This window comes from Octopus sinensis, linkage group LG14, assembly GCF_006345805.1.
Source record: "Octopus sinensis linkage group LG14, ASM634580v1, whole genome shotgun sequence".
Taxonomy (NCBI): Eukaryota; Metazoa; Mollusca; class Cephalopoda; order Octopoda; family Octopodidae; genus Octopus; species Octopus sinensis.
In genome coordinates, this window is record NC_043010.1 from 142010 (window position 1) to 214098 (window position 72089).

The window sequence follows — 72089 nt, forward strand, 5'->3', positions numbered from 1 at the left end:
TTCAGGGGCATTTATTTCAGGGGCAGGTAATTCAGGTGCATGTAATTCAGGGGCAGGTAATTCAGGGGCAGGTAATTCACTGGATTGAACAACTAAATCCGAACCCTAACACTAACCCTAACCCTAACCCTAACCCTAACCCCAACCCTAACCCTAACCCTAACCCTAAGTGTTACATGCCCTGGTTGGTTGGGTTATTATTTGCTCCATGTACGGAGTGTTGATGAGGTTCAGGGGGGACCTCGCCTGTCCTCGTTCGCATCGTGTCATTCCTGGGAGAGAAAGGCCCTCGGGCCATCTGACGTTGGGCAGATTGAAGTCTCTTATGTATATCTCTTATTATAAAAGGCAGATTTTATCTGCCTCCCTTTGTCTCTTATAGAAATCTACAATATAGGATTTCTTCAATTACAATTTACCTAGCATTTTTAAGAGTAGAATACATCGGGTCGTGCCAGGTACAGTTTTTTCAAATTTCACCCCCAATTAAGCAAAATTCGAGAAAACTCACATTGTGGTGTGTAAGTGAAGTGCTTTTCTTAGTGTGTGCTACAGCACACACACACACACACACACACCACACACACACACACACAAACGGAGCGAACTGCTTCACTCATTCTATCACCCTAATTTCTCCTACTTTCTCTTTGCAAGTGTACCTTACAACACTACTCAAAAAATAAAAAATCAGCAAACAGAAACAAATAAATACATAACGATTTACTCCTCACACAATTTCTTCAATTACAGTTTACCTATGATTTTTCAAAGTACTTCCATTCGGTCATGGTATACAAAATTTCTTTCAATTTCACCCCCATTTCAGAAAAAATTCGAGAAAACTAAATATTTTACCGTTTCACTCTTTCACTTTGAAGCCTTTACTCTGCCTATTACTCCCACTTCCTCTTTAGACAAATATATAAATAAAATTGTAAGCTAACGTGTGTGTGTGTGTGTGTGTGTGTGTGTGACAGAGATGAGCCAGTCAGACTGGTCATCCTTTTTGCTAGAAGATCACCTATGGTCTTAAATGCTACACCACTGGTTTTCAGTTCATATCAATCAAATTAATATTCACAACAAGGACTATTCATTATAATACATCAGTTCCACACATTTACCCTGGTTCCATTTCGGACAACTGCACAAACATTTGCCATTTGACACATGTATGTAAACAAATTCCTTTCTTAAAAATTTCAATTCATTTTTTTATTCTATTCATACAAAGTTCTTTAGGACGAATATAAGATCTAAAGTATATCCAAGTAGCAGAAAGATCGCCCAAAAGTGTATATAGATATTTAAATGCTTTTATATATTCATCTATACACACATGTATGTATAATGTGTGTGTATATATTTCCATAGAGGTTACCATTCACTCCATACAAAGTTATTTAGAACGAATATAAGATCTAAAGTATATCCAAGTAGCAGAAACATCGCCCAAAAGTGTATATAGATATTTAAATGTATTTATATATTCATCTATACACAGATCTATGTATAATGTGTGTGTATATATTTCCATAGACGTAACCATTCACTCCGCACAAAGTTTTTTAGGACAAAAATAAGATCTAAAGTTATCTCTAAGAAGCAGAAAGATCGCCCAAAAGTGTATATAGATATTTAAATGTATTTATATATTCATTTATACACACATGTATGTATAATGTGCGTGTATATATTTCCATAGAGGTAACCATTCAATCCATACAAAGTTTTTTAGGACGAAAATCTTTATATATAAAAGAAAGGTTGTGTGTCTGTCTACTCCGATTTAGATTCCTAACTACTCCCACATTTTGCGATGCAGTTTAACCAAAACCGGGTATCTTATAGTCGTGATTCATATCGAGCACTTCTGCGTATTAGCGCGCGTCTACGATGAGTCTACGATTTTACAAATAATTTACCATCATTTTTTCCATTTTAATGCATATTTTTTAAATAATGGGAAGTAACTCTCAAACTTCACACCAATATGCGTGCTCATATGCGACGTAAATCACATCAGCAGCATTTCCTCACACCCTCCTTGCACTTAGCGAAGGAAAATACCAGGGGATGAAAATGGTAATATTGCCATCGATTCCATTTGTACCATTGTTAAGACGCCTTCTGATCTCAGAGATGCAGTGTTCACAGATCTACAAGCTAATTATCAGAATATTGATTGGATTGGCCAAAAGGCTATACTGGCCCCGAGGAATAAAACTGTTCACCATATTAATGATGAAATGCTAAAACTCATTCCTGGGGAAGTCTATGTATATCAGTCTATCGATACAACTCCTGACCCAGAGGACGTCATCAACTATCCAATAGAGGTACTCAATTCCTTTCAGCACCCCGGACTACCACCACACATTCTCAAACTTAAAGTCGGTGCCCCTATAATGCTCATCAGAAATTTGGCTCCCCCAAAACAATGCAATGGCACACTTTTGATCGTTAAGTCCTTATCTCCCACCGTAAACTTATATCAATATTTGCCTGAATAATCATCATAATTCAGTGCAATCATTAACAGTACTTTCAAGCAATTCAGCCCCGAGCAACGCCGGGCAATTCTGCTACTAGCTATATATATATAAACTCAACTTGTGTGTCTGAGTGTGTATCTGTGTGTGAGTCGGTGTGTTTAACTTCCCGGCACATCTCCTTCTAGCCAACAAATCGTAGAACCACAAAAAATGGGTCACTTAAAGTTTAGGCGAATGAAAATTGAACTGCGCTATTTCTGTTCCGAAATTCAGTGCAATAATCGATAATGTGTTTGTTTAGGCCTTATCCCATGCATTGTATATATATTTGTATATATGTATGTTTGTATATATATTTGTATATATGTATGTTTGAATATATATATTTGTATATATATATGTTTGTATGCATATGTTTGTATATATATATGTTTGTATATGTATGGTTGTATATATATATATATATGTTTGTATATATGTTTGTATATATATTTGTGTATATATTTGTATATATATGTATATATATTTGTATATATATTTGTATATGTATGTTTGTACATATACATTTGTATATGTATATTTGTATATATTTGTATGTATATGTTTGTATATATATATATGTTTGTATATATATTTGTATATATATGTTTATATATATATTTGTATATATGTGTTGTGTATATATGTTTGTATATATATTTGTATATCTATGTTTGTATGTATGTCTGTATATATATGTTTGTATATATATGTTTGTATATATATTTGTATGTATATGTTTGTATATATATATGTTTGCATATATATTTGTATATGTATGTTTGTATATATGTTTGTATATATATGTTTGTATATATATGTTTGTATATATATGTTTGTATATACATGTTTGTATATACATGTCTGTATATACATGTTTGTATATACATGTTTGTATATACATGTTTGGATATATGTTTGTATATATGTTTGTATATATGTTTGTATATATATGTTTGTATATATATGTTTGTATATACATGTTTGTATATACATGTTTGTATATACATGTTTGGATATATGTTTGTATATATGTTTGTATATATGTTTGTATATATATGTTTGTATATATATGTTTGTATATACATGTTTGTATATACATGTCTGTATATACATGTTTGTATATACATGTTTGGATATATGTTGTATATATGTTTGTATATATGTTTGTATATATGTTTGTATATATATGTTTGTATATATATGTTTGTATATACATGTTTGTATATACATATTTGGATATATGTGTGTATATATGTTTTGTATAATGTTGTATGTATATGTTGTATATATATATATTTGTATATATTTGTATATGTATGTTTGTATATATATGTTTGTATATATATTTGTATATGTATATGTTTGTATATATGTTTGAATATATATTTATGCATATATATGTTTGTATATATATGTGTATATATAATTCTATATACGTTTGTATGTGTATATTTATATATATGTTTTTATATATGTTTGTATATATATTTGTATATATATGTGTGTATATATATTTGTACATGTATGTTTGTATATATATGTTTTTATATATATTTGTATATATATGCTTGTATGTATATGTTTGTATTTATATTTGTATATATATATATGTTTGTATATATGTTTGTATATATATGTTTGTAATATATGTTTGTATGTATATGTTTGTATGTATATATTTGTATATATATATGTTTGCATATATGTTTGTATATATGTTTGTATATATGTTTGTGTATATAATATTTGTATATATATTTTTATGTATATGTTTGTATATATATTTGTATATAATTTGTATGTGTGTGCTTGTATATATATTTACATATATGTTTGTATATATATTTGTAAATGTATGTCTGTATATATATGTTTGAATGTATATGTTTGTATGCATATATTTGTATATATCTTCATATTATGTTTGTATATGTATTTGTAAGTATATGTTTGTATATATGTTTGTATATGTTTATGTTTATGTTTATGTTTTCCAGTTTCTGCTTTTGAGCTGTGACCATGCTGGGGCACCGCCATTTGGTGTTGCTACATGATTTTACCTCACAAATGCTTTTTAGCAACTGCAGTTTGGTGCATGAGAGAGTTTGATGCAGCTGCCCTCATCTGCACCTCCTGCCGTGAAGTTGGTTCATCCTGGACACCTGACAGGAAAGAGATCCAGTCCTACTTTAAAGACATCCGCATCCACTCCATACAGGTCCTTCAGGTTCTTCGGGAGGATATTGAAGAGCTGTGGGCCTCGGATGCCCAGGCTATCACAGTATCTTGTCCTACATCTTGATGGCAAATTTGAAGTCCTAGGCACCACGCAGTGGCGCCCAGTTCTGGCATTTGTGTAACTCTCGATGCCAAAGTTTGGGACAATTCCTTCCAGGATCTTCCAGATGTATATTATGGCATATCTTTCTCGCCTACGCTCCAAGGAATAGAGTTTTAATCTCTTGAGTTTTTCCCAGTATCTTATATGCTGCACAGAGGCTATCTTCTTCGTGTAGCTTCGTTGGATCGCCTCAGTTCTGTGATCAACTTGACACTGATGGTGACCATAGCTGAGAGCAATAGTCAAAGTGGCTTAGGACAAGTGTCTTCCAGAGGACCATCATGGTTTCTTGTTCTCTTGTTCTAAAGTTCTAAGAATCCATCCGGCCAGCCGTCTACATTTCATTGCCAGTTTAGCAACATGTACATGAAAGGTTGCGTCATCGCTCATGTAAATACCCAGGTCACGCACTGATTGTGCCTCTGGGATTGCGATCCCTCCGGGTCCAGTGTATTCATTGGGTATTGCATTCAGTTTTGCATGTTGATAGCATAAGCTTGTATATTTTGTCCAGCTCACATTGCAGGTGCTTAGTGTCTTCAGGGTTCTGTATTGCCTGTGAAACTTTTGTATCATCTGCATAACTTGTGATCGTGGCTCTCTGCGTAGCTGAGGGCATGTCTGAGAGGGCCATTATGAACAGTAGTGGTCCCAAAACAGTGCCCTGCGAAACACCGCTCACTATTTGCGTGTTAATGGAAGTGGCCCCATTGGCTACTACCACCTGACTTCTATCCTTCAGAAAGTCATGAAGCCATTCTCCCAATTTTCCAACTATGCCAAGATCACGCAGTTTGTGACATATCATTCCATGATCGACTTTATCAAAAGCCTTTGCAAAGTCGAGATATATCACTTCCACATTTGAGTGGTTGAGCAGTCGTTTCAGCACCCAGTCATAGTGTTGTAGGAGCTGAGTTAAGCAGCTTCTTCCTGGTCGGAAACCATGTTGGGTGTCAGGCAGCAAGTCATTTTCTTCAAGGAAGGTGATTAGTTTCCTGCTGACTATTCGTTCCATGACCTTGCTGATGTGTGAGGTCAGAGAGATAGGTCTGTAGCTCTTGGCCTCCGCTCTGCTACCTCCTTTATGAATAGGGCATATTTTACCTTCCTTCAGTTTTCTTGGATGTTTGCCAGCTGCAAGGAAGCTCTGAAAGAGGAACTGCAGTGGTCTTGCTAGTACTCTCTTACATACCTTTAGAAGGATTGCCGGGAATCCATCGGGGCCAGTAGCTGAGTTGTTTTCATCTCATCTATAGCCTTTATTACATCGTCTTCCTTTATATTGATGTAATCAATCATCGCCGCCTCTGACCCCATATCTGCAGTGGTGAAGAAGTCAGTTGGATTGCTGATTTGGAAATGCCCAATGGTAGGGGTGAAAACACTCTTGAATTGCTCATTTAGTATTTCACTTACCCTCATTGGATTTCCTGTGAGTGTGCAATCCCTTTCAAGGAGTGGCCCCATCCTACAGTGCACCGTAGCTGTTTCTTTGGCATACCTGTAGAAAGCTCTGGGGTTAGATTTTATGTTGTCTATAGCCCAGGCTTCTTTGTATGCTTTTTCCTTTTCATGGGAGAGTTGCAGACATTTTTCAATTTCCAACAGTTTTATTTTCATGCGGGACATTTCACTATTTTCAATTTGTTTGTTTAGGCGATTGAGATTTTTGTACGCCGTCTCATTAGAATTTTCCTCTCTCTGGGGATTTTGTTCTTGTGTACAGTGGCCTTTCTCTCTGGGACACATTGTAGCATATGGCTTGCATTACAGACATGAATTGTTGAAGTTTCATGTCGATGTCTGGCGGAGGAGAGACATTCAGGCCAGTTTTGTTTGAGGATCTCTTTCTCAATTTGTTTCCAGTTTGCCTTATGGAAGCTCAAGCTGGAAAGATTCTCAGAGTTTCTTGTAGGCTGCATGTCCATGCTTTCTTTGGCCCGTACATGGTCAGCTCTACCATGTTGTGATCCGAGAGTAGTGTCGGTGTCACTTTCACATTATGGATGAGATCCATATTATTTGTGAAGCAGAGATCCAGTGTGTTACCTGCCCTGGTTGGCTGGAGTATTACTTGCTCCATGTACAGGGTGTTGATGAGGTTCAGGAGGGACCTCGCCTGTCCTTGTTCACATCGTATCATTCCTGGGAGAGAAAAGCCCTCGGGCCATCTGACATTGGGTAGATTGAAGTCTCCCATGAGAAGTACACTTATGTGTTGTTCTAGTGTGACTAGAACTTCTATTTTTATAAGGCAGTCTTCAAACTTGCCTATATGGCTTGGGGATCTGGAGGGCGATATGTAGCACACACAACTACACCAAGTTGCCTTACATGTACAATTAGTGTGTCACACACCGAGTTTGAGTATGACAAAAGGACCTGGGATGTGAGGTCCTCACGGATGTACATAGCAACTCCTCCATGACTCCTTTCTTTTCTGTCGGTCCGTAGTACAACATACTGTGGTATGTGTAATTCCGCATCTGCTATGTCCGGTTTCAGGTGTGTTTCTGTAAGTGCTATGCATAAGGCTTGATTGCATGCAACAAAGTCTCTCAAGAACGGGATCTTTGTCCTGTTACTGTGTGTTAGCAGTATATATATTTGTATTTATATTTGTATATATATATTTGTATGTATATGTGTACATATATGTTTGTATATATATGTTTGTATATATAATAGAAATATTAAAATTACTAAGTCTCTATAAAAGAGATTACGGCAGCGTTTACTGGAAATTAATTGTTATCGCCATATTATATGGCATTCTTATAGATATAAGAATAATCGCTGCCGCTGGTCAGCTCCATGAGGCCACCGCCTTAAGATAGCTATTGATACACGAACTGTATCCATTATAACCTTCGAACAAGGGAGGTCAGCCGCTTCACACTGCCAGTCCGACAGCTACAGACGCGTTTCGGGGTATTGCCCCATGTCAATGTAGCGCAGTCAGACCCCGCAGGTGTCGCCACTGACGTCTCTGTTCGAAGGTTTCTATTTATATCTTATATCTATAAGAATGCCATATTAATATGGCGATAACAATTAATTTCCAGTAAACGCTGCCGTAATCTCTTTTATAGAGACTTAGTAATTTTAATATTTCTATTATTGAAAACAAGTGGATGTATTCCACTGAAACTAGGTAAATAGAAATCTTCGAACAGAGACGTCAGTGGCGACACCTGCGGGGTCTGACTGCGCTAATTGACAAGGGGCAATACCCCGAAACGCGTCTGTAGCTGTCGGACTGGCAGTGTGAAGCGGCTGACCTCCCTTGTTCGAAGGTTATAATGGATACAGATCGTGTATCAATAGCTATCTTAAGGCGGTGGCCTCATGGAGCTGACCAGCGGCAGCGATTATTCTTATATCTATAAGAATGCCATATTAATATGGCGATAACAATTAATTTTTTGTATATATATATATATATATATTTGTTTGTATATATATGTGTTATATATATTTGTATATATGTGTTCGCATATATATGTTTGTATATATATTTGTATATATATGTTTATATGTTTATGTTTGTATATATATGCATATATATGTTTGTATATATATTTTTGTATGTATATGTTTCTATATATATTTGTATATATTTATTTGTATATATATGTTTGTATGTATATGTTTGTATATATATGTTTGTATGTATATGTTTGTAAATATATACGTTTGTATATATATATTTGTATATATATATTTGTATATATATATGTTTGTATATATATATGTTTGTATATATATTTGTATATATATATTTGTATATATATATATATATATGTTTGTATGTATATTTGTATATATATATTTGTTTATGTCAGGTCACTTTCGTGTGCTACTGGTAACATGTAACCCAGTACAACCTGTTGCATGGTGAGGAGGGTGTTTATTGTACACCCTGCGGGATGAAAAACAAAACCCGCCAAAGGGCAGAGGAACTCTTGAGAATCAACGGCTATCCAATAAATGTGTATTTTTTTAAAGGCTTAAGGCTGTACCATGCGCGGGGACAGAAATAATCGGACTGAATACCCGATCGCGTGGTTAAACCATTGGGAGTGAAGGACTCCTAGCCTTTGTTAGGGCATCCTTCTCGGAGAAGGTAACTCAAGTAACTGGGATAACTCAGACATAAAACCTGCGGCTCAGTGGTTACCGATGATGTTGACTTGTTCTTCTTTTCAGATTATGGCTGCTGTTGCTTAGTGAGTGGGATTGACTCAGTGCACAGCCTTTCCTCACTTTAAAAAAAATTTTCCTGCACAGGCTTTGCACAGTAACAACATTGTTCATGATTGTTGATGGTGCTGTGAGTCTCAACTGAATGGCTGCCTTATAAAGCAAATAAAAGTCACACTCGATCACAGCACCAAGAACAGTTAAGCTTCGTGCAATGGCCATACTCGATAACGAGGGGGCAGCCATCATATATATATATATATATGTATATATATATCCATGTGTGTGTATTAGTGTGTGTATGTATGTGTGTGTGTGCGTGTGTTTGTGGTAAGTATCCACTAGTTCCAACAAGATTTAACAAAAAATAAGAGAAATTACTTGAGTAGATCTGACTGTAAAGCCAGTAACTTCTGTGGACTTCCCCAAATCCATAAAAGTGAAGCCATAACCGAAGCCTGTAACAAGTCAACTGGTATAGTCATAAATATTCCACACCAGAGAAATAAGGTGGGTATTGGTTGTTTACCACCCCCAGTTAGAATGTCAGCACCTTTCACCCCAGTATGAGAATTTGTTTTATCAACTTTTGAAATTAATACATTGTCGCCATATGAGAAAAATATGAGCAATATCTGAAGTCGCTAAATGTGCAATAAATCGAACTTCTTTTGATTTAGTAGTTAGTGATATGGAAATGTGTGTTGTAGCAGCAATTGTCGCATACACACAAACAAATAAAAATACACAGTCGCTCACACACACGCTCCCATGGAAATAATAACAGTCACACACACACACACAAACACTGAAATGAAAATACTCTCAAACACACACACGCACAAAAACACACATGCTCTCACACACACACAGAAATGAAAACACAGTTACACATTCACACACACGCACACAAGTACAAGCAATGAACTGGAAACTCTCACACATGAGCGCGCGCAAACAGACACAGAAATGAAAGCACACACACACACACACACACACACACACACATATTTGCTGACCCACACACTCATACAATTTCTTCAGAATGTCACGGTATTAAGGTAAACATATTTAAAGCATAAATAGCTACGAGTTTGCGTGTTTGCATGTATCTATGTGTGTAAGTGTGGACGTGTGGGTGTTTGTGCGTGTGTGAGCACAGTCCACCCGCACCCAAGGTGGTCGGATCGTCTCATGTGACCCAACCGCGAAAGTTTTTTTTCTCCAGCGAGAGTTCCGGAGCCCATTAATGAACTCATTTGCATACAACCAATCAGAGCTCACCTTCAACTTGTTGTCAGAGTAACAAAGAGGAGTGTCTGTATGAGGAGTAGCTTGCTTACTGTCGTATATATGTATATGTAAATATATAGGCGTAGGAGTGGCTGTCTGGTAAGTATCTTGCTTACCAACCACATGATTTCTGGTTCAGTCCCACTCCGTGGCACCATGGGCAAGTCTTCTACTATAGCATCGGACAGACCAAAGCTTTGTGAGTGGATTATGTACATGGAAACAGAAAGAAGCTCGTCGTATATATGAATATATATGTACACACACACACACATATATATATATGTATTTATGTGTAAGTGTATGTTTCTGTCTGAGTTTGTGTCCCCAACATCGCTTGACAACCGATGCTGGTGTGTTTACGTCACCGTAACTTAGCGGTTCGGCAAAGGAGACCGATAGAATAAATAGTAGGCTTACAAAGAATATGCCCTGGGGTCGATTTGCTCGATAAAAGCTGGTGCTCAAGCATGGGCAGTCAAAAGAACGAAACAAGTAAAAGTTTAAAAGTGTATGTATTACGTCTTTATTATAATATTCAAGGGAAGTAACTCTATGAGATATTTTTTTAGTTATCTCCCTTAAATTTGTCAACAGAATATACACTGCTTTCGCTAATTACCCTTTCACTCGCTTTTGCTACTTTCAGTTATTCGACTGCGGCTATGCTGGAGCACCGCCTTCTATCGAGCAAATAGCGCCCAGGACCTATTCTTTATAGGCCTAGTACTTAATGTATCGGTCTGTTTTGCCGAACCGCTCAGTTACGGGGACGTGAAAACAGCAGCATCAGTTGTCAAGGATGAAGAGGCATACAAACGTATATATATATATATATATATAATATATATATATATATATATATATGTAATAAATAAAATATATGCATGCATACAAACATATATGTACGTACCTACATCTACATGTATATATACATGCATATATAGATATATATACGTGAGTACAGGACACTGCAACTAGACGTAGAACTCAACGAAAAACGAAAACGGACAAGCCATATTTTTACAACAAAAAAACAGAGACGAAACGGAAACGGGAAAAACATTATTTTTTACAACAGAAAAACAAGGTACAGGACAAACCACACAAGGAAAAATCCCCAGTTCATCAGCTGTCTCAAGCTAACTCAAGCGTGTTTCGAAGGATAAAACAGGACACGACTCGTCAACTAGTCCTTCATTGCGAGAGAATTAAAATAAAATTGCCTCGCATAGGGGCAAAAACAGACAAGAAAAACATGTGACAAAAACAGGACGTAAAAACGATACAAATGCAAAATAAAATACAAGATAAAGATACACGTACAAGAAAATACAAAACGAGAAATAAAAAGACAAGAAAACAAACGAGAAAAACAAAACGAAAAGGCCTTTGTTTCGCAAGTAAGATTGTTCTTTATATTAAGTTTTGTTCTTGATATTAACTTTGATGCGCACTCTTAACCTTTCTGTCCCATCCCTTTCTCATCCTTCATTCTTTGATTTCCTTTTCCTCTACTTAACTTGTCTCTTCCTCTCTCTCATTCTTCACTCTCTCTCTCTCTCCCTCTTTATTCTTCATGGTTTCCTCACAACCATTCCCCTTCTTCTCTCCCTTTCTCTTGCTCCTCCTTCCCCCTCCCGTCGCTGACCCGCAACGAGACTTCCGCTACTGTCTTTCTAGCCTTTATCCTCTCGAGGTGTGGACGGCAATTCTTTTTGCTCCGTTCGTCGTTCACAAAAGTCAGCGTTTGCAATACTTTTTCTCGTTCGGCGTTAACAGCCCTTCTTATCTTGTTTTTCCTTGTCCTGTCTTTTACTGTTTATAATTTGTACTGTCGTTACTGTCCTGTTTTTGTTACCATTTTTTACCCCTCTGCGAAAAGATCTCAGAATTTTAATTGATTTGCTTTTCGCAGGAAGGAAAGTTTGTTGTCGAAGATACGTCTCGCTTTCACCTTCGAAACGTAGAGTAGATGAAACCATAGCGACTGAAGAAGGGGTTTTTTCTTTGTGTTAATTGTCCTGTACTCTATTTTTTTGTTGTTTAAAAAATGTCCAGTTCCTTTGGTTTGTGTCTATGTTTTCGTTTCTCATTGTGTTCGACGTCTTTTTGGTGTCCTGTACTCATATATGCGTGTATATGTACATGTAGAGGTAGGTACGTACATATATGTTTATATATATGCATATGTTTTATTTTATTTATCAATATATATATATATATATATATATATATATATATATATATATATATATATATATATATATATGCATGTATATATATATATATAGATGTAGGTATGTACATATATGTATGTATGCATATGTTTTATTTTTTAAACTGTTATTATATGAGTGAACGCCTCGCGTCACTTTCTTATTTCTCCAAGTAAGTTTTTATTATATATATATATATATTTTACTTATTTGTTACTTTATTTATATATTGTACTATCCAAGTAGAATCTTTTGCATAACTTCTTCTCTTTCATTACTTCTCTCTCTCTCTGTCTCTCGCCTCTCTCTGTCACACCATCTTTCTCCTCTCAGCCTCTCAATCTTCCTAAATATATAGACGCGAACATTAGAAATATAGTCGTAATTAGTTGAGAAGAAAATTTTCGTAGTTAAAGATAGATAGATATTTATAATTAGTTTAGAAGAGAACTTTCATAGTTGCAGATATATATATATTTATTTGTTACTTTATTTATATATTCTACAATCTACTAAGTAGAATCTTTTGCATAACTTCATCTCTTTCTTTTCTTTCTCTCACTGTCTCCTCACTTCTCTATATCACACCATCTTCCTTCTCTCAGCCTCTCAATCTTCCTAAATATATAGACGTGAACATTCTCCTCTCACTTTCTTCTTATCTTCTCTCAGCCGCTCAATCTTTTGCATAACCTCCTCTCTTACATCTCTTTCTCTCTCTGTCTCTTCACTTCTCTCTGTCACACCATCTTTCCTCACTCGGTCTCTCAATCTTCCTAAATATATAGACGCGAACATTCTCTTCTCATTACTGCATACCTCTCCCGTCTTCTCTCCAGAGAGTAGAGTCTTAGCTATTTCAACCTTTCCCAGTAGCTGAGCTGTTGCAAAGAGACAATCTTCTTTGTGAATCTTCTCTGAATTGCTTCAAGGTCCGCTGTTAATTTCACACTGGTGGGTAACTCTAGCTGTGAGCAGTGTAATCCAGGCAGCTGAGGACGAATGTCCGCCAGAGGACCATCATAGTTTCCTTATCTCTGGTTCTGAATGTTCTTAGGATCCATCCAGCCAGTTGTCTGCACTTTGTCGCCATCCTGGTAATGTGCACTTGGAAAGAGGTATCATCACTCATGTCGATACCCAGGTCCCTCACAGATTTAGGCTCTGGGATTGAAATTCCCTGTGGACCGGTGTCCGCACTCCTTCTACCATTCACCCATTCTAGGTCTTCACTTGATCCATGCGCCTAGGGACGTTAATTACGGAAAAAAGAACGTTAATTAGGACGTTAATTAGTTTTGGATGCTGGTAGCGCAGGGCCTGGAATTTTTCAGCATTAAACTGCATATTATTATCCTCAGCCTATCTGTAGATTGAGTCCAACTCCTGCTGCAGGTGTGCAACATCGCTGGGGTTCTGTATTTTCTGCAAGACTTTCGTATCGTCTGCATAGCTGGCCAGAGTGGCTATCCGGGCATTTGAGGGCATATCTGAGAGGGCCACTATAAAAAGCAGTGGTCCCAAGACAGTGCTCTGTGGAACACCGCTCACTATTTGTGTGGTCATAGAGATGGCTCCATTAACCACTACTGCCTGACTCCTATCTTTCAGGAAGTCATGTAACCACACTCCAAGTTTTCCAGCTATGCCGAGGTCACGCAGTTTGTGGCATATCATACCATGATCCACCTTGTCAAAAGCTTTTGCAAAATCAAGGTAGATTACGTCCACATTTGATTTGTTGAGTAACTGCCTCAACACCCAGTCATAATGTTGTAAGAGCTGGGTCAGGCAGCTCCTACCTGGTCGAAAACCATGCTGGGTATCACTCAGCAAGTTATTTTCCTCAAGGAATGCGATTAGTTTCTTTCTGACTATCCGTTCCATGACTTTGCTGATGTGTGAAGTCAGAGAGATAGGCCTATAGTTTTTGGCATCTGCCCTACTTCCCCCTTTATGTATTGGCCATATTATTCCCTCCTTCAGCTTGCTTGGCAGTTTACCATTTGTAAGAAAGCTCTGGAAGAGAATCTTGAGGGGTTTTGCCAGGGCATGCTTACACGCTTTGAGGAGGATTGCTGGGAAACCATCAGGACCAGCAGTTGAGTTTGTGTCCACTTCATCTATGGCTAGTAGTACATTTTCTTCGCTATTGTCAATGTATTCTATTGTAACTGCCTCGCTGGTTATATGTGAGGCGGCAAAGGAGTCCACTGGTTCGTTCACTTGCCTGTGTTCCAACGGGGTGGTAAAGACACTTTTGAACTGGTCATTCAGTATCTCACTGATTTTAGTTGGACTGTCTGTGAGGGAGCCATCCTTTTGGAGGAGGGGTCCTATCTTGTAGTGTACTGAGGCTGTTTCTTTTGCGTAATGAAAGAAGGCCTTTGGGTTTGATTTAATGTTTTTTTTATAACCCAGGCTTCTTTGTCTGCTTTCTCCCTCACATAGGATTGTTACAGCCTTTTTTCATGCTCCATCAGTGTTGTTTTTAGGCGGGACGTTTCACTACTTTTGGGATGTTGGTTGAGTCGATTTGCAACCTTCGTCCGTCGTCTCATGAGGATCTTCCTATCTCTTCCAATCTAGCTCCTATTTGTTTTGGCCTTGTGCTCTGGGACATATTTCTGGCATACGGCTTGCACAGAAGACATGAAACATTCTAGTTTCATGTCAATGTCTGGTGTGGAGAGACATTTCGGCCAGTCCTCTCCGAGGATCTCATTTTGGATCGATTTCCAATCTGCTTTGTGGAAGTTCAGATTGGAGAGATTTTGGGTGCTTCCTTTAGGCTGTATGTCTCTGGTTACTTTCGGCCCAAACATAGACAGCTCTATTATGTTGTGATCCGAAACTGATGTCGGTGTCACTTTCACATCATGAATGATGTCCATATTGTTCGTGAAGCAGAGATCCAGAATGTTATTCGCCCTAGTTGGCTTGAGTACAACTTGCTCCATGAATAAGGCATTGGTGAGGTTGAGCAGGGACTCCACCTGTACTTGCTTGCAATGATTCATTCCTGAGAGTATGTGACCTTCGGGCCACTTGACGTTGGGGAAGTTGAAATCACCCATAAGAAATATGGTCACGTCGTGTTCCAGATTCATGAGGATTTCTTTAATTCTTGTGAGGCAATCTTCAAACCTGCCTATGTAATTTGGAGCATCCGGTGGGCAATATGTATTGCATATGACTATATTATGTTGTCTTATGTATACAATTAAAGTGTCACATACCGAATTTGAGTATGTCATCTAGACCTGGGGTGTGAGGTCATCTCGGATGTATACAGCAACTCCACCATGGCTCCTTTCCCTTCTGTCTGTTCGCAGTATGGCATAGTTTGGTATGTGTACTTCTGCGTCTTCTATATCAGGTTTGAGGTGAGTTACCACGAGTGCTATGCATAGGGCTTGATTGCATGCAGTAAGATCTCTCAGGAAAGAAATTTTGTTTCTATTTTGATGCAACAGGCCCCCAATATTTAGTAAAAGTATTGGGGTGACGGCTGTGCAGGCGTTAGGGGAGGCAATCCCGTGTCTGTTGACTGTGGTGGTCTTGCATAGTGGTGGGCAAGGTTCCTTCTTTGTGCTTGGTGTAACCAGGTTAGCTGCTGGACAATCCTTTGCGCCATGCACAAAAAAGACTCTTGCTCAGCTGCTGCGTTGCGCAGAACATCTGAGGAGCACACTCCTTTTCTGAATGTTTTCCTGGGAGACATTTCTTGTCTTCCCTCAGTAAAGCTTTTCTCTTTGAGTCACCTGAAGTTCTGGCAGGGTGTCGTATGCGGATGATGTCACCATTATCGTGTCTGATGAATGACAGCTACATCGTGTAGAAGACACAATCAAAAGATACGAACCGGTAGAAGGGGCAAAAGTTAACCAGGATAAATCAGTCGGCTTGCAACTCGGCACCTGGAGGGGCAAGTCGATGCCTCCCAACAGCGTCGTTGGACGTTGGACGGAGGGCCAAGTTAAACTGTTCGGGGTCTGGTTTGGACCAGATATTCAGATGGAGAAAAGCTGGAGCGAGGTCACAGGCAAGATGACGGCCGTAACCGAGACCTGGTCTGAGAAGACGCTATCCTTGCTAGGGATGGCGGAGGTTGTATAGGTGTTTATAGCATCTGTGATAACCTACCGCCTAACCGTCGTGCCTTGCCCCGGTGTGTGACTGACCAAGTTGGAACGGATCCTTTCTGCTTTTTGTGAGGCGCTCCATCTGCTGCCAGAAACCTTTAAAGGGTGGGTTAGGGATGCCTTGGTTGATGATGCGCAAGTTTGCGCTGAGGCTGAGACATCTCTGGCTCTACCTGGATGGTGAACAGATGTGGTCACCGCACGTCAAGTTCTTTTTTCCGTAATTAACGTCCCTAGGCGCATGGATCAAGTGAAGACCTAGAATGGGTGAATGGTAGAAGGAGTGCGGACAAGCATTCACTCTGTTCTCCTGGGCGAGTAGTACCGGCAACTGCGGATTGTTAAAGCACGATCCGACGACGTCCTGGGGAAAGCTCTGGGCTTCGATGGGAACCGGCTAGTCAACCTATTCGGAAAGACATTCAGGCCGAGGTATATGGATAATTTCCAGAAATCCTTGCCTTGGCTGTGCTACCGATCGGCCTTACCAGTTCGAGAGAAGTTATCAAGGTACAGTTTTGACCGTCCTTATTCTGTCCCCTCTATGTATATCCCTATAGGCAAATAAAGAAATTCTTTGGCACACGCAACTCGTCTCCAGCAACGATATATCCGTCACCAGCCAGTTTCCGCTTTCATCTCTACCAGACGCCTGCCTACATTGTTCTTGTATGAAGACCACACAACCAACAGACCAACGGCTGCCTCTACACACCACCAAACTGTACGTCAACTTTGCCTACAAGACCAACAGTCTAGCCTAACCACGAAGTCTCTCACACATCCTTGTTTTAGCTTATGTTATATCATTTCATGTATATCAATCATTCTATTTTATAACGGAGAATAAATCGTCGCTTATCAGTTCAATTCATCTCACGTCGTATGTCTATTTCCACATTTTCGTTATTAATCACTACCGTTATACCATTTTCCGTTTGTTTCTTCTGTGGCTAACACAGTATTGTCATCCCTGCACTTTAGCTTCCTCCCGTTCAGTCTTATCCCAGTAACTCGCGAAGAATCTTGCTAAAATTTAATAGTTTCTACTTGAATTAATTTTGAATGGTAGACCTAACACACTACCCAGTTTAACACCATCACTTCCCTGTACTTTGGTACCTTCAGCAGAGTTCCTAGTTTTGAAAGCATTCCGATTAGGTCCTGCTTTCCCTTCGCATTAAAGTTCTCCCTCTCATCAATCTTACCAATCTGTGAAGGTAGACAAAGGTCATGGCCATTGCTATTCCTTTCCTTTCCTGAATATTTTATATTAAAAAACGTTGACATTTTTGTAAAATTATCTTCCATGTATTTTAGACACTGTACAGTAAAACGTTGCTTTCGACGGTGGCATAATTTCCTCTCATTATCCGTATTCAGATATATACCTTTTCATAATTATCTCGCCTTTATTTATAGCTCCAACTATTTATTTATTTATCTATCTATTTGTCCATCTACTTATTTATCTTACCATCTCTCCATCGAGTAAACGAGAGAGCTTTGTGAGACCACCTGAACTTCTAGTAATCATAGCTAAATTTTCTTCGGATCACTATCAAGTAAATATAGATAGTGTAATGTTGTGCATCCCTAAATCGAAGAAATTCACGGTTAAAATACCAAAGTCATATCTGACCGACTTGTTCAGGTCTAGGGTTATCTATCTATTATATAAAATGTTATTTTTTAACTCAAAGAGCTAAATGGATTCATAAAAAAAAGAAAATTAGAAAGCTATTGCCAGCTCTCTGTCTTTCATGACACCAATACACTCTTTCAATGTGACATGTTTTTAGAGAGGATACGCAAATTCAGTGAACACCGTCCCAACTGCACGCACACATACACTGATAGACACACATATATATACAAATAAATATTTATATATTCAATTATTCAAATACGCATATATATGTTTACATATACACTCACACTCTATAAATGAAATAAAAATTTAAATACTTAGACGGATGACTTAGATAGATATTTAACAACATTGATAAATAGCTAGCTAGAGGACTGTACCTAGACACATGTAAGAAAGGGAGTATTGATTGAGGGGGTGAATGTCTGCTGCTAGAATGTTAAGCCTGGCACGCCGTTTCTAGAGGGCTGAACGCTTCCACACCACCAGTCGATCTGTATATTATTGGGTCCAAGGTTAGTCTTTTGTCTCCGTTTAATGTTTCTATATGTGTGTGTTTGTGTGTGCTAGATATTTGTAAAGATATAGAGGGAGTTTGAGAAGTAGCAAGTGAGACGAGTGGAATTAAATTTATCTATCTATCTGTCTATCTCTAAAGAGATGTCAAGAAATAGAGAAAGAATGACTTATAAAAAAAGATATGCCATCAGGGCAAGGTAGGTAACTATATATATATATATATATATATATATACATATATATATATATATGTGTGTGTGTATGTATGTATATATATGTATATGTGTGTGTATGTATACATATATGTGTGTGTGTATGTATGTATGTATATGTATGTATCTATGTATGTATGTATATATATATATATATATATATGTGTGTGTGTGTGTGTGTGTATATATGTAAGTGTATATGTGTATGTATGACAACCTATCTTGCTCTGATGGCATGTCTATCTCTCACTCACTCTTTGAATACATGTATGTATATGTAAACTTAAAAATGTGGATCAATAGTAGTTACACATGCACGTAACACAGGAAAAGCCCACCCCCGTTTCTCTCCTGCCGACGGAAACACTGTTTACAGGTGCTGTTGTTGTTGTTACCGTCGTTGTTGTTGTTGTTGTTGTTACCGCTGCTGCTGCTGCACTAGTTGTTATTGTTACTGCTGCATTTGTTGTTAGTGCACAAGACACGGGCTTTCGTAATATTATGTGGCGTTATTGGGCGTAAAGAAGATGGTGCGAAAAAGGATAGTTGCATTTGTGATCGTAATGCTTGTTTGCTAGAGTTAATGATGGGTCGAGTTTGGCAAAGAACCATAACGGTAACTGGTTCTGTTTTATGGCTGGCCTGAATGCTATTATTATTCTACTTTTCCTCCGTCCCCTATTTTTAATGTACGTTTGTATTTTAATGGACCATTAAGAAACATAGTTGATATTGCTCAAGCTATTTGTCTACTTCTCTTCGGTAATTATAAGATGATCGCCTCCATCTATGTGAGTGTGTGTGTATACACACACATACACATATACATGCACATACATACATACAAACATATGCATACATACATATACACATATATACATATACACACACATATACATCCATACATATATACACACCATGTGTATACATATGCACACACATAGACACACAACGGTCGGGTGAACAATTTAAGATTGTTCGCATGTGTATAGTGTGTGTAGTTAAACGCTGACATTAACCTGAACATTATTCGGTGTACGAATTGAATATATAAACTCGCACCTCATATTTTAAATGAAATATAATATATCGCGTATTTATTGTAATACATGACACGAAATATTTTCCATATGTTCTTTCTTTTAAATACGTACGTGCATAATTATATTTGCTGGGCGGTACACTGGTTTTACATTCAATATATATATATATATTGTATTCAGTATATCACTGAATACTTTCCATTTTTGTCAACGAAGATTGATTGTGTATTAGTATTATTTATTATATATCACATTAACATTTGTTATTATATATCACAATTATATACAGTCGTAGATGCGTTTTGAAAGGTGTCAAACATAAATAAATGAGCTAAAATTGTTTGGTTGTTGGCATAATGGTCGGTGACGGACATTTTATTAGCCGAGATTGTTGAAAGAGCAACACCGTTCGCTCTAATTTCACTCTCTTCATTTTCAACTATATTTTATTTAATTAATTATTAATTAATAATTTTATTATCATTAATTATTGAAGAACAAGTTATATGTAAATATATATAGCATTATAGCTTCGATAAAATCGATATCGCGATATCAAAAGAGGGGCAGAGAAGGGAGAGGAAGAATCGGGTAGATGTGAATATAATGGAAGATGAAAGATATGTTTCTGTATATATAAGATATGGCGTCACTGGCTGTTGTGCTTGTTTTAATTGTAGTGATGATGCTTTAAAGATTTGGCTTTTGAAATCGGAATTAAAAAGGTCGAAATATATTTTTAAAACTTGGGCTCAAATGTATATTTAAAATAGGAAAGCACTCCTTGTTAACTAAGACATGACAGTATGTGTATACATACATACATACATATATATATATATATGTACTTACGCACACGCATGCATACATACATACGATTGTGTGGATAAAGTATCAAGGGCACACAAGAACTGTCCCAATGATTATCAACTGAAACTACACTCCTTATTCCCACAAATAGCCAAACCACCCTTGCTAAAAATTACTGCCCAATAGTTTGCCAGAACATCATGTTCAAATTATACACTGGGTGTCTCAATCTTTCTTGCCAGACCTTGTGTTACCATCAACGTTATAACCCCTGAGTAAGTTGGAGGAAAGAAAATGTGGAGCTGTATACAACAGCTACTAATTAACTAACTGATCCAGAAAAAAGCACTAATGAATCATAGAAATTAAACTGTAGTATGGACTACCAAAAGGCTTTTCTAGATGGACTACCTGAAGTCTTTTGGTAGAATACCACATGGGTGGATTATCAAGACTTTACAGTTAGTCAAAGTGCCACAACCACTAGTGAATGCTATTAAACACCTGACCAAAACTTGGAATACCACTTTGTTCCTTAGGAGTAATAAGGAGCAAATTGAGTTGGATAGCATTTACTGCTAAAAAGGTATATTTTAGGTTGATAACCTGTCAGAGTTGTTCTTTGTTCTCTCATTAAAAGTCAAAATGTGCTGTTTTGATTATAAATGTGGAAAAGTTGTGCCCTCTGAAAACTTAAAGATGAATGGCTTGATAATACAGCCTCTATAGTCAGGTGACAATTGTAGATATCTTGGACAAGATGAGAATGTCAGATATGATGGACCCATAAATAAGGAGAAGACCAAGAATGAATACTTCAGGAGAGTAAAGATAACATGGTCATCAGAACTCTTAATTTACAACAAATGTATTGCCCACAACACCTTTGCAGTGCCTGTCCTCATGTCTACATTTGGCTTCTGAACTGGTCACTACAAGAATTCAATGAGATTGATGTTCAAACTTGCAAGCTACTCAGGAAACTTCAGCATCAGTGGAGATGTAGACAGGCTATACTTGCCATGCAACAATGGTGGTTGTGATCTTAAATCTCTATTGATGTCATATTAAGCACATCGGATACTGAAACATCTGCAGCAGAGGAAAGAGACCAGTAACTATCTTGTCCAAGTTTGTGACTATGTAACCAACAGTATAATTAGGATAGCTGATGAACTTGAGAGGTATGAAATAAGAGCTGATACAGATCTCTCCTCAAGAGGCATTAGTAAAATCTATTTATCAGAATGAAATAACAAAAATGAACCAGTTCACTGAGAAGATAGTACATGGGTACTTGGTCATAAAACACAAACAAAAGCTTGACATGGAGCACCAACAAGTTTATGATATCCAACTTCAAAGGCTACTACTATGCAATTCAAGAGCAAGAGATCCTCACTAATACCTACAGCATAAAGGCCAGAAAACAAATATAGCATGTGCTAGACCAAGACTGAAGATATCAACCACATTATTGCCAACTGCAAGAGAATGTCTTCCACATATTATCTTCCCATGAGGTCTGATGTGGTGGCCAGAACAGTCTGGAACAGGATAACAAAAAACAGAAAAGTGACGAAGTTGACCATATTGGGACCATGAAACTTAAAAATCAAAACAGCCATCAAGTTATAGCATAGCCAACCAGATATTGTTGTATGAGGCCACAAAGAAAGGATATGTTCTGTTGTGAAAATCAACTGCCCTCTGGACACCAATGTGGTAAAAAAAATACAAGACAAATAGGGCATCTATGGACCATTGATAAGGAGTTTGCAAATCCAGTACCTAAGATACACTTTCAGCTTCATACCTATTATTGTTGGAGCAATGGGATACATGCCAACCCATCTGGAGCAAAGCATGGCTGAACTTGGGATCTTGAGGAGAGAAAGCAAATCCATAATTCATACACTACAAATGATTACATTATTTAGGAACTAAAAATCTACAAGATCTTCTTACAGTTAAAACAAGATGCTTTCATTCACAACCTTGCTACCTAAGTAGGTGGCCAATCAAAATTTATTCTAAATTAAAAAGAGAAGGAAAACATGCATATATATCTTGGCCATACATCACCAGATGGCCAGCACTTAGTCACAAATTCAATTGTTTTAAGATAAATATTCCCCTTTTGTGCACTGGATGCCAGTCTTACTCAAGTTAACATTCCCACATCTGGTATAACAGTTTGGCGTAGAATTAGGCATTTTCTGCGGAGACAAAACAAAATAGTTACTTCAGTGCATTTGAACATAGATTAGAGATATAATTGATACCTTTGCTAATTAACCTTTCTACATCGTTTTAGAAGGTGGTTTGGTTGTTGTATAACTCCTATTCAAGCAGACCTTTGATCAAAAGAGCCCCAATTATGATATCCCATCTATCGTTCAGCCTTGTGTATCTAGTACTACACTGTTGAAATTGTTTTTATTATGTATTTGATGGTTGTGTATGGTTTAGGAGTATTTGGACTCGATGTCCATTATATGGAGCAACCTCTTTTAGTGAGGGAGTTCCTTTGTGGTATCTTGGTCTGCTAAGAGTAGATAAAATCATCCTCACTTCAAACCATTAATGTTTTAGAAGGTCCTAAGTGATGTACCCTTTAAGCTATGCATGTGTACATGTTTTACAGCATGTGCACAAAGGAAAAGATGTGTGTGCACAAGGGTTTTGAGATGAAACTGAATTATTTTGAAGATTGCTAGCATGAATGCATACATCCCTTACAAACGAAAAAAAATGGCATACAGGCAAATTTGTGCACAAACACACACCAAAAAATTAAAAGAGACATTGGTCATACATATCCAGATTCAGAGAAAAAGAGATAGGATGGGCTAATTATGAGTGAACAACTTTGAACAATCTGCTCTATTGAGACTGACCTAGAGTTAAACAATACCTACATAGATATCTGTCCTTTGTTGTTATATGATTTTTAGCCAAAAACCTATTGTTCTATTAAGATCAACCCATTCGTAGGATTAAGACTGAGAATATAGTACAGAAGCTGTTCGATCTCCTATACTCAGTTGTATATACACACTTGCAAATATGTGTGGTAGTTCTTAAACTAGTCAGTAATGTCACTCTGTGAGTTAAAGTGGGTTGAGAGAAACTGCATGAATCTTATAAAATTAGGTGGACTGTACTTTTAATTCACAGGATCAGCTTTGTGCCAAGCTGATATTGCCTGAGAATTACATTAAGGATACAAGAGTCTTGTGGAATACTCAATATAATTCATTGAGTAGCCAAGTTGATAAAAAAATTGGAATATTCCATTGATGGGAACCAGTAGAGATCTCTTTATTGAGATAACAGGCTGTATAAAAATATGCCAAAGGCATGAGGTGTCCCCTTTTCCTGAAAAACGTCTCATTTCTTCTGAAACTTCCTCTTCACTTCCTATGTATTTTCTCTAACAACTGAAATGATTCACAGTAAATGTTAACTATGCTAGTTCCCCTCACTGTTATCTCTGTCTTGTCGTCTGTGCACACTAAGAGGGCTTGGGACATCTTCCATCCGTTTTAGACAAACTAAAATAAGGAACTAAATATATGGTGTTATCAACTTACTCTCACCACAAATAGCCACATTACTACCATAATGCAACCTACTAAAAATAGCAGTCAAATCACCCTTAAAACAGGAAAGATACATTGGATGATTTAGTTTTTGATACACAATGACTGAGAGAAGGACAAGATGGTCATGGCTGGAATTCCTTTGATCTGCCAAGTGTTGACATGACTCTAAACAACAAAAACAGCAGTGTAAATCCTTGTTGGATCAGTAAGGTATCTGATATGGTAGGGGGTCAAGTATTATTTGGCCTGACCTCACCCATAGACCATATTTGTAGTGTTTTGAGTTACTTCCCTTCAATTATAAAATTACTTATTATTTATTTAACCCATCATCTTGATAAAATATTCAGTTTGAGTCAGTATTCCAGCCATGTCCCCCAGATTAATAAGCTATGAGTAAAGTCACCTTTTATCTAGTTATCTATCTCATTATAATGCAACATAACACGGTGTTATAATAAGGTAACCTCTCACCACAGAAGAAAGATAAAGACTCAAAGATGAGTGATAGTATTTATCCCCACTTAAAAGTGGATGTTCTGTTAGAACAAACTATACTGCAGTAGTTACCACGAGAGAAACTCTCATTGTTTTTTTTATATTCTATACAAAATGCACTTGATATTAATACTGCCTCTGTTGCTAATATATGTTTTTTTTTAACAAGCTAACTTGCTCATTTTTACACCAGCGTCTGTTCTGGTATTGTCAATCTATATATTGCTGGCAGGGTGATGATTCGCTGCTACTTCTTGCGGTTGAGTGTTCATCATTGACAAGACTAAACAAGGTTGAAATCGCTTGATCTGGAGGTGGCAGGGATTTATCTCCCTGCTCGCAACATAAACAAATGTGCATTTTGAACCAAAAAGCCAATGTGAGAGTTTCTCATCATGGTAACTACAGCAGTGTAGTTTGTTCTAACAAAACATCCATGTTTATGTGGAGATAAATATTACCTCTCTGTATTAATACTGTCACTAATATATACCTTTTAACAAAGATGAGTATTTAGTCTCTCCTTTAATTTTATTGATTTTATTGAACTGCCCTTATGTGCACATAAACTGCATGTGCAAGCCATTTGAAAGTGAAGTGCCCTGGTCATATTTTACGATACAATTAGTCTAAACCTGAGATTTGCAGGTCTGGAAACAGCAATGACTTTTGCTTTATTCAGTTAGTCCAAGAGTAATGGAAAAAGACAGAAAAGTGCAAGTTGCAACTTAACCTAAATGATAAAGATAAAATTATAACTATTAAACAAAGTTCTGAGAGTACTGTCACCCTAAAAAACAAAAAAAAACATGTGTCCACTATCAACTTTTTTAGTAGAAACCAGTTACTATCAAAGAAATTTGACTTATTTCTAACTGATATTGAAATTTACAGGACAATTTATTCAGAGATAGGATTCTATTTGGAATACAGAACAAATATATTTTAGTACCACTGCTTCAGGATGTAGAAAATGATACACAGATTAAATGGATCACTGAAGGCTCTTTAATCTTAGCCATGACACAAACACCAGCAAAAAAAAAAAAAAAACCCAGGACAGTTTAAAAGCACCCCATCCAAAATTCAAAGAAAATCCCACAAATGATTGTATCTATTCATGTAGTAAAATATGATAGAATTCATTCACTTAAATAATGCCCTGCCTATGGGAAACTATGGGCAAAATACCATAAGCAAAATCATTTTGCTATTAGAAATAAGCACACAGGAAAATGATTTGTTGACATTGGATGAAGCAGTAAAAGGTAAAAGATTTAACTGCTTGGGGTGAGGAGAAACCAGAGTAGTGAAGGCTGGTCTCAAGATATTGAGCTTCACAGAGCAGCTAACAAGGGATCAAAATGATTGGCAATTTGCTGTGTTCAAGAAGATCCATCCATCACAACAAGATGAGACCTTAAAAATATTTTGTTTATGCTTGTACATGTAGGGCCCTGTACCTACACTCATTCTGCCCCATCATACATTCCCTACATCTCATGCCCCAACTCCCCTTTCTTTAACACTCATCACTCCTTTGTCTGTGGCATTACTTGGCTACTGTAATCACTTGAGAGCAGAATTGGCACATATTACATCCTCTCTTTTCTCTGCACTACTAGTTACCTCCTTACCCTTCTGGAACCGCCATCATTGAAACCATATTGGGAGTTCTGTGATGAAATTGTATATCACAACCAATTGCCTTTCAAAAGTGACAGTAGAATCATCCCTGAATCATTCAGAAGTGAAAGTTTCACCAGGAACATCAAAGCCAGAGATGTACAGTCTTTGCCTGTCAGGGATTCATTGGAAAGCAGTTGAAAAGCATATCATATGTGTAAAATTCAGAACAGTCTTAAAGAACTGTTACTGCCTCAATGTCAATGGTTAAAGGTTGGTGTTGATTTGTTCTGAACTAGTGGTGATGGTTATTTAATTATTGTTGAGTATTACATCAAATTTGCTGAGATAATACAGTTGAGTAATCAAACCAGTTTTACAATTATAAACAAGTTGAAACCAGTCTTTGTCATAGAAGGAATAACAGAAATTCTAATTTCAAACAATGCTTTGCAATTATTTTTTGAAGAATTGAAAAATTTTGCTAAAATGTGGGACTTTGACCATATCAAAGCCAGTCAATGATTTCTACAATCAAATGGACCAGCTGAAATTGCAATGAAACTCATGAAGATATTCTTTTCTACTCTAGGCACAAGGCTTGTCATTTTTGAGGAGGGAGCCATTCAATCATTTCGACCCCAGTACGCAACTGGTACTTAATTTATCGACCCCAAAAGGATCAAAGGCAATGTTGACCTCTGTGGAATTTGAACTCAGAATGAAACTCATGAAGATATTGATAAAAGAATGTAGAGAGGAAAACAAAAGAACTGCCTGGAACTGTTAGACTTAATAAATACTTCAATAGACAAGGTTGGTAAATCACCTGCACAACTTGTTATGTATTATTGACGTTTGAGGACAATACTACCTACATCATGTCAGCTACTGTACCCTCATACAATAAATCTATCAGATGGATATGCTGACCTCCAAAGGCTGATTTAGAAGTATTACAACCAACACACAAGAAAGCCACTCACATCATTGGATCCTGGTGATTATGTACGAGTACAAGTAAAGGACTAAATAATACCAGCACTCATCAAAGACAAAATCAATAACCCAAGATCGTATGTGGTTGAGCAATGACCCAACTAGAAAGTAACATAGGAGAAACTGACAATACATTTGACCATCAAAAGAGGCTGACAGACAATTCAAACAGAGAACAACACATCTGTCTTGAATTTCTACACAGTTTTTGTCTAATAAATTTCACTCACTAAGTTTTGGTTTTCAATAGGTGGTTTCAGCAGAAGATACTTTCCAAAGATGACATACAATGAAATTGAACTTGAAATCATGCAGTTGGGAAGTGAATGTCTTAACCACATAGCCATGTTTGCACCCACTTACTCTAGTTAATGTTCTAGTTTTGGGCAAGAACATATTCAGATCAAATTGTGTTGCCTGCTTCAGCTATATTTTTTAATCTTTTATCTTCTACTTGTTTCAGTCTGCATATTTGAATGCTGGGGCACCACTTTGAAGGGTTTTAGCTGAACAGGTTAATCCTAGTGCTTATTTTTGTTTTTCAATCTAGTACTTAGCTAATAGCATGGTCCTGAAACTACTCTATGGTACTAATTCTTTTATTTTTTCACTACTTGTTGGCAGGACATTATCTTCAAGAGTTTTAGTCAGTCATATCAACTTCAGTAAGCATTGCTGTCTGGTACTAATTTTATTAATCTTTATTTATCAAATAGCTAAGTTTTACAGATTTGCACATGTATACATAAACACATACAGAAATAGATTTTCAGGCATGAATTTATATGTGTGTATGTGTGCATATATATATTATATAAATGAGAGTGTATGTTTGTGTATATCACAGAAAGGTTCTGAAATGGTGCATTGTTGAGAAAAATAGATTTGATTTTTGAAATCTGTATCCTAATGAGAAGGTTTTTGGTACTTAGTAATCAAAAAATATAATCTACTATGAGAAATAACTCAACTTTCAGATCACCACGTCTACCTCTCTCTCTCTCTCTCTCTCTCTCTCTCTCTCTGTCTTTTATGCTTTTCTCCTCTCTATATATATTTACCACTCTCTCTCTCTTTCTCTCTTTCACTGTATATCTCTCACACTTGCTTTTCCAACCCCCCCCCCTCTCTCTCTCTCTCGCTCTCTTTTATATGATATGTAATTATTTTCATTTTGTTTAAAACTTCACCATCAAAATGATTTTGCTTTCATTCAGTGATAGACATCTATCATGCAGAAAATGCTAGCTTCCAAATCCTATTTTCTGATTGGGTAAAAATGATCAAACTTTAAAACTCTGTAACATTTTTCTAAAATTTTTCTGGAATAAATGAATCACAGAATTGGATACTGAACTGGTTTCTCATTCCTTTTATAGTGGTTTACTCTTCTAAATATTTGATATCCCTGCTCAATATAGCAGCAAAATTTCTTTAAAATTTTCTCTGACCAAGACTACTCCAGTAACAACAACAGAAGTTCTCAGTCAATCAACATCTATTACCCCTCAACCTCATATCACAAGAATCACAATACAATATCAATTTGTTGACTAAAGGATTAATGGCACATATCCTATTCCTAGCAATGCACAGTATCTCTGGTTAAGATACTGAACTCATAAATAATCCAGTCTAACTGTAAATAGGCACCATAGGTAGGACAGTTCACTGCTGTAAACAATGAGGCACTGTAAAACTGAATCACAATTGTTATTTTGTAGTGCTGTGTTCAACTCTTAAATACGATACTTAAAGGCACACAATTAGTCATGCACAACTTGATCTAAATAAAAACTTCCCTAAAGGCAAAGTTTCTAAATAGTATCCCTGTAACCCATTATTTATCCACTAGGCAGCAAGGAATCTTGCATAGGGTCACTAAACCTGCTAGAAAAGCACCAAATATCTCTCAAAGCACACCCTACTGTCTCAAAATAGAGAAGGGCACATCAGATAAAGTACACTGTTAGTAAAAAGAAAAAAATAGTATAGCTGGAAGGCTTTGATCAGTTATACTCAACCAAGAACTGATCTGGGGCTAAACAAATGTCTACCATCCAATCAGTAAAGCTACAGAGACTGAGAAATAATTGATTTGTTTTCTTTTTTTCTTGCAGGACATTCTGATTTGTCAACTCAAATTAACTTCCCTATTTTCAATTTTCAGATCCAAGGATTTAAAAGATGGATGAATCAGAGTTGGAGATCAGATCTCAAGATGAAGTTTGTGACCTTTCTTCATGGTATGATATTTATTTCATCTGTCAGTATCTTCAGATAAAAGAACAAAACTTTCTTTTGGTTATATGCAAGGAAAGGAAATATAAAGTGGGGTATTTAAGCATTAAGCAAAGAATTACCAATATTTAGTGAGAAACAGTGGATTGGCAGAGTTGGTAGAGTGATTGTCAAAATGCCTTGCTGCACTTAGTTTCATACCTTTACATTCTGAGTTCAAATCCTGCTGAGATCATCTTTGACTTTCATCATTCTAGAGGTTGATGAAATAAAGTATCAGTCGAATCTGAGGCCGCTATAAATAACTCTACATTTCTCCAAAACTGTCAAGCCATATAACAATATTAAGGGAAGTATGGTATTTAGTCTAATCAGGTATACCCAGCTCCTATATTTCAAGGCTTTGAGCCTATGTTAGCAATTAATATTAAGCAGTGTGAAATAGTTTCAATTAGGACTAGAAAGTGTCATGTAGAATCAAGTTGGCAGAAATAGGTCTCTGGTAATGAAAATGCTCTGTCAATGAATAAAGCACTTAAAAACAAGAATACTAGGAGCAGTTTGACCAAAAGGGGCAATCTTCATTCAAAATAAGGATATTATAAGTTATTTCATATAGAAAGAAGGTAATTTTTGAACAGGAAGCACTACAAATTTAAATCAAGATAAATTCAAATGTATTAGTTCATAAAATGTTTAGATAGGTGATTAGATAAGTTTTATTAACAATGAAAAGTCTTTCAGTCACACTGTAATCTTTCGTCCTCTGACATGAGTTCCCCTTCTCAAATGTCCCTGCCCTCTCAAAATTCTTTGTCTCACGAGTTATTTGGTGACCCTGCCAGTGCTAGTGCCACATAAAAAGCATCCAATCCACAGTGTAAAGTGGTTGGCATTTAGAAGGGCATCTAGCTGTAAAACTCATGCCAAAACTGACCTTATGCTAAAAGCACCGAGTCCACTCTACAGAGTGGTTGGTGTTAGCAAGGGATTCTAGTCATAAAAACCCTGCTAAAACAGACACAGTAACCTGGGGCAGTCTTCTACCTGGCTGGCTCCTGTCAACCATCCTACCCATATATTCATGGAAGACAGATGTTAAACGATAACGATGATGATGAGATGTATATATCATCATCATCATCATCGTCGTTTAACGTCCGTTCTCCATGCTAGCATGGGTTGGACGGTTCGACCGGGGTTCTGGGAAGCCAGAAGGCTGCACCAGGCTCCAGTCTAATTTGGCAATGTTTCTACAGCTGGATGCCCTTCCTAACGCCAACCACTCCGTGAGTGTAGTGGGTGCTTTTTACGTGCCACCTGCACAGGTGCCAGGCGGGGCTGGCAACGGCCACGGTCAGATTGGTGTATTTTATGTGCCACCGGCACGGAAGCCAGTCGAGGCGGTGCTGGCATCGGCCACGAGTCGGATAGTGCTTTTTACGTACCACCAGACCAGGGATCCTGGCTGGTTCAATTCGATTTCGATTTCGCTTGCCCCAACATGTCTTCACAAGCAAAGGGGGTTGGCAAGGGTGCCTGTCGTACGGTCGCATTGGAGTATTTTACGTGCCACGGCCACGAGTCGGATAGTGCTTTTTACGTACCACCAGACCAGGGATCCTGGCTGGTTCAATTCGATTTCGATTTCGCTTGCCCCAACATGTCTTCACAAGCAAAGGGGGTTGGCATGGGTGCCTGTCGTACGGTCGCATTGGAGTATTTTACGTGCCACGGCCCCGAGTCGGATAGTGCTTTTTACGTACCACCAGGCCAGGGATCCTGGCTGGTTCAATTCGGTTTCGATTTCGATTTCGATTTCGCTTGCCCCAACATGTCTTCGCAAGCATGGGGGGTTGGGATGGGTGTCTGTCGTCGGATGAGGTTCTATATCGACTTCGCTTGCCTCAACCGGTCTTTGTGTCCAAGGGAGGAAAGGCATTCATAAGTGGGCTGGGCTCACTTGTCCTGCCTGGTCTTCTCACGTACAGAATATTTCCAAAGGTCTCGGTCTCTGGTCATTTCCTCAGTGAGGCCTAAAGTTCGAAGGTCGTGCTTCACCACCTCGTCCCAGGTTTTCCTGGGTCTACCTCTTCCACGGGTTCCCTCAACTGCTAGGGATTGGCACTTTCTCACACACCTATCTTCATCCATTCTCGCCACATGACCATACCAGCGCAATCGTCTCTCTTGCACACCACAACTGATGCTTCTTAGGTACAACATTTCTCTCAAGGTGCTAACGCTCTGTCGAGTATGTACACTGACATTACACATCCATCGGAGCATACTGGCTTCATTCCTCACGAGCTTACGCATGTCCTCAGCAGTCACAGCCCATGTTTCGCTGCCATGTAGCATGGCTGTTCGTACACACGCATCATACAGTCTGCCTTTTACTCTGAGCGAGAGGCCTTTAGTCACCAGCAGAGGTAAGAGCTCCCTAAACTTTGCCCAGGCTATTCTTATTCTAGCAGTTACACTTTCAGTGCACCCACCCCCACTACTGACTTGGTCACCTAGATAACGGAAGCTATCAACTACTTCTAGTTTTTCCCCCTGGAAAGTGACGGAAGTTGTTTTCTGCAGATTTTCGGAGGTTAATGCTCCCGAGCATCTGCCACATACAAAAACTATCTTCCCAGTTAGCCTACCTTTGACATTGCTGCACCTCTTATGTGTCCATAGCTTACACTGGGTACATCTTATAGAGTTTCTACCTACACCTTTTCTACAGATCGAGCAGGGCCATCTTCCTGAAGATATTTGTGGATTGTCTACCTTTCTACTTATTAGTACTTTGGTTTTAGCTAGGTTGACTCTAAGGCCCCTTGATTCTAAACCCTCCTTCCACACTTGGAACTTCTCCTCCAGTTCTGATAGTGACTCAGCAATAAGAGCAAGGTCGTCAGCGTAGAGGAGCTCCCAGGGACAGCCTGTCTTGAATTCCTCCGTAATTGCCTGGAGTACTATGATAAATAGGAGGGGGCTGAGTACTGAACCCTGGTGGACCCCAACCTCTACTTTGAATTCTTCTGTGTACATGTTGCCAACCCTAACCTTACTTACGGCATCTCTGTACATGGCTTGCACAGTCCTCACCAGCCATTCATCTATCCCTAGTTTCCTCATTGACCACCAGATAAGGGATCGGGGGACCCTATCAAAAGCTTTCTCCATGTCAACGAAAGCCAGGTACAGGGGCTTATCTTGGCTAGGTATTTCTCCTGCAGCTGCCTTACCAGGAATATAGCATCAGTGGTACTTTTTCCTGGCACGAACCCAAACTGCATCTCATCTAAACTAACTCTCTCTCTGATTAGTTGGGCTATGACCCTCTCCGTAACCTTCATTACTTGATCCAACAGCTTGATACCTCTGTAATTATTTGTATCTAGGGCATCACCTTTACCTTTGTAGCAGTTGACTAGTATGCTGCTGCACCAGTCATTGGGTATGACTCCTTCGTGTATCACCTGGTTGACTATACGGGTATATAGATGTGTGTGTGTGTGTGTATACACGTGTGTATATATATATATATATATATATATATATGTGTGTGTGTGTGTGTATATATATATAAATAATATATATGCATATATATATGTATGTATATCTCTATATATAAAACTGAAATGCGTTTTTACCGCTTGGATTGCCTTCAATGCCTCTACATCCCGTCCGATTCGCTCCAAAATTTACAGGGACATGTAGAATGAGGTGACGATGCCCGTGGGCTACCTTAGAAATCCCTATCTTGAAAGTTGTGGTTGCTAGGGGCCATCTTCCTCACTCACGCTATTTCCTCCTTTCCCTCTCTTATTCCCCTTCATTTATAACTTTGAGAAGTCCACTCCCGTTATTTAATGTATTCCCCTCAACTCCCTTTCACTTTCCCTTTATAAGTTCGTCAGACGGCTTTCTTTGATGTATCTGTCTGCATTCATAGGGAGAATTATCATTGCTACCAACAACACACAATCATGAGAACAGATATTATGAATCAGATATTCATTGCGTTCATTTATATATGTGTGTGTGTGTGTGTTCGATATATAAATATGTATATATAATGTATATATACAAAGTGTATATATCTGTATTTATGTATATTAAACTTTTTAATACTTTTTGATAGTTATATATATTTTTAAACAAATTATAAATATAATTTAATAATTTTTATTTTAAATTTAAATAATTTAAATTTTTCAATTTTCTATATTTTCTATATTATATTTTTATTTTTATGTTTTTGTTTTTGTTTATTTTTGCCTATTAGTGGTTTTATCTCTAATTTAATTTATACATATATATATATAATTTGTATATATAATGCATGCACACACACACACACACATTATATATATATATATGTATATATATATATATATATGTATATATATATATTATATATATATATATATTATATATATATATATATATATATATATAATATATGTGTGCATTATGTGGTCGGTCGGTTCAGCTGAAAATATGCACACCTATGAACCCTTTCGTTACTATATTTCTGACCAAAATACACCCCCTTATGTGTTTCAATTAATTTCTAACATAATCATAAAGTTAGTCTGGTTTCATTAAACAACTATAACTTTTTTATTTATCAATATATTGATGTGATTTTTGGAAGATAATTGAATGAAATGTTCTCAACCAATTCTATACTATAATTTTTGTCACAAAGTGACTCTAATTGCAGGTAGATACAGGTAAATTCAACAAAATATAAAATTATTAAAATTTTGTTCAAACATCGCTATAGAAAATGGGTTATAAGCTAATATTCAATTGGGTATACAACAAAATTTTACGATAGAATTTGTTATTCTGGGTAACTTTCTGATACCCATAATAATATTTATGGCAAAATAGTCTTAATTTCATTTAAGGTTGTGGGGAAACCACTAACTATCCTTTCTTTCGCTTTGTTTACATTTAGCGTAACGGTTCGTTTCCGCCGTAATAATTTCAAATAGGCTCATTCGAAAAAGTAAAAAGAAATAGTCTAAGGCTTTACTCTCCTGGGAAAGTCTGTGGCTTGGTCCAGTTTCTTCAGAAAAATCACCGAAAGAAACAGTTTTTCAATTTTCACTCCATTCAGGTGCCAATTCATTTTCTTTATCGCTGTTGGAGCTCTCGGATTCACTGTTTTCACTTTCGGAAAATGAAACATCAGATGCATTATCAAATACCACGTGCTTTTTTTTTTTCAGTCATAGAGTTAGATTTATCAAGGTCTTCAGTAGAAAATCCTTCGAATTCTGACTCACTGCTTGATATGATGAAATTCGTATCCATTTTTTTGTCAGAATTACAAAGTTTGAAAACACAATAGGAACAAATTTTGGAAAAAATCTCCCAAAATTCACGGAATTAAAATTACACTTCGATTGTTGTACAAAACTGTAGATGAACTGTTTACGAAGTATAATCACGTGGTTTCACGAATGTAATAAAGAGATTTGCTCTGATATTCTCATTTAAATATGAATAGGTAAATACGGGCGAGTTTGGGCGGTTTGGTCACATTAGCCAAAATTTTTTTCAGGCGGCTTTGGGCGGTTTGGTAACGAAAGGGTTAAAAGTGTTGGCAAGTTTGCATGACAACTATTTTTTTCCTCAAATGAAAGGCGTGATCTCTAGGACAAAATTCCTCATCTTATAAAATGTGGCCCCAGTAGACCCGAATGAAATCGGGTTATATTAACCAAAAGGTGAAAAGGGGTATAAATGGGGCTGGAAGGGGATTAAAATTTAAAGGAGCGAGTGTTTAGGAATTCTCTGTTACATCAAGCTAAAAAATTTGCGCCAGCCTTTTAATCTTCAATGTGTTGCCGTCCATGATGAAGAGGTTTTGAATGCTTGCCATGGTGAGTCTACTGTCTTGAGAAAGAATCACTTCAAAACTTGGTGTTTACGAATTTTCTTTTACATCAAGTTCAAAATTTTACGCCAGCCGTTAAACTGTCCGTCGTTAAGAAATGCTAGTCATGGTGACTCTACTATCCTCAGATTCTATCCCTTCAAACTTTGCTTTCCAATATTTTATTATTTTTATTCAGCTCGCAAGTTCGTCTGTCCCTTTTAAATGTTAGCGTTTTGCTGTCTGCCTTGAAGCAGACCTTTCCGTTGCCACTGCCTGATATTTATGATTGATCTTTCTAAATATTTTATTTCTCAACTTACTCAAGATCTTTTGTTGTTTATAAATGGGAGAGAGATAGATAAAGATAGAGAGTAAGAGAAAGCGAGGGAGAGTCCGAGAGAAAAGAAAAGTAAGAGAGTGGGAAAGTGAGAGAGAAAGGAGAGAGAAACAAAGAGGGAGAATCATCATCATCATCATCATCGTTTAACGTCCGTTTTCCGTCCTAGCACGGGTTGGACAGTTTGACCGGGGTCTGGGAAGCCAGGAGGCTGCACCAGGCTCCAGTCTGATCTGGCAGTGTTTCTACAGGTGGATGACCTTCCTAACGCCAACCACTCTGTGAGTGTAGTGGGTGCTATTTTCGTGCCGCAGGCACAGGTGCCAGGGGGGCTCGCAGCGTCAACAATCGGTTGGTGCTTTTTACGTGCCACTGACACAGAAGCCAGTCAAGGCGGCGCTGCAATCGGCCACGTTCAGATGCTGCTTTTTACGTGCTGAAAGGAAGCAACAGAAAGTAACAACCACACCCTTACCCGCGCGTAGAGCGGGTCACCTTCAGCTAGTATATATATATATTTATATACACAGATACACACACACACACACATATGGGTACAGGACGTCACCAACAGTAACATGAAATAAAAAAGCAAATGAGTTCAGTATGCAAACAACGAGTGAAACAAATGGAAAGTAGGACAAGTAACATAAAGAACGGCACTTCATCAGTTGTTGGCTGCCTATCTACATCTCATTTCGAGCATTGAACAACAATGCGAGTCTTCAAAGACAGTTGCTTCCATAAGTACCAAAATAAAATTTGGAATTTATGGAGGGTCAAATTCGGGAACAAAAACAGGACAGTAGAGACATACAATGAAACCGAACAGAAACAAACATGGAGGGTTGTTCGACCAGAACGAGGGTAAAATACTGAATGCTGGAGAAGTATTTTCTTTGACAAGAAAAAAGATAGAAGAAAGAGAGATAGGATACGTCCAGTCTTTAGGACAGTCCTGAAAGAAAAGAAAGATGATAACATGAGAAGAAGAAAGATGGACGATGATCATGTGTAAGCAACAATAGAGAAAAGGAGAGAGAAGGGAGAGAGAGAGACAGACAGATAGAAAATGGTGAAGGGGAGAAAAAAGGAATTAGAGAAAGGATGTGAGAGAAAACGATGGGGAGAAAACAGTATAGAATAGAGTTGCATCAAAAAGATTAAGATAAACTTACTTGATATATATATGTGTGTGTATATATATATATATATTCAATCAAAGCAATTAAGATTCAAGTAACTTCCAATGAATTTACTTGAATGTGGTACTTAACTTAGATGCACCAGAAAAACTATATGGTGTTATCCATACAGTAATGTGGGGTGATTATAAACGAGAAAGAAGCAACAAGAATGGATTGGTTTTTAGTACAATTGTTTCATACAAAGACAGGCTTTATTACAAGTTGCAAAAATTGCAGCAGATAAAAGCGTCCCGTACTCATCAGCTAAAATACATTTGAGTTCTCTAGACATCTTAGTGGGTGAGGTTATACTCATGAAATATTGGAGATAATTCCATTAAAGGCAGATATAGGTTGTAAACAGCTTTCCAAAGTTCCTTAATGATGATGCACAGTCTTATCACAGATTTTTAAAAAACTTATTAGTTTCAAAGAGAGTGTATATGCATCCATGTATATATATACATGTGTGTGTGAGGGTGTATGTATATATCTGTGTTTGTCTGCTCCTCCCACTGCTTTGACAACCTGCATTGGTTTGTTTACATCCCTGTAACTTAAAGGTTTGGCAAAAGAAACTGATAAAAGAAATGAATGAATGCCAAGAAATAAATGGTTTGAGACAGGGTTGTTTTGTTTAGATGAGATAATTGTTTTATCAATTGGTAGTTCACTACATTATTAGCAACAGAATTTATAACTGCTTGCTTCATTAAATCAGATGTTAAGAAGTTATAACTCCTTTAGCAGCTTTTCTTAATAAACAAAATAACTTTCCCTCAAGCCATTTCATTCTTGACATTCATTTGTTTCTATTATGTGTTCATGTGGATATGCCCAACCTGTATATATATTCAGTGGATCTTGGGTTTGGTCAGGCATATTTTTTTATGCAGTTCTGAAGAATCAGCTTTGATATGTGCTATGGAGGAAACCGTAAATGAAAATTAATCGATAGTTGCAGGAATTATTGCATAATAATGCAAGATTGATTAGCAAAATGATTTGCTTACTCCATTTTTTAATATATGTCATATATATATATATATATATATATATATATATATATACACACACACATATATATACATACATACACATTCACTTACACACACCACAAACACCTGCACATGTATGTGTATATACACACATGGATATGTAAAGTCACAATTGCAAAATGTATTACTAATAGTAGTTGCTAGTACAGAACAACAACAACAAGAGAAATAATGGAAATAGTGCATGTATATATTATAAAATACAGTACAAAATATGAAAAAATATGTATACTTGAATATATAAAGTGATATGGAAAGTAGCAACAACCAAGCAAACTACAGAATGGTAATTATCATCTAAGTATTTAAAGCATATGTTAATAGTTGTAGTAAAAGTTGCATTGACATGAGGTGAACCCTGGAGTTAGACAATCAGAGTAAAACTAATAATATTTACAATGACAATAACAACAACAACAGTAATAACTGTTTCAAATTTGGTCACAAGAACAGCACTTTTGAGCCGGGAAGGTCAGGTTGATAATATCAACTTCTAGTACCTAGAGCCTTAATTTATTGATCCCTGAACGGATGAAAAGTAAAGTTAACCTCATCAGGATTTGAACTCTGATCATAAAGCTGTAAGAAACACTACTAAGCATTTTGTCTAACATACTAATAATAATTCTTTCTAATTTTTGGCTCAAGGAAATTTTGTGGAGAGGGCAACATCGATTACATCAACCCCAGTAATTGATTGGTTCTTTATTTTATTGACCCCCATAAGAATGAAAGGCTAAGTTGACCTCAACAGAATTTGAAGTCAGAATATGGAATCAGAAGAAATGCTGTTAAACATTTTGTCTGGTGTTACAATAATAATGATAAGTATTTTCATGTACATTGTTTTGTCTTGGTATAAAAGATGGGCTACAGCAAATATTCTGCTCAATACCACAGATTGGTTTGTCAGTTGTTTGACTTTAACCTGTTGAGCATGTCCCTTAGTGGCTGATGATATGTGCATCTCTGATCATGAGCAAAAGTAGTGGGGGAGCATCATAGCCATGTGTTGAAAGGATTTCTTAGAGGTTTGGATAATTCACCTTTGGAAACATAGGTGGTTCAGTCAACATCCTTAAACAATCCTTATTCAGGGACCTTTTGAGTGGCATGGGCTACTCAACCTAAAGAAAATTCTAACTGGGCCCCACCCGCAAGGTCATGCGCTGTTTATCTTGATATGACGCGCACATATGTTTGTGATGCATGTGCCTGGTGTACTCTTATCAGACAGGTAGTCATAATGGGTATACCGGGCTTCGTATATTTTACCCCAGTGTCACTTTGATGGCACGCACTGCTCTCTCACTCAATAATAATAATTATAATAATAATAATAGTAATGATGATGATGATAATAATGATAATAATAATGATGATGATGATGATAATAATAATAATTATTCATTTTACTATAAGCACAAGACCTGAAATTTTGGGAGAGGGGGCTGCTCAATTAAATTGATTCTAGTGCCTGACTGTTGCTTATTTTATCAATGCTGAAAAGATGAAAGGCAAAGTCAACCTTGGTAGAATTTGAACCCAGAATGCAATCCCAGAAGAAATTTCACTAAACATTTTGTCTAGTGAGTTAGATTAGTGTTTAAAACAGAACTCAGTTTGAAATATAAGATAAGTATTAATACTCTAGCTGTCCCACTTAGAATTCACAATTATAATATTCTACATGAATTAGCCAAGCTAGACAAGGAAAAATATTATAATGACAGAATTTAGTATACCACCCAAAATCTGACAGAAAAAGGTTATATATACAATGAATTGAAGGGTAGACCTCAGGACCTCAGAAATATCTAACTCAGAACCAAAGAAAACTCGTACAAATAGCCACAAAGTATGAGCAAAATGAAAATACTGTTTTCAGTTTTCAAGGAGGCTGAAAAATAGGAGAAAGAGATTATTGATACCTGACAACTATGAAGAAAAAGAAGAAATAACAAAAGCTGTGAAGCAACTAAAATCTAAGCTAAAATTGGAGCTACAAAATACCACAATAGAACAATGACAAGAAAAGCCATTACATGGCAAATACTGGAATAAGTTAAACAGAAAAGAAATAGATAAAGTAAAATCCCAGCAGTGGTTGAGAAGTTTGGGACTGAAAGCAAAGACTGAAGGGTTTTTAATTGCAATACAATATCAAGGCCTCCCCAACAAAAACACATAATGAAGGAAAATACAATAAATAATTGCAGAATAATTGGTGATGGGGAAGAAATAATAAATCATATTGCCTCTGGCTGTCCAGTCCTGGCTAAAAAGAATATATATACAGACATGACAGAGTTGGGACATATATGCACTGGAAGTTGTGCAGCTCTATGGAATGGCAACAGAAAAAAAAAATGATATAAGCATATCCCAGAAAGGGTGTCAAAAAATGACAAAATAACCATACTCTGGGATATGCCGATAGACATAAATAGAATTATCAAGGCTAATAGGCCAGATATTGTTGTTAGGGACCACCAAGAAAAATAATGCTTTGGGACATATCAGTCCCAACAAATGATAATGTTTCTCTAAAGGAAGCAGAGAAACTCTTGAAATACAAAGATATGGAAATGGAGATAATCCAAATGGGGAGCCTGGAAACAAATAATCCCCATAATAGTAGGTGCATTAGGTATGGTTAAAAAACATGACCAAAACACCAGGACTTACAAAAATATATTGTTATGCAGCAGCAGTACTAGCAATAGCAGTTGCAGTGTCAATGCCAACCACAGTAGCTGCAACAACAACAATAGTAATAGCAATGACAGCAAGAACTTTCTCTTTAACAAGACAGCACTTACCCAAGACACACAGAGCTGTACTCAATAGTACAGTGAAAGCACCCAATAAAAATAAGACTACTGAATAATAACAATAATAATAATAATAATAATAATACTTTTTACTATAGGCACAAGGCCTGAAATTTTGGTGGAGGGGATAAGTCAATTACATCAACCCCAGTACATAACTGGTACTTATTTCATCGACCCCAAAACAATAAAAGACAAAGTCGACCTCATCAGAATTTGAACTCAGAATGTAGATGTGGAGGAAATCCCGCTAAGCATTTTTCCCAGGGTACAAAGCCAGCAAATTTGGTGGAGGGGGTAAGTTGATTACATCAGCCCCAATACTCAACTGGAAAGTATTTTATCAACTTCGAAATGATGTAAAGCAAGGTCAAACTTGGTGGAATTTGAACTCAGAATGTGAAGATGGATGAAAGTCCGCTAAGCATTTCACCCAGTATGCTAACAATTCTGCCAGCTTGCTGCCTTGATGATGATGATGATGATGATGACGACAATACCGCAGTAGTAAGAACAAATATATGTAAAGAGATTAGTGGGTATAATGGACAGCAGTAGATATAATTTTGTTGATACAGAAGATTCAAATGCTAGGTATTGTGCAAGGGGTTTATGGATGTAATAATAGGGTTATATCCTAAAACAAATCTTGGATATTCATAAATATACTTGAAAATAAGATTATATTAAAAACCATACATTTTTTTTTTTGTTTTCTTGAAATTATCACTGCTTCCAGAAAAGGTAAGATAATTGAATTGCATGGTAGCAGTTAGGACAGCCCTGCACATGTTTCTGCCTCAGTAAGCATCATCAACACAACAGTTTCTCTATTTTCTCTCTGGCAGAATGAGATACTTATACAAAAAGAGAGTAGAGCACATTTATGGCCTAGGTAATTTGCATAAATGAAATGAAAATGTGATGGCAGAAACAACTCAAAATGGCCAGTGTAAGTATGTATGTGTATCTGTATGCACACAAACATACACACACCTATGAACATATATTTTTTTCTTTATTTTGTGGTACAAAAACAGTAAAAGTGCCCAATATACACCCTGTGTTTGCAGTGTCTTTAGTCTGATGTTTGTTTATGTCTTAGATAAATAGATATGTGTATTATCCAAACTAATTTGTAATTTGTTATAGTTCCATTCAGTCAACCTCTGTCTGACCGTTTGCTTCAGCAGATTGAGAGAAGTAAGTAATAATTTTGAAATTGCAACCACTCTGTTTACAAGCGATTCCACAGTCTTTGATGTCACTTGTTATTGATCCTGCATCAGGAAGATCTACTTTGGTGTTAAATAACAAAGAATTTGTGCATGCATTGGCAAGATGAAATAAGATCTTTGGTTAAGGATTAGAGTAGGGTGGAAAATCATATGGTTTTGTTTGTAAGGACCAAATAATTTGAGAGAGATTAAGAAGAGTGGTTAGTGCAGAGCTCAGAGAGTGAGTAAGAACATCTGACAAGGAGAATAAATGGTGCAGAAGGCCTTGTAGTAGTGATAGAATTGGTAGAGATTTGAGATAAGACGATGTGATATATAAAAGGACCCCCTTTGGTCATGAATGACCATGGGATTGCACCTAGGAAGTTACCCTCAGGGGCACAAGTCCAGGCAAGGTTGTTTGTGGAAGACCGGCAGCCGCCCATGCATACCAGCCTCCCCTCTCCATGCCACCAATGTTATCCAAGGGAAAGGCAAAGGCCGGTACGGTTTGGCACCAGTGATGTCACAACTCATTTTTACAGATGTGTGACCTGGAGCCACATGAAATGAAGTTTCTTGCTTAAGAAAACAACACACAGCCCAGTCTGGGAATCAAATTCACTACCTCATGATAGCGAGCCCGATGCTCTAACCATTGAGCCATGCAACTTCACATGTGATATTTCTTTTTATATATGTTTATAGGTGTTAATATGTGTATACTTTTACTTACACGGGTGTGCTAAAACTTTCCTGGCTTTAAGGGTATTGCAAAAGGCCTGGTTGGAGGCCCAACCTTCCAAGTTCTTTTACAGGGCTTAGAAATACTGAAGAACTGCTGCAATAAGTGTGTAAATCTGAGAGGGAAATATGTTGAATAAAATTGTAATTAACCGAACCTCCTAGTTTTCTTTTATCCAAAGCCAGGAGCTTTTCAGCATGCCCTTGTATGTTTATATGTATGTTAGATTTATGTACTTGTATATTTATTAAATTTATAAATTTATGTTAATATGTTGATTTTGCAGGCACAGTAATTCCAAAAAGCACTCTTCAGCTTTCATGCACATCAATGCATTTGCAGAAGCAACTCGAGCCTGCAATTCTGATCTCGATGCTGACCAAGAAATGGTGCAGCACTGTAGCATATGTGGTAAAGGATTTTACCATGTTCATGATTTACGGGACCACGAACTTACCCATATTGGCAGCACCAGCACCAAATGTAGCAGCAGTAGTAGCAATAGCAGTTGCAATGTCAACACTAACAACAGCAGCTGTAGCAACAACAATAGTAACAGCAATGACAGCAAGAACTTTCTCTTTAACAAGACATCAGAAGTTGAGTGCAATGGCAAACTGGGCTCCCCTTGCAATTTGTGTATGAACCAGGAGTACAGCATGTCAGACAACAATGGCAAATGTTTATCTGATTGTGATATCTGTGATGAAGAAGGATCTAGTGAAGGCCGCACAAGACGACTCTTGTCAATGGATGCTGAAGCGTCACCAGATAGTTGCCATGGCATGACCCATTTTGACTGTGACTTATGTGGAGAGCGATTCAAACTGCGTGGGAGTATGCTTCGACACCGGCAGACACACATTACACACCGACCTTTTTCTTGTCCTATATGTGGCAAAATGTTCACACTTCGTGGTAACATGAAAAAGCACCAAGCTATTCACGAAGGCCTGAAACCTTTCCATTGCAATGTGTGTGGACGACGATTTGGTCTTCGTGGTAACCTGCGACAGCACCAGGTGGTGCACACTGGAGTTAAACCTTTCGACTGTGCCATATGTGGTCGCCAGTTTTCTCTACGTGGAAACATGGAAAAACACAAGCGGATACACTCTTACTAATTTGTTTTGGTTCAAATAGACTCGGTTTATCATCAGGTAAAGCAGGTAGGTAGCAATGCCATGGTCTATTTACACTTTCCTAACCTGTTAGCATGAACACATGAACAGACATTTCACTGTTTCATCCATATGAGCCTTGGCACAGGGAACAAAGACAGTTTTTGATATTTAGTCCACTGACAGTGTTTCCTTCTACTTTGTGTATGAGAAAAGACTTCTACACCAAGAACAGAAACAGCTTCACCTATAATTTTATGTACAGATACAGTCTTCTTTCACTTCAGTCAGTCAACCCACCATTTTATAAACTGCAATTCTATCAAGAAAAGCAGCTATCTGCTGTTCTATGTAAAATTATCAACTTCTGTCATAGTCTGGAGACACAATTATGCACCATCTCCTATTTTTCTATAACAAATAGATCCCTACTTTCATCTTTTTTGTCTAGTTTTTCTTCTTTTCTTCCTTTCTTTTACTATTTTCTTCTTTCTGTCCTTTTGACTTCTCTCTTCTTTTTTTTTTGTATCTCTTCTTTCTTCTGTCTTTTTCCCTAATGTCTCCAGTCCCTGTGTTCTCAATCTACTTATCACATGCACCAGGCCTCAACTGTTGAGGTTAGCCTTTACAAGTACCCTATGACATTCTGTGGGTTAGGGGTAAGGATAAGGTTGTCTTACAAAACTTTGTTTACATTGATATTTGCTATAACAATCTATCCAAAACATTTGTCACCGATAAAATGGCCCCACTTATTGTAAAAATCATTTCTGAATTCTCTCCTTACCAATGTCTATGTAAAGAGGCAGTCATCATTAACTAGTCTGAAGAAACAAAACAGTCTCTTATTCTAATGTGTATAAGATAGGTTGCCCACCCAACACCTTCCATTTTATGTATAGGGCAGTTTCTTATTTATTGACGAACAGGTACAAACTATTGATTTTTAAACAGACAGTGCCCTTTCACTTTTGTACAATGACAATTTTATATCATTCTGTACACAGAGATGTACATGAATACACTCACCTACTCCCCCCCTCTCTATATACATACCTACATTAATGTTTGCTCTTATGTCCAGTTTAACAGTATGTAAAATGTTAACGTCTAAAGAAGGCTAGCGAGCTGAAGTTTCAGAATCCCTGTCACCCCTCTAATTGTAAAAGTTTGATAAACACACAAACACACACACACACACACACACACACATGCACACACAAATATATATAAATAAAAAGGCACTGTAAAGCACAATATGTGACCAAAGATTGGGCTCCATAGTGAGTTTCACATTCCACTCCTGTATCCAGAGTGGTACAATGCAGAGCATCAATTTCAGGATAGACTAGTGGTACAGAATATGAACCAAATAATAGATATAATAAGTTTAAGCAACAGAGGCTGTATTAATACTGAGAAGTAATATTTATCCCCACTTAAATGTGGATGTTCTGTTAGAACAAACTATACTGTGGTAGATATCATGAGAGAACTTCTCACATTGGCTTTTTGGTGCAAAATGCACTTTTGTTTATATCAATACTAGCAGCTAAGCCCGGTTTCACCCAGTCTGTTTGGATGATGTGGCTGTAATCATTTTCGGTTAGGTATAATCTATAACAGCATTTATCAACCTTATCATTTCAGGTCCTCTGTTTTGATTGAAGCCTCCAGCTATATGAAAATTTCTTGACCCCACCCTGTCAGACAACAGCTTCTAAGCAACTGGTTGTTTTAATGGCAGAAGAAAGAGGGAAATTCCATTAGAAAAAGTTTTAATCGATTTTCTCGGGGTTAGGAAAAAAATACAAGCTGCATTCCAATCTATGCACCTGTTTCCACATGTGTGCCATTTTTCACGTGAATCCACCCAACCGTTTGGCTGTGAACCTCAAGACAAGAAAGAATACAACGATCAGCCATGTCCAATTTATATTATAGATAAACAAGAGTGTATTTTGCACCAAAAAGCCAATGTAAGAGTTTCTCTCCTGGTAACTACAGCAGTGTAGTTTGTTCCAACAGAAAATCCACTTTTAAGAGAGGATAAATATTAACTGTCAGAAATAATAATTAAGCAGAAAACAAGTAAGATAATCAATGCTTTATAGAATATACATGAGTGTAATCAAATTGCTGTAATATTTTACATAACAGTTGTAGAAACGTTACGCAATTTTGCTCTTCACCTCATCAATGTTAAAATCTACAAATATAGACACTTTTCTTGTTATGCAAATCATTTACAATCCTGCATGTTACACAGTATAGCAAGGCACAGAAAAGCGTATCATGGATGTAGGAATGCTGCCATGCTGCTCTCAAATTCATGTAGGTGCAATCAGTGTGTGTGTGCGCATGTGTGTGCATGCACGCGTGTGTATATGGGAAGGGAGTGGAATTTGCACATGTTTATGTCATATCTGTTTACATCTGTCTTAAAAGAAATCTTTTTCTCCAGCTCTTATATGATAGCCAGCCATTGGCTGATCTATAACTTGAGCTTCACAATCCTCTGCTATCAACATGAACAGTGTTCTTCTCTTATTTTTTCTCTTTCTCTCTCTACTCACGCCTACATAAATTTGAGAGAAGTATCACATCATTTGTACATCTATGATATGATACATTTTCTGTCCCCTGCTATATTGTGTGACTTGTAAGGTTATTGTAAACCTGAAAAGTGTATTTATTTGTAGCTTGTAACATCTGTTATTTTATTTATTGCAAAACACTGACAAGATAAAGTGAAAGATTGCATAATCTGCCTACAGCTGATGTATACTGTTATGTAATTATTATGAGATTTTGATGAAATGTGCATATGTTCTATAAAGCAATCATCATATATATATGTGTGTGTGTATGTATATATAAAATGTAATTTAGATTTATTTGAATTAGGTACTTATATTGAGGCACCTTGCTAGGACGAAATTATTTGCACACTCAAACAATATTAGGTGAGTCTCAGACTCTTCTTAGAATTTTTTCCACCAGATATTCACGCAGTGTATTGCAGATGGCACGATGCATCTTAGTGAATAAATCCGCTCTTGTTTGTTCAGACATGTACTTTATATAAAGATACTTTCCAAATACTTCCAAAGTACAGATTCCAGGGTAGTTGAGTAAAATATAAAGGAGTTACAAAGCTGTAAAGTGTTAATTTGTTATGGCCATTTCAAGCAACTCCTTTAATTGATCAATGTAATGATGTAATGCTTTCATTGATCAATTAAAGGAGTCGCTCAAAATGGCAATAATGAATTGACACTTTGTTACTCATTTATGTGTGTGTGTGTGTATATTATATATATATATATATATATATATATATATATATATGTGTGTGTATATATAAATGTATGTATATGTGTGTATATTTATATGTATGTATATATATATATATATATATATATATATATATTAGCAACGAACCGTATGAATGAGCTCAGTTCATTTACACACATACACACACACCTACCCTCACCAAGCTATGTAAGTCATTTAATCATTTGATTATTAATAGGTAAGTGTGTATCCTTCTATGGGAACAAAAATAATCTTTTTCACCATTATCATCACCATTATTATCATGTCATCATGTAGAGACAGACAGCTAAGTGCCAGTAAATATGAACAAAAGGTTCTATCATGTTGTCATATGTAAGAAGAGACTGTCTATTTCCAGTTTATGTTAACCAAGAAAGTCGTTTATGATGTTACCATATGTTCACTGAGAATGTATTTACTCAGGGAAACCAACTATAATGTTATTATATATGGAGAGAAAAAGTACTCTGTTAATCCATGGACAAGGACAGTTTATGATGTGGTGATGAGAAAGGACACTCTTGTATACTATACACTCTCCAGTACTAAGAGAGTAGATTGTATTTTAAGAATATCATTGCAGGCCCACCATTTTAGCTGAGAGATTTCCTAATAAGACAGAAACAATAGAAAACACTTACACGCATACACATACAGATGTATACATATATCAGCCTCATATAGTTTTATATAAAGGGCAGTTTGTTCTTATTCCATTTTATATGGAAGGAAATCTTTTTATTAATCTGTAAATAAATAACCACACATGCACACACAAATCATCTTCTAACATATTTGAAAGCATATAAGATGAAATTTTTTTTAAAAAGATGTTTCATAAAAAAAATCACTCCAGGTCCTACATGTGAATTAGACTTCCCATGAGCTAATTCTGTTTCTGACGCTGACCTTTGTTTGAATATGCACTCCTGAAATCGGGGTGCACTAATATGCCTGTGCATCTTTTATGTCATCAAATACTGTACTTACATCCAAAAGTGGATCTCTTGTATGGTAAGTAATATTCTGTTAAGAAATATTCTCAATATTCTATTAAGGAGTCTGCTAAAAGTAACATTTTCAAAAGGACCAACATGTGACAGTATTGCACTGAAGGCAGACTGAAAGGGGCCAAGACACAAGTTGTGAGACAGTCTGTAGTACAACCATCTTATGTAGATTTATTAAAACATGTTGCATTACCACATGTACTGCTACAAATACACTGTGTTGTCATAAAATCTGATGCTTGTATAACTTTGGTGCTGCCTCAGTAAGTTGCACTACTGATGCTTGTGAAACATGCATATTTTGACAACATGTGAGAGTGGCACAGCATCTGGTGCTCATACATCATGTAGCTCAGGCAAAGATGCTGTACAATCTTTGGCTACACTACAGGAGTATTTTGCATGACTTGTAAGGCCAGTATTTTATGATATCATGTCTCTGTAATTGTTATGACTAAATCACATAGTAATACTGCCTACACATGTAAATGTTGTCGTGGAACAATCCCTGTCATCTCCACTTGAGTACCCAGAACACTAAGGTAGCTGATTAAAGAATTCTACAACAACTATTCCAGCTGGGACTATTCTATGGTCAATCTATTTTGAAATTTACAAAACACGATTCCCATTTTAATGATCCTGGAAAGTCTGTTAAATGGAATTTAGTTTAACTGATGAATCAAAATCTTGGTCCAGATTTGAACTGATCATTAGTTTTATTTTTGCAGTGGGGTTGAAGGTCTGTAAGGAATATAAGCATTACTTCTCTGTCTCAGTCTTGCCTATAAGAAGGGAAAATACAAAAGTTCATTGACTGAACAAATTAAACTGGTGAACAAATTAAGGTGGTGAACAAGTTGACACAGAAGTCTGCTGGTTCTAGTTTGCCTAAGTGACATAAAACAGGTTCTATTGACAGCATTAAAATTGTGTGGTTCATGGTAGAGAGGTAACAACAGCAGTTTCAATGAAAAGAAACAACAGAAATTCAAAAAAATATCTTTTTCATGGATATTTGAGAAAATGGATGTGTAGCTCAGAAGTGAAGGAATGTTTCCAGGTAGAGCTGTTACATTTCTGCATTGAGAGGTCATAGCTCTGATATTATGGACATGATTAGAATGTCACAGGAAGGAATCACAAGATATATTCTTCAAGCCAAGCCAACCTGCAGGAGACCTAGGGTAGACCAAGAATGAGGTGGTTTGATAATATCCATAGTCTCAGCTGGTCACACCTGGGAATTCAACTGATAAGTGTCATGAAGGCTGGTTCTGATAAGACCCTACAGAGGAAGTGCCTGAGGACTGTATCCTCATGACCCTTCCCAGGAATAATGGTTGTGGAAATTGGATGTAAAACTTCAAGGCTTCTAATTAGTATAGATGATGATTAGTTGACTGAAGAATCTCTGGTTGCTTTTAGAAGTTGCTGCCTTGATAGCTGTTGCCATATACTATTTAATCATGTAATGATGGTCAACCCTATCAAAAGCTTTTGACTGGTTTAAATTGATCAGGGTCCCACTCATGTCAGGTTCTTTACCTATCCTTTCTATAATGTATCATGTGAGGTGGAGGTTGTCATTCATTAATCTGTTTGGTATGGCACATGTCTACGCCTCACTTGTCAGCATATTGATGACAAGCACCAACCTCTTAGCTAACGACTTGGCCAAAAATTTCAGCTCTGTATTTAGCAGAGTTATGGGCCTTAAGTTGTTAAAAATAACCCTTTTTGTTAGAATCACCACATCTTTTAGTGCAAGACTGAGAATGCTCTTGTTTTACTGCTAGTTGTAAATAAAGCAAGAGGCCTGTGAACAAGTCTGGTATATGAAGCTAAAGTGCATTAGGCAGACCATGGACCCCTAATCTTTTGCCCACTTTTTATCCTTCAACAGGTATTCCACTGCTGCTACTGAAACAATGCTGATATGATACAGTTGAAGTTCAGTTTGAGTCTGGTTCAAACTGTTGTTCATCATTTAGGCTAAATTTCATTTACCAGATTCTCCAACATCTTTAAAATGAGAATTACATTTTAGAAATCCAAAATAGATTGGTTGTAGAATTGCAATGTACTTAAGACACATTCTTTTCTACTCTAGGCACAAGGCCCCAAATTTTTTTGGAGGTGGCCAGTCGATTAGAACGACCCCAGTACCCAACTGGTACTTAATTTATTGACCCCGAAAGGATGAAAGGCAAAGTCGACCTCAGTGGAATTTGAACTCAGAACATAAAGACAGACAAAATACCACTAAGCATTTCACCCAGCATGCTATACTTTTGATTTAACTCACTGAAAACACTATGAGAGTGATGATTGGTGTTGATGGTTATGTATAGAGAATAGGTAGAAAATGTTTCACAGTGTGTTTGCATATATATGAGTCCACTATACGAAAGTACTTTATATAAATGTAGGTCTAATTGTGTGCCAATGTCTTGGAAAGTATCTTGAGAGGTAAGTAGAGTGTTTACAGGTAATTCTACAGTCCTTATGTCATAAGACTAATGAATTTTTAGGTAAGTGGTACTGCAATATATTAATTACTAACATCCTAATATAGACATAGTGAAGGCACAAAGCTTAATGATTTGAGGACACTGGGCTCATCTTCATTAGGTGGTCGGTTCAGGTTTTGATCTAGATGGCACATTGTGTTGATGTTGCTTGACTCCATTTAGCTGAAAATGAGTACTAACTGCAGTTGGGGGTTCAACGCTGTGACAGAATGGTGTCCAGTTAAAGGGGCCGAATATTGTATATTCTGTTGCTTAAATACCATTGAAACCAGGATAAGTTCTGGCCAATTGGTCCTGCAGACTTGAGATAGACTTTTGCATACTAAATGAGTTAATATTTTACTAAAAAGCTAATAATTTAGAAACAATATAGAGAAAACTACTACCTAAAGTCTACCTACAGGCCAGGAGTGAACCATTTGCAATCCATTGATATGTACAATCAGCTGTAGTTTGTAACAGGTGTTATTGTAGTGTCTTAAAGTATTTTGAATGTACCTCCTTATGTTTTAACAAATTGTGTATCAAAAGTACTACAGCAGCTTGCTGGATGTGGCAGTACTGTACTAGCGATAGTATTATAAACTCCTTTTGTGTTCTATGTGATATTGATGTTATCTACCAGTATTAGTATAAATGGTATATAAATATATATATATATATATATATATATATATATATAAATGTGGAAAGTGGTACTATAGTGTACCACTCACTGAGTTGAAAGAGATAGGACTAGTGTATGTGTTTGTGTACATGCACACACGCAGAGTAAAAATCAACAGAAACAATACAGTGAACTTGTGGGGAATGGAAAATCCGATGTTTCAGACAGTCCTTCTGTCAATTTTTCAGGGAAAAAATTGACAGATTTTCCACTCCCAACAGCAAGTTCACTGTACACTTTTTATCAATTTTTCAAAATAATACGTTATATCAATGCAGACCAACACCAATCTCTTTGGTGTTTGATAGTGTGTGTGTGTGTGTGTATATATATATATATATATATGTATGTATGTATATACAGAGAAATAGATAGATAGATATAATGTAAGTATACATACTAAATCTTTTTTTTAAATAACTTTATATGATGAACTTTCTCTAACATGTTTCCTTATACACTCATAAATATTACCTGATATGATATCTGCACTACACAGCACTAACAGTGTAGTAGACATCTCTCAATGTAGTAGACAATGGTCTACTGCATTGTAATTTACTCCATTACCACACCACAGGGATCTTTTCGGTTTGAATGGCAGTTTTTTAAAATAATTTCCATGTAACTAAACACTTTTAAACTTCGTATACTGGTAGAATGTGTTTATAAAACATCTTTTTCTCTTGGCTTTATTGAGAAAATTCTATAGTTTGTAAGATATTTGTTGTTTTTTTTTCTGCAATTTCAACCAATCAATGACGTCTATTGAGGTGAAAACATTCTGTGCTGTATGAATATGTCCCTCATTTAAGAAACAGATTGGGTTTATTTACATTTCTGAAGAAAAAAGATACCCTAACCTTAACTAACCCTAACTAACCCTAACCCTAAAACAGATTGAAATGCAATAGATCGATACTAGGGTCATAATTATGGGTGACAATTTCATATGACACTGCTAGAAAAAACTGCCGTTCAGACTGAAAAGATCCCAACACAGCATCTTACTTGTGCTATATATTTACTCTGGTTTGCCTATAACTCTATCCACACTATTTTATCAATGTACCCCAATATGTTATAAGATTTATCCTGAAATGAAACTCTACCATATCAGAAATGTACTTTCACCCACAACTTTGTCATAAAGGTACTCCAGTTGTGTAATGAATACTTAAACTTCTGAAAATAGTGTACTTATCAACTGTGTTGTAAATGTACTTGTTTTTACAACTATGTAAACATTGTAGCCCATAGTTTCATTACATATATATATATATATATATATACATATTTAGAAAAAAATAGCTATGGCCGGCCATAACTATCTTTTTCTACTGCTCTATAACTTAGAGTCTGCTCCTCTGTCAGATTTATGATTTACTGACAATATTGATATATATATATATACACACACACATGTATATATATTACACATATATTCGTATACATACATGTATATTATGTATGTATATATATATATATGTGTGTGTGTATATATAATGTATAAAGTATAGTATGTGTGTGTGTGTTCAAACAAATTACCCTGCTGTGTGATGAATATAGGCAAAATGATGGTACAATGTACACTTCAATTATTTTCTGGGTCTGGGTATACATATCTGCTTAAATCGATATAACCCCCCACCCCTCTCCCAACTGTTATATTCGCAGAAAGAGTACCACAATTATGTATCAATTTATGAACAAAATATGTATCCTTAACCATCAGTGCTAAACTCTCACAAAATGTGTATAGAATAATCTCTGACTTCTAGACAGCCAATGTAGCCCAAATGTTTTCCTGATAAAGGATGTATTAAATGTACCCTTAATGCTAAAAACCAATGATTTCCCCATCCTCAACAACATTCATAATTTCAAAATGTTACTAACATGTACTGTGTTATGAATGTAGTTACTGTATTTGCTAAAACCATGTATCCCACTCATGATGTATCCAGAACACCAAAATATAATAAATAAATACAGTCAAACCAATGTACAGAAAATAAAATAAGTTCAAAATAAAAAAAGAAATAAAGATCATATTTACTGTTGTCTTTTTTTTTTTTTTTACAGATTGATTGTTTTGGTTGTCAGAAATAGCTTAGAGAGAGCATGTCCACTTTTGGCTGGCAGAAATAGTTGGTAGAGGGCCAGTCCACTTTCGATGTAGGAAAAAATTAAACTCAGCTTATATCCTTTCATATGGATCTACTCTCTTTTGATCCATATGAAAGTAATTAACAAGATGTGCTATGCCATTGTAAATGGAACAATTGTTGTAGTTGTTTAGCTTCCTCCTCCTCCTCCTGATCAGGTCCAATCAAGCAACTTTATAATTGAAGGCATTCAACATGTAACTATCTTGTCTTCATTTCAGACAGTTACTTTATGCAATATTTCCTTCATTTTTCTAAGACAGTGAATTATGATATTTGAGAGATTTGGCTGATATTTCTAGCAGATGATGAAGATAACAGTAAGACAATGTACCTGTTTGTAATTAGACATTGTGACCTACCAGTGAGTGGGGATCACATATTTTTCTCACCCTGTTGTGGTATGGAACCTGTTTGGGGAGTTATCCTGTAAATTTGAAAGAAGATAAACCTGATGGTTTTGTGGAAAATATCCCAGAATTCAGATGAAATTAAGTGAAGATTCTCAAACACTTACAGGTGCAGGAGTGTGGCAAGTAGCTTGCTTACCAACCACATGGTTCCAGGTTCAGTCCCACTGCATGGCACCTTGGGCAAGTGTCTTCTACTATAGCCTTGGGCCGACCAAAGCCTTGTGAGTGGATTTGGTAGGCAGAAACTGAAAGAAGCTTGTCATATATATGTATATGCATATATATGTGTGTGTGTGTGTTTGTGTCTCTGTTTGTCCCCTTAACATCGCTTGACAACCGATGCCGGTGTGTTTACATCCCTGTAACTTAGTGGTTCGGCAAAAGAGACCAATAGAATAAGTTCTAGGCTTATAAAGAATAAGTCCTGGGGCGATTTGCTCGACTAAAGGCGGTGCTCCAGCATGGCCACAGTCAAATGACTGAAACAAGTAAAAGAGTAATTATTCAAAAATCATAGAACCAATTCTACTAATTTAGAGACAACTTCCATTCTGAAGAGACCTTAAGTGAATAAAAAGTTATATTAGAGAGAAAATTTACTTCTATAACATTTCCTTGAAACAGTGAATACAATATTTTTTTAATAAAATAAGTTAAATACGATAAATAAATTTTCAATAAATTTTATTCTTGTTCTCTCCTATTTTGCAAGTTCACTCATGCTGGTGGCACAAAGAACACACTCAGTACATAGTGTCAAGTGGTTGACTTGAATAAGGGCATCCAGTCTTTGAAACCATGCCAAAGCAAACACTGGAGCTTGATGCAACCCTACAACTTGTCAGACCCTGTCAACTCATCCAACTCATGCCAGCATGGAAAACGGATGTGAAATGATGATGAGAAGCTCAGGGTTCCTCAAAACTTGTTTTCACAAACACTCCTATATGACATTTAACTTGGCAACTTACTGTTTCTACCAATTCTTTCGCCTTAATATATTTTATTAATATCACTATTTCTTATATCCTAATTCATAATATAGAATATGTATCATAATTATTATTTCTTTAGGGTGCAAGGATGGTTGTGTGGTAAGAAGTTTGCTTCCCAATCAAGTGGTTTCAGGTTCAGCCCCACTGTGTGACACATGAGTTAGTGTTTTCTATAATAGCCCTGAGTTGACCAAAGATTGGTGAATGGATTTGGTAAATAGAAACTGAAAAGAAGCCTGTCATATACATATATACATATATATATATATATATATATATATATATATAGAGAGAGAGAGAGAGAGAGAGAGAGAGAGAGAGATACTTGTGTGTGTGTGTTGCTGTCTCATTGCCTTGACATCATATGATAGTAGTAAGTGAGTATCACTGTCATGCAAGCACTATTTTCAATCATCCATGAAAACAAGTCTAACCATGGGGAAATACTACTTTACTTGGAAGCAGGTAAGTGTTGGTAATAGGAAGAGCATCCAACCATAGAAAATCCACTACAAGTTCTGTCTGGCCAAGTGAAGCTAGGAAAATGGATATTAAAATGATGATACTGATGGAGATGAATTGGTAACTAAACTAAACAGTAAATAAAATACATTATTTTATAACAGAACGTGACTGATGCCAGCGCTGCCTTGACTATCTTCTGTGCAGGTGGCACGTAAAAAAGCACCAACCGATCATGGTCGCTGCCAGCCTCCCCCGGCACCTGAGCCAGTGGCACGTAAAAAGCACTCACTACACTTACAGAGTGGTTGGCGTTAGGAAGGGCATCTAGCTGTAGAAATACTGCCAGATCAGACTGGAGCCTGGTGCAACCTCCTGGCTTCCAAAACCCCGGTCGAACCGTCCAACCCATGCTAGCATAGACGTTAAATGATGATGATGATATGTGTATGTATATATATATATATATATGTATATATATATATATAATATATATATATAAGTGAAACCTTGAATTGAAGGATCTTAAAGTTAACTTAGCTTAAGAAGAAATAGGACAGGACCCTACCTGCTTCAGGCAAATGACCTTACTTTAAATGTAGGAGAGGTATAGGCAGGACATTCAGTGTACCCAGTGCAAGCTATGGAAACAGAGGTACAGTGGCATAATAGGAAGGTTAACAGAGAAAGTAATGTATATATGTGGAAGTTGTACAAGAACCATAAAATCTACAGATACATGGAATGTTGATTTTCTCAAATGTCCTGGAGACTTTCTAGATGTAGTGGATAATTTCTGCTACCTTGTTGACCTAATTAGCAGTGGAGGAAGATGTACTGAAATTGTAATTGCTAGAATAAGAATAGGATAGTGGAAGTTCAAAGAACTTTTACCTCTGTTGGCAACCAAAGGTCTCACTCTCTCCAGATAAAAGGGAGATTGTATAATGCATGTGCACAAAGAGCAATGCTACTTGATAGTGAGATGTGGGCCTTGAATGCAGAGATACGTGAAGATGAGAGAGGAATGAAGCTGGTATGCTCCACTGGATATGCAATGTCAGTGTACATGTGCAAAAGAGCGCTAGTGTATTGAAAGAAAAGTTAGGCAAAAGAGGAATTAGATGTCATGTGCAAGAGAGAAGACAACACTGGTTTGGTCATGTGATGCAGATAGATGAGGTCAATTGTACAAAAAAGTGTTGCTCACCTAAAGTGGATGGAATTTGTAGAAGAAGGAGATCCAGGAAGACAGGACAAAATATTAAAGGCTAATCTCAAAATGCTGAGCCTTATGAAGGAGATGTCAAAGGACCAAGAAATATGGTGTCTTGTACTCAAAGAACCAATCCACTACCACAGAATCGATATCTAAACCCACCTTGGTTAATGCTTGTCAGTGAAGGGCTATACCTCACCCCCATCTCCATCCTCTCTGCCCCATCACCCTTTTTCTCCACATTTCATTCTCTAACATCCATCACTCCTCTATCACTTGAGAGCAGAAAAGGCACATACCACATCCCACCAAACATTCACATACCCCACTTTACACGTACACACATATATACGCTGTTTAATTTTTGTTTCACTGTTGAATTCTCACCATATCACCTCCATCAGTGGATTACCCCTTCCTTCGTCAGTCATCTCTTGTGACGGACAAAAATGCAATTAGTAGATATTGAGTTACTTCCCGTTAATGAGTTACCTCCCATGGAATTCGTTCCGTTCTATCAGGCAGACCCAGCGTGACAAGTGTAATTCAACTGACGGGCAAAACTTTGAGAGGTTAATGACATTTTCCAAAATACCACGTTGTGAGATTGAACTCTAGACTTCGTTGTTGCAAAGTTAACTTTTTAACCTTTCGACCCTACTGCACAATCTCCCATTAAAGAGTAAATATCTCAAGGAATTTTACGTGGTGCAAGCAAACATACACACATCTTGTGCAGAAGTGCGTCACACGCACACACCCACACCCACACACACACACGCACGCACGCACACACGCGTGCGCACACTTGTATATATATTCTTTTCTCCTTAAGTTTAATTCAAGTTCTTGAGAGTTCAAGCTGGTCGCTAACAAAGCAACGAGACTTTTTGAGATCAGAGAGTTCCCGGTATTTGTAAATATGTCGTTGAGTTGGTATGTTGGTTGAACTGTCAACGTATACTCCAAAGTACGTAGATCTATTCACAGGAGTCCTACATGGAGAATTTTTGGAATGTCTTACAAATCTTCACTGTGCCGCTAACAGATTGGATTTCGAGAATTCGCGTCAGTTTCTTTTGCTCTTTTACCATGAAACCGAGTATTTCTAGGTTTTTGTGCACCTATAATGATAGGTACAAATGAGAATTCACAGTCAGGGTACAAGAACTGTAAATTGGACTTCTGATTGTATATCAACTGGGCAGCTGACCTCTATAACAGTTCATGACTTTTGTTTCCTGTCCCACAGAACAATATCAGGTCTGTTATGTTTGCACCAAATTGATGTTTTTATTGGGGTGTTCCACGGATCTAGTTGGTTTGGCTGCCAGCATTTCAAAAATTAAGGTTGATCGAAAATTTTAAAATTTAGCTCAATAATATTCTTTTCAAGTTGAATTGCTGGAGTCATTTCACTTTTTCTAGGAAAATGTTTTTAAAAACAATAAACTGAATAAATAGATGAAAGGCGGTGCTATTGGAGTCGGGATCGCCAGTGATGTTGCAAATCTCTTCATGGTATGGTGGGACAGACATTTTAAACAGAGCCTAGTGACCCGTAACATCCACTTAGCTATGTACTCTTGATACGTTGACGACATTAACCTTGTTGTAAAATGTAATAGTAATACACATATGGACACTCTACTAAATGAAGAATAGGTGATGACAGCTATACAACACATAACTGACTCTATCCATAGCAGTATAAATGTTACCATAGACTACCCCTCTAAACACCCCAGTAATAGATTACCTGTCCCAGATACTGAGCTGTGGATAGAAAATACTATGATAAACGGAACTGTTAAACCATGTTTATTCCACTCACACTATTGTTAACCTATGGCTAATCCACTGGTAATCTGTAGTAACTCAGCAATGTCAAGTACTACCAAGATCAACATCCTCTTGGCAGACTTAGAGTAATGAGGAATGTATCCCCACTATGCCAACGACAAGAAGGACAACAACACATCCAGCACTACATATTCCGAATGCAACGTTCTGGATACACACAGTACGATAGATTCAATTTACAAAGGAGCGAAAACATGATCCGAACGCATTCTAAGAGATAACGAAAACGGTATATGCCCCCTATACCGCAACAAGTTCTGGAATAGGTTAGAAAGGGACACTAACAAAAGAAATAAAACCAATACTTGGTATGATAACAAGAAATTTCACAGCATAATGTTTGTTGACGCTACACCTAAGAGCAAATTAAGTAAGGCATTTAAGAAAATCCTGCTCACAACAGGCCTTAAGATCTAAGTTATAGAAAAGACAGGTAGAACTATCAAATCTGTATTAAGTAGATGATATCCATTTGATAGAATCACGTATCAAAATAATTGTGCAGTATGTTCTACATACATTGGTGAGACATCAAAGAACATCTGGACAACTACATTGAAAAGAAACCAAACTCCATCTTCTATCAGCATGCTGACAGATTGTGGCCACTCTCTTATTTGAGAGAGAGAGAAAAAGATAAACATCATCCAGATTTCCAGAGACGTCCCACAGAATTGGAGGGGACAGACTCTGGAAATTCTGGCACAGGCCACGTCCACCGACCTTGAAAACCTCCCCGAGAAAATTCACATCAGAGAGGAAACCGTGCTGGCAGTAAATGTGGAGGAGAGAAGAGCCAGGTGTTTCAAGTGTGGCAAAAAGAGACACACACACAAGACCCCTGAAGAGGAGGAAAATAAAGAGGCGGCACCCTCAGTCAAGGAGGCTGTTACCCAGAGGGGGACCGCCAACAGCGAAAAAGAAGGAAAAGAAAAAGGGGGCCCGTAGAGGCCATAGAGACACTGTCTGAAGAAATTATGGAGTTTCAGACGGTGTCTCGCAAAAGATCAAAAAGATAGATGGAGTTGCCAATCAAGGCACAAGAGGCAGCTCCAAAAATAAAATTAGCGAAAAAAGTGAACTTAACAAAGAAATGAAAAAAAAAGGGAACAAAAGAGAAAGAAATATGCAACCCAACCAATCACAGCCTCCAAATAAATCACCTCCTTCTAGTCTCAGAGTCTGTTGGTTGTAGACCCAAGCTAACCACTGACCATATGACAGCGACCTCCATCTTCATCGCCACCATCATGTCTCTCACCAACGTCATCGACAACATCTACACAGCACCAAAAACACTGCACTAGTTCTAACATATCGCTCTTTGTGAGCTTCTCACCAGAGTTAAACATACAACTCACACAGATGCATATATATATGGATAAATGTCCATCAACAATTATCATTCAGCTTGTGTATATATACATGTGGCCGGCATTAAAGACATTTAAAGTTACCACCTTGTTCCATGTATTTCTTTATACCATGTTCCTGTCAAATGATATTACAGCCTTCTGAGTAGAGTCACATTAGATGGAATACAACCTATCCATCTATAAATTCATTGAAAACGAAATTTAAAAACTCATTCAATCAATTTGTCGAACAAAACACAATTTTCATATCTCCTGCGCTACATAAATTCACATTAGTTAAAAATGCCAAAGGATTTTAAACTTTAATTGCTAATAACTTTTTATTTATTGATTTATTGCGAAAATAATTTTCACGTAATTCATTAGCCAATAACAGTGTATCATTACACTGAATATGAAATCAATTTGGACAGAATTGATGCTGGCAGCCAAACTGACTAGATTCAGTATTCTTTGTTCTGACATGCCTTTGATATTTATGTTACGGCAGCCCTTCCTGCGGATAGCATTGTAAATGGTCTTGTGTGTGTGTGTGGTGTGTGTGTGTGTGTGTGTGTGTGTGTGTGTGTGTGTGTGTGTGTGTGTGTGTTGTGTGTGTGTGTAACTGCATCGAATGATATGGAATAACTGTGGTTCTATTTAAAGTATATAATCACACAGTATTTCACCCGATATGTAAATCCTTATTTCATTTTGTTGGATTTTAAACAGTTTACTGAGTGTATATTCAGTTTATTAAAATAAAGATGCAGAATTATACATCAACACAGTTTCTTATTATTGTATTTTTTTATACAGTATACCTGCATGGATATCTTGTTATGTGGTGTCCACTTGCATCCTGTTGGTTCGGTTGCATTCAGATTTCATCCTGATGAAATATGAAGCCATCCAGTTTGTCATTCTTAACAACACATCTCAGAATTGTTCTCTGATTAGCTGTTTATTTCATCCTCCTCAGATCTGACTAAAGTTATTTAATTATATTCACAGGGATGTGAAATCTGGCTTCTTCAATAATGGTGGTTGTTTGGTAGAATTGGTAGAGCATCGGACAAAATACCGTCTGATATTTAGTTTCATGTATTTACGTTCTGACTTCAAATCTCATCAAGGTCAACTTTATCTTTTATTTTTCCAGGTTCTATGAAGAATCTATAAAGGCTTGGATTAATATAATCGATGGTAGATATCCCACAAATGTGCAATCAATATTTTGAATCAGTCAGAAATGTATAAGCTGAATCGGTGGAGCGTAGGAAAAAATACTGCATAGTATTCTGTTACAGCCCTTCACATTCTGAAATCAAACCCTACTGGGTCTAACTTTGTTTTCTTTCCTCTTGAGTCAATAAATATCAAGCATAGTTGTATAGCTAAATAGTTTACTTTGTAGCATCTTGAGCAGGTATGTTCTGTCATAACTTAGAGCCGACCACAGTCTTGTGAGTGAATTTGGTAGATAGAAACTGTGAAGAAGCCTTCTGTGTATATATTATATATAAGTGTGTCTTTGCACCTGTCTCCTCGCCCCCGCTTGACAACCTGTGTTGTTTGATTGTGTTCTCGTAACTTAGCAGTTTGGCAAAAGAAACGATAGTAGAAGAATCAGACTTTAAAAAGCAACTACTGGGGCTGATCTCATCTACTACTTCCCTAAAACATAATTTTGTTGCATCTACATTAGATGTCACTACGACTGTTTCAACCCTCAACTGCCAGAGGAGGTGGGGTTCAGCTACTTGAGTAGTAGTTCAAGAGTCCCATTGCTTACTTAGACCTTGTGACTTTGTGGTCAAATGAAAGACATTAATATTACTTCCCCACCAGGCAGCTAGCTAGCAGAATTGTTAGCACGCCGGGCAAAATGCTTAGCGGCATCTCATCTGTCTTTTATGTTCTAAGTTCAAATTTTGCTGAGGTCGACTTTGCCTCTCATCCCTTTGGGGTCAATCAAATAAGTACCAGTTGAATACTGGGGTCGATGTAATCAATTTAGCCCTCCCCCCGAAATTGCTGGCCTTGTGCCAAAATTTGAAATCACCCTCAGTTTGCTGCTCCTTAGAGACAAAGGAAAGCAAAATCTTAATAAAATACTGTATTTGGTGACATATAAGATGCACTTATTAAAAAAAAAAGATTCTCAAAAAGTTTCCTTGAATCCCTGTGTATCACACACGTTAATACACTAAAAACTTCCCCCTCGACTATGCGCTACAGAAAATTGGGGTGCCTTTTATATACCTGTTCGTCTTTTATGCCGTCAAATACAGTAGTTGTTTTTATTGTGGTTTAAATCCTGGTTGCTTTTCTTCAAACAGAACTGTGGTTAAAGCCATTCCAGTTATAACCAGCCTATCTTTATTTCAGACATAGGACAATCTAGTTCAAGATGCATCATCACCAGCACCACCATCATCGTCATATTGTTATTTGTCTGCACTGTACATTTACGTCAGTTATGGTGACAGATACTCCACAATTATTGACTGATCAATGAAAACGTTAACAGTATTTTTTTTTTTTAAATGCTAAGTGCAAAATATATATTTGAATGATGAAGAAATTGTCTTTACACATCGAAATTTAGAACAGTTTAATATGAAGGAATGAAGCAGGGAACATGCATAGGCCCGTATTCATTTTAGACATTTTTTGATCTCCTTCTAACCTTTTTTAAATAATTATATTAATAATGATAATAATATAATCAATAATAATAACAACAACAACAACAACCATAATAACGAGAGCACTCAGAGAGCGCAAACCTCCGCTAAGGCAACACCAACGTCTTTATTTTTTATTACCCACAAGGGGCCAAAAATAGAGGATATACATTACAAAAGACAATACAAAACACGTAACCGGGGAAATAAAAATCCAAATAGAAATTGAGCAAGGAAGAGAAAATAAAAAGAACGAATGAAATTATGAAAATGATAAAATGTGGCCCACTCGGCCCCCGAAGTCGAGTGGTTACATTTGGACATTATTTTGGACAGCTTTTTCTTAAATTTAAAAAGTTCCCATCTTCATAATTTTTGTTATATATTGTTCATATTTTTTTTAATTTTTAAAATCTTTATATTCAATTAAAGGCGGTAGGGCATCAAACTACACTGACCCACCCAATGAAGTTATATAGCTTCTATATGAATTTATGAATATGTCGTATCTATCGACACTCAATATTACACATTTTTCTTCTTTAAAATTCTCCCTGGGCTGTTTCACCCTTATTACTCCTTTCCATTTGGATATCCTCCTTTCCACATCTACATCCTTTTGGTACTAAATTACGTATGCTTTGTTTTTCAACCTGTGCTTTACCTTCTCTTCCACCGAATCTTTCTCACTTGGTTCCGTCTCTACTGTCTGCGTATGCTTGAAAATAGGCAGCTCCTTACCTTTTTTGGGTGTCCCATCTGGTTCTACTGCTGGTCCTTGCGAGCATTCTCTTGATTTCGCCTTTTCCCTCCTTTTGGGGCTGACAAACCCGTCACCCCCCATCCTTTGCTACTTTCGTTCCGTCTTCCTTCGGCTTCACTTCCTCTGTATCTCTGGCGCACTCCTTGGTCTTTCTCCACAGCCTTCTCACTCTGAGAAGGCTTGTGCTTGGGGCACTGCATCCTCATATGGCCTCTTACTCCACATTCATAACAATTGGGTCGATGGCCCTCAACAATTACTCTCTCCCGCAATCTCTATCTAGAAGAGGATCCTCTTGATGTTTTCAAAAATGGCAAAAAACCACATCACGACTCCGCATTCTCACCAGTTTAAGATGCTCGTTCTTCCCACTTGTCCCAATTCGGGACTTTCCTCAGTGGAAGCCAGAATAGCTGCCACCAACCACTCTGTCTTTATTTCTGGTGGTACCCTTCTGATTCGGGTCCGAACAATTCGCCTGCCCCTATACACGGGCAGCAGCGTTACCTTGTCAGAGCATATAACAGTGGTGGAATGAGAAACCGCCTCTTCTTTGGTGGAAAACCTCACCTTCACCGTGCCATATTTTCTTCCTCAGCTTACAAAAGTTGCTTTTCTCATCAGAGGTCCTAAACATTCCTCTATTTTTTTGGTGGCAACCTCTTGCATGCAGTACATCACCGTCCTATCGCTCTTATCGTTGACCGTTTCCTCAGGAGAGACTAGTTTTATTGCATCTCCCTCTCTTTGTACAAATTGTTCACTTCTTATAATATCGTACATATTCATTTTCATCTGCTTCACTTCCAACGGCATAGCTGCTCCCACTGCAGCAGATTTTGCATAGCTTTCCATAATGAAAAGCTAATTTTTCACCCCCCACAATGGGGAGAAAAACAGCAAAAAACAACAACAGCAAAAAAAAAAGATACGTATGAGTCGCTTCAACAATAATTTTCAACAGTAATAAAAACAAGTTTAAGAACGAACAATCCCAGAGAGAAAGACTTCAACAAACAAACATAAAAGTTATAAAGCAAAAGATGCGTTTCTTCATGTTCAAACTGTGCTTGATGCATTGTACAGTGCTCTATAGTGATACCAACTCTACCAAATCTTAATACACTGTATTCCATCCTTATTTTCATGTTTGAAAAGAAGTTCATACGGTTAGACTTGAATCCATAGTGCCAGTGAACAATACATTGTTACTGCCAAACTGAATTGTGAATTCTGGGCTTGGTTCTGGGCTTGGTCCCACAACATAGTATCAGAGGTAAGTGTCTTATACTATAGCAACAAGTTTATTAATGCTTTGAATAAAGTTTGATAGGCAGAAACTCTACAAAAGCGCATCTCTCTCATCCCCAACCAACAAATGTACATTGATAAAATGAATGCTAAAGTTTGTGAGAGTTAAAAATTACTGCAACAGTAAACTCTTGTGCATGCTCAAAATCCAGTTATCAAAAAAGACTGAATGAAGGAAAGCATATATATATGTGCGTGCGTATATATATATATATATCTATATATATAAAACTGAGAATGTGTGTCTGTCTGTCTGTGTGTTTCCCTAAAACTTGAGAACTACACAACCAATTTCATTCAAATTTTACACATTCCTTACTTAGGGCCCGGGGAGTGTCATTGGCAAAACTAATTTTTAACAATATCATATCTTCTCCACTACAATTCCCTAAAACTTGAGAACTACACAACCAATTTCATTCAAATTTTACACATGCCTTACTTAGGGTCCATGTAGTTTCATGGGGAAAAAAATGTTCAACTTCTTGCCTAGAGCGAGCCCATAGCAATATCATATCTTCTCCACTATTTCAGTATTATGTGTTAAAAGTGAAACAAAAACATTTCTCTATTTTATGTCAGATGCTTTCACTTTAACAGTAAAAATAATAATAACAATTGAATTATATGTAGTAAGTAGTAATTAAAATCAAACTAAAGTATAATATAATCGTAACATAACAAAAGTAAAAATAGCAATTGGTATAAAATTGCATCAATGATTTGAACTTGAATAAGTGGTTTCACATGAATGGGAATAAATTAAAAATAAAATTAGTGTGCAGAAATGGAATAGTCCAGATGGATAAGAAAAAATTAAATTAAAGAAAAGGCTATTGTCTATAAAGTATACAATGTAGAGAAAAAAGAAGATTTGAACAGCTGGCTCCAAGCTATACGTGTTGTTATCTGTGACTAGACAGTGAAATTTTGTTGTGTAAATTGATTATTATCGCGCGAGGCGTTTGCCTCCACGTGTGGAAACCTTCCGAAGAAGGTGAATTGACCCTCTAGTCATGGCGACTTACGCGGGGGTCACGGGAAAGAAAAATAATGATTCGTCGATAATCTGGGAGACATAATGGGGAAATCGACCTACGTGAGTAGAGGCAAGAAATTTGGTACGGTGGAGGTGAGATGTGCAACGGAAGAAATTGCAGCCTCACTGGCTACCACTGCACTAAGAGCCGAAAAATTTATAATGTGGCCCTCATACAGGGGAAGAAGAGGGGTCCGGGTTAGAATCCCGAATATACCCCCAGAAGTGAAAACAGAATGGCTGGCAACAGCTATTCTAGGAGCAGCAGAAGAGGAAGTGGAGGTGGAATCCTTTAAGGAGTCCAACGCGATAAACTGGAGAGGATATGGGGTAGAACTGTGTTTGATGGCCACAAAAGAGGACATTGAAAGGTTCCCCTACAGAATAGAAATTGAAGATGAAAAAACCCTCAGTGTAATTGTAGAGGGAAAAACCCAACTGTTACTTGTGCGGGACAAGGGGGCACATTAAAAAAGAGTGCCCGTTATACGAATTCGTAGCGGAGTGCGAGCAGGAACTTGAAGAAAAGAAGAATACGGTAAATGAAAAGAAAACATAGAAAAGGAAACAAAACAACAAGAGAAAGGAAATAATAACTCAATGAAGGAAAAAGAAATAAAAGAAAAGAAAGAAATAGAACCAAAACAGAGTCAGGAAAAAAAAAGGAAAAAGAAACACAGAAAAAAACAAGAGAGAGATCAGAATCAAACGAAAAGAAAAGACGGCACACAAAAAGAAAAAGAAAAGGAACATAAAACACGAGAGAAAGAGAGAACAGACAAAGAACCAAAAAGAAAGAGAAGGAAGAAGAAAGAAAAGAAGGCAAAAAGAGAGAAAGAGAAACAAAGAGAGGAGAACAAGGAAGAAATAAGCCCGAAAAGAAAAACGAGGGAAAACGTAGGACGGAAACAAGATTACTGCTTCTACAAGTTAGTAACCTTCCATTTCTGCCCTGAAATGAAGAATTGACATGTAATACGGAGGGACATATATGGGTCAACAGGATGACCGATCAGTGGCAGGAGACTGCTCTAATCCCCGAAGAAAGAGTCGCTGAGTTCCTCAGAGCTGCCGGAGAGAGTGTAACGTTTTAACACGAGTGTTCGAGTGAGAGAGCGGCTGCCTGAGGGCTCAGTGATTGACTTTAGAGAATTGAAAGCTATTATGGAATACGTATAGAATTGTGAGAAGAGAGAGAAGAAAGAAGAGAAAAAAGAAAATATTGTGAAATATATGTGACGAAAATGTAACCTCTCGATTCCGGGGATCGAGTGGGCATTTACATCTCATTGTAAATATTCTTTCATATGTCATTTTTTACTTTTATTTTTTCCTTTTCTTGTCATTCGCTTTCTTATTTTAAGTTCCCCGATTGTATTGTCCCCTCTATGTTCGCCCCTTGTGGGTAATAATAAAATCACAGCTGGCTCCAAGCTATACGTGTTGTTATCTGTGACTAGACAGTGAAATTTTGTTCTGTGTAAAGTGATTAATATCGCGCGAGGCGTTTGCCTCCACGTGTGGAAACTTTCCGAAGAAGGTGAATTGACCATCTAGTCATTGCGACTTACGCGGGGGTCACGGGAAAAAAAAATAATGATTCGTCGATAATCGTGAAGGATGTTTTCTTTGAGAAGAGTAAACTCAAAGAATATGAAAAGCTCTTCAAAAGGGAGGGTGATAGCGTGAAGCTAATCCCCCCCGCGAAAGCAAAAGAGGACAAAGAAAACAAACAGTGACATATAGAACCCAAGACAAAAATACGAAGAAACTGGCAAGAGTGGAGATAGCCGAAATCGAAAAATGTCTGGGAGACATAATGGGGAAATCAACCTACGTGAGTAGAGGCAGAAATTTGGTACGGTGGAGGTGAGATGTGCAACGGAAGAAATTGCAGCCTCACTGGCTACCACTGTACTAAGAGCCGAAAAATTTATAATGTGGCCCTCATACAGGGGAAGAAGAGGGGTCCGGGTTAGAATCCCGAATATACCCCCAGAAGTGAAAACAGAATGGCTGGCAACAGCTATTCTAGGAGCAGCAGAAGAGGAAGTGGAGGTGGAATCCTTTAAGGAGTCCAACGCGATAAACTGGAGAGGATATGGGGTAGAACTGTGTTTGATGGCCACAAAAGAGGACATTGAAAGGTTCCCCTACAGAATAGAAATTGAAGATGAAAAAACCCTCAGTGTAATTGTAGAGGGAAGAAAACCCAACTGTTACTTGTGCGGGACAAGGGGGCACATTAAAAAAGAGTGCCCGTTATACGAATTCGTAGCGGAGTGCGAGCAGGAACTTGAAGAAAAGAAGAATACGGTGAATGAAAAAGAAAACATAGAAAAGGAAACAAAACAACAAGAGAAAGGAAATAATAAGTCAATGAAGGAAAAAGAAATAAAAGAAATAGAACCAAAACAGAGTCAGGAAAAAAAAAGGAAAAAGAAACAACAGGAAAAAAACAAGAGAGAGATCAGAATCAAACGAAAAGAAAAGACGGCACACAAAAAGAAAAAGAAAAGGAACATAAAACACGAGAGAAAGAGAGAACAGACAAAGAACCAAAAAGACAAGAGAAGGAAGAAGAAAGAAAAGAAGGCAAAAAGAGAGAAAGAGAGAAACAAAGAGAGGAGAACAAGGAAGAAATAAGCCCGAAAAGAAAAACGAGGGAAAACGTAGGACGGAAACAAGATTACTGCTTCTACAAGTTAGTAACCTTCCATTTCTGCCCTGAAATGAAAGAATTGACATGTAACACGGAGGGACATATATGGGTCAACAGGATGACCGATCAGGGGCAGGAGACTGCTCTAATCCCCGAAGAAAGAGGCGCTGAGTTCCTCAGAGCTGCCGGAGAGAGTGTAATATTTTACACGAGTGTTCGAGTGAGAGAGCGGCTGCCTGAGGGCTCAGTGATTGACTTTAGAGAATTGAAAGCTATTATGGAATACGTATAGAATTGTGAGAAGAGAGAGAAGAAAGAAGAAAAAAGAAAATATTGTGAAATATATGTGACGAAAATGTAACCTCTCGATTCCGGGGATCGAGTGGGCATTTACATCTCATTGTAATATTCTTTCATATGTCATTTTTTACTTTTATTTTTTCCTTTTCTTGTCATTCGCTTTCTTATTTTAAGTTCCCCGATTGTATTGTCCCCTCTATGTTCGCCCCTTGTGGGTAATAATAAAATCACAGCTGGCTCCAAGCTATACGTGTTGTTATCTGTGACTAGACAGTGAAATTTTGTTCTGTGTAAAGTGATTAATATCGCGCGAGGCGTTTGCCTCCACGTGTGGAAACTTCCGAAGAAGGTGAATTGACCCTCTAGTCATGGCGACTTACGCGGGGGTCACGGGAAAAAAAATAATGATTCGTCGATAATCGTGAAGGATGTTTTCTTTGAGAAGAGTAAACTCAAAGAATATGAAAAGCTCTTCAAAAGGGAGGGTGATAGCGTGAAGCTAATCCCCCCCGCGAAAGCAAAAGAGGACAAAGAAAACAAACAGTGACATATAGAACCCAAGACAAAAATACGAAGAAACTGGCAAGAGTGGAGATAGCCGAAATCGAAAAATGTCTGGGAGACATAATGGGGAAATCAACCTACGTGAGTAGAGGCAAGAAATTTGGTACGGTGGAGGTGAGATGTGCAACGGAAGAAATTGCAGCCTCACTGGCTACCACTGTACTAAGAGCCGAAAAATTTATAATGTGGCCCTCATACAGGGGAAGAAGAGGGGTCCGGGTTAGAATCCCGAATATACCCCCAGAAGTGAAAACAGAATGGCTGGCAACAGCTATTCTAGGAGCAGCAGAAGAGGAAGTGGAGGTGGAATCCTTTAAGGAGTCCAACGCGATAAACTGGAGAGGATATGGGGTAGAACTGTGTTTGATGGCCACAAAAGAGGACATTGAAAGGTTCCCCTACAGAATAGAAATTGAAGATGAAAAAACCCTCAGTGTAATTGTAGAGGGAAAAACCCAACTGTTACTTGTGCGGGACAAGGGGGCACATTAAAAAAGAGTGCCCGTTATACGAATTCGTAGCGGAGTGCGAGCAGGAACTTGAAGAAAAGAAGAATACGGTAAATGAAAAAGAAAACATAGAAAAGGAACAAAACAACAAGAGAAAGGAAATAATAAGTCAATGAAGGAAAAAGAAATAAAAGAAATAGAACCAAAACAGAGTCAGGAAAAAAAAAGGAAAAAGAAACAACAGGAAAAAAACAAGAGAGAGATCAGAATCAAACGAAAAGAAAAGACGGCACACAAAAAGAAAAAGAAAAGGAACATAAAACACGAGAGAAAGAGAGAACAGACAAAGAACCAAAAAGACAAGAGAAGGAAGAAGAAAGAAAAGAAGGCAAAAAGAGAGAAAGAGAGAAACAAAGAGAGGAGAACAAGGAAGAAATAAGCCCGAAAAGAAAAACGAGGGAAAACGTAGGACGGAAACAAGATTACTGCTTCTACAAGTTAGTACCTTCCATTTCTGCCCTGAAATGAAAGATTGACATGTAATACGGAGGGACATATATGGGTCAACAGGATGACCGATCAGGGGCAGGAGACTGCTCTAATCCCCGAAGAAAGAGTCGCTGAGTTCCTCAGAGCTGCCGGAGAGAGTGTAATATTTTACACGAGTGTTCGAGTGAGAGAGCGGCTGCCTGAGGGCTCAGTGATTGACTTTAGAGAATTGAAAGCTATTATGGAATACGTATAGAATTGTGAGAAGAGAGAGAAGAAAGAAGAGAAAAAAGAAAATATTGTGAAATATATGTGACGAAAATGTAACCTCTCGATTCCGGGGATCGAGTGGGCATTTACATCTCATTGTAAATATTCTTTCATATGTCATTTTTTACTTTTATTTTTTCCTTTTCTTGTCATTCGCTTTCTTATTTTAAGTTCCCCGATTGTATTGTCCCCTCTATGTTCGCCCCTTGTGGGTAATAATAAAATCAGCTGGCTCCAAGCTATACGTGTTGTTATCTGTGACTAGACAGTGAAACTTTGTTCTGTGTAAATTGATTATTATCGCGCGAGGCGTTTGCCTCCACGTGTGGAAACGTTCCGAAGAAGGTGAATTGACCCTCTAGTCATGACGACTTACGCGGGGGTCACGGGGAAAAAAATAATGATTCGTCGATAATCGTGAAGGATGTTTTCTTTGAGAAGAGTAAACTCAAAGAATATGAAAAGCTCTTCAAAAGGGAGGGTGATAGCGTGAAGCTAATCCCCCCCGCGAAAGCAAAAGAGGACAAAGAAAACAAGACAGTGACATATAGAACCCAAGACAAAAATACAAGAAACTGGCAAGAGTGGAGATAGCCGAAATCGAAAAATGTCTGGGAGACATAATGGGGAAATCAACCTACGTGAGTAGAGGCAAGAAATTTGGTACGGTGGAGGTGAGATGTGCAACGGAAGAAATTGCAGCCTCACTGGCTACCACTGTACTAAGAGCCGAAAAATTTATAATGTGGCCCTCATACAAGGGAAGAAGAGGGGTCCGGGTTAAAATCCCGAATATACCCCCAGAAGTGAAAACAGAATGGCTGGCAACAGCTATTCTAGGAGCAGCAGAAGAGGAAGTGGAGGTGGAATCTTTTAAGGAGTCCAACGCGGTAAACTGGAGAGGATATGGGGTAGAACTGTGTTTGATGGCCACAAAAGAGGACATTGAAAGGTTCCCCTACAGAATAGAATTGAAGATGAAAAACCCTCAGTGTAATTGTAGAGGGAAGAAAACCCAACTGTTACTTGTGCGGGACAAGGGGGCACATTAAAAAAGAGTGCCCGTTATACGAATTCGTAGCGGAGTGCGAGCAGGAACTTGAAGAAAAGAAGAATACGGTAAATGAAAAAGAAAACATAGAAAAGGAAACAAAACAACAAGAGAAAGGAAATAATAAGTCAAT

At 37.3% G+C, this 72089-nt stretch overlaps 1 protein-coding gene across 3 annotated transcripts; it reads left to right on the forward strand.

Moving 5' to 3' along the window:
- Positions 1–18690: 18690 nt before the first annotated feature.
- Positions 18691–45107, forward strand: LOC115219139 (zinc finger protein 16-like). Of its 3 annotated transcripts, none has more exons than XM_029789232.2 (3): positions 18691–18910; positions 29881–29956; positions 43509–45107. In XM_029789232.2, the coding sequence occupies exons 2-3, from the start codon at positions 29898–29900 to the stop codon at positions 44344–44346; spliced, it is 897 nt and encodes a 298-aa protein (XP_029645092.1). In that variant the 5' UTR covers positions 18691–18910; positions 29881–29897; the 3' UTR covers positions 44347–45107. The 3 variants fall into 3 exon arrangements, with proteins under 3 accessions (XP_029645092.1, XP_036364452.1, XP_029645093.1); XM_036508559.1 differs by lacking the exon at positions 18691–18910 and adding an exon at positions 19365–19502; XM_029789233.2 differs by lacking the exon at positions 18691–18910 and adding an exon at positions 19553–19742.
- The last annotated feature ends 26982 nt before the right edge of the window (positions 45108–72089 follow it).

What these genes read in the sequence shown, in the direction of transcription:
- LOC115219139 (XM_029789232.2), top strand. Translation starts at nt 29,898, where the DNA reads ATGGATGAATCAGAGTTGGAGATCAGATCTCAAGATGAAGTTTGTGAC. An exon ending in GTTTGTGACCTTTCTTCATG is followed by an intron (nt 29,957 to 43,508) that starts GTATGATATTTA and finishes TTGATTTTGCAG; the next exon opens with GCACAGTAATTCCAAAAAGC.